This window comes from Lytechinus pictus, chromosome 4 (genome assembly GCF_037042905.1).
Source record: "Lytechinus pictus isolate F3 Inbred chromosome 4, Lp3.0, whole genome shotgun sequence".
Classification (NCBI taxonomy): domain Eukaryota; kingdom Metazoa; phylum Echinodermata; class Echinoidea; order Temnopleuroida; family Toxopneustidae; genus Lytechinus; species Lytechinus pictus.
This window is the reverse complement of record NC_087248.1, coordinates 8,659,900-8,712,583: the sequence shown is the minus strand read 5'-3', so window position 1 is coordinate 8,712,583 and position 52,684 is coordinate 8,659,900. Positions and strand designations below refer to the sequence as shown.

Below are 52,684 nucleotides of genomic sequence, written 5' to 3'. Positions count from 1 at the left end.
ACACACAGTTTATTCATCTTGTAAGATATGGAATCAATTGGCCGTGATTTTGCTGACCAATCTTCCCCCTTTTCGAATTAATCATGTGGCCCCCTAAAGTGGCAAGAAAACATCAAGAAATCTCCTTGTATGATGGTCATCTGCTTCTAATTTTTATGGAGAAAATATTGAATACAATTACAATGAAGGTGGCGTCACTGTTTCTCGAAAGGGCTCTCCGTCTCTACAGTTCGTAAATCATGAGACACTGAAAATAAAATTGAATACTAAGAGGAATGTGTTAACGTGTTTTCCAAAAGAAAAAAAATACACAAGTATATTTATTATACGTATATTTCTTTCGTTTTCAATATAAAACAGGTTGTAATACGATGGCACAATGAATCTGAACACTTTCTCGACACCGGAAAGGGGAGGGGCACTCTGACTTGGAAAGGGGAGGGGGTGTGCCCCCAAAATCTGAAACCATAACTTGAAGTTGCTTAGAAATGATGAGCTTAAGAACTAAATGGCCCTCTTGTGTGATTTGGGAACTGGAATTGAACATGGAATGGGGGTATTCGATCAATGACGTCTGAAAAGAGGAACTTAGGATAGAGGGAGAACGGGCTGGCCGATGAAAAAGGTTGAAAATAATTTTCTTGGGAACGCGGTCCCATGCACATACGGATATATCTATCATAGGTGTCCCCGGGGTTCTACAGTACTGTTGCATAATATTAAACAAAATTAATCACACACAAAAACGACACCCACTAAATTCACATCCTTTTACCTAGGCCTAGATGTATATACAATAAAGAAGAGTATACAATTACATAAACCTTTAATACATATGTCAGTAGATGATCTGACCTTGCTGTGGAAAATTACACACCAAAACAGCCAATATCTGGCTTGCCGAGATAATTCTTCCAAATCCTTTAAGAACCTTTAAGTAGTTTAATCAGGATCATTGCAATTTAAACTGGAATTGCTACATTGATTGATCGTTTGATAAAAGTTTAATTACATTCATGATTAAGTCATCATTTGTGGATGATGTTATATTCTGGTCCATACGGAAATTTGGTTATCGAGCTAGCGCCCTCTTCTGTCACAACCATGATATCGTGTTCCCTGTAGCCTCCAGTGCCAGGCTGCCCGTCGGGTATTGTGAGATGTGGTTCCATGGACAGTACCATGCCGGGTTGTAACACAGTCTCGATGTCTTCTCTCAGTTCGAGTGCTGAAAATTTCAATAAAAAAGGGGAATATTTGAGTTGTACATAACACAGTTTGCTGAATTCATCAAAAACTAGGCTTTATACAGCGCGTCCCCAAAAAATGTCCCTCTGATATGCGGCGAAATTACTTCAAAAAATAAAAATTATTCTCAATAAAATGTATAGTACTAGGAAGCTCATATCATGTTCTAACTTCTATAAAAAATTCATTGGTCTCGCTTCAGTGGTTTTGAATACACAGGCTATTATGTAACAGTGGTACTATTCAGCCCATTCCAAGTTTTGCGTGTATGCAGCACTGCTGTGTGTTCTGCACTTTCTAGCATATCAACCCCTTTGAACATTCTGACCAAGGAATTCCCAATGATCTAACCATGCATGATCTAACCTAGACCAAAAGCTTCGGTCTCCGTTATGTTGGTTGTTCCGCTGAACTACGTTGGCTCCACTCACCAAATACAGAGACCGAAGTTCTAGCGCGATCTGTACAGGGGACTCAATGGCCATATGTTTATGTACTTAAGTTCGGATAAAACGGGGGAGTGAAGTTGCGCGACAGCCGAAGTTAGTCACTGTTTTTCCCCTTTTAAGTTTATTTTTCCCCGTTTTGGTGCATTTCAGGCCAAAACGGAATAATAATCTCTATTTTGGTTCAATTCTTTTTCAATATTTTTATGAAATAAAGACAAAAATCGTTGTGCCCCGTCGGGGGGGGGGGGGATTTTGCATTGTAAGTCCCCTAATGGCGGCTGCACGATAGCGAGCCGTCTGTGTACGAGGAGATATTAAAAAAATAAAAAAATGCTGAAAAACTCCTCGAAACAGACGGCTGAGTGTGTATTCAAAACCGCTGAAGCGCGACCAATGAAAGTTTCATAGAAGTTAGATCACGAGATGAGCTTTCCACTCATGAATATTTATTTGAGAATACTACCACATTTTAGAATTTATTCAGCCCTGTGTCAGAGGGACATTTTTTGGGGACGCGCTGTATATATATTTGAACAGGTGAAAGTTATGGCTAAGATTTCATGTATTCATACTTCTTGTCGCAATTTGCCAAACCAACAGAACGGGTGATCGGGTAATTGAAACTTTTACCAGGAGAGAGCGAGAAATTTCAACTTTTTCAGTAAACCAGGGTTCACCCAGATAATTTCCAAGTTTTCCATGACTTTTCCATGACTAAATTACTGCTTTCCATGACTTCCCGTGACGCCGCGGGAGTTATGTAGAATTTGGGATGTCACAAAACTGAGGAAAAGGTAAATCGTGAACATCAAATATAATAGCAGAGTATGATCACAGAGTATATGAGAGTTGCGAGACACGACAAACTGGAAAGCTTCGATAGTCAAGAGGTAAATGCAATTTCATGACTTTTCTCAAAATTTCCAAGTTCCCTGACTTTCCATGACCACAAATTTTTCCAGGATTTACCAGGACTGTGCGAACCTTGTAAGCGTGTATAAAACCACAAAATTAACGTTTTATTGTGATTTCGTTGTATTGGCCTATCGACCCCGCCCCAACTTTCAAAATATTCCATGCCCTACTTTACTACACCTGGGCCGATAGCTGTACAATGGTTACGTAATTACTGTCAACTGATTACCAATACCACTTTCATACTGACAGCCGAATTGGAGCTACTCCGGAGTCCAGAAGGAAATTGGAAGGCAGTATGAAAATTCTAGGATTATTTCGATCCGGATTCAAAGCTGAGTACTCAACCCACTTCGAGAAGAGGGGTACAAACGGAGTTAGTCCGCGCCGGAAGTGCGGTATCGCCTATCTCGCGCGTAACTTCATTCATTTCCGCATGGGGGAGATTCGCGCGCCAAACATATGGCGCGAACTCGCTTGGAAAGCAAGGAAACGACTGCGGAGCTTGCCAGTTTGCAAGGGGGTAGTGTAATGTCGGTCCGCAGTACAATCGTATCAACTCAATCCAGAGTAACTCCACTTCGCCTTCAGTATGAAAACGGCCTCAGTTGAACCGGGAGTTGAACTGATAAGACTATGTAGAGTAACAGTCCAAGTACGAAAGTGGCGCTCTTATCATTCTGATATGATAGGAAGTAATGAATAATCATTCTTATCCATTATGAAGTCAGCATTTTTCAATTCTTTCTCAGTTTTGAAATATTAAAAAAGGCAACTGAAATAATGAATAAATTAAACCAAAATTAAAAAAAAATAATTATAATTATATTAATGGAAGCAAAGTGAAATCAAAGTTGCTGATACAATGTCTGTAGCTCATTATTATTATCTGTCCTTGTGAGACTGTGAGGGTGCTATTTGCTTTAAATATCTGACCAATCAGAGGGCACTTCCGGTATCGCCACTCTGTTGTATTTACTACTCTGCTTTATATCCTCCGTCTGAAATCAACTACTACATATACTCACTAGCATTGATGTTATGGGGTGGATGCCATTATCTACCACCACTGAACAGATAAGCCTCCAAAAGGAAAACTTATTTCAGTTGTTAATTTCATAATGAAAATAACGCAAACGTATGGCTTACGAAAATGTCGCGAAAATGGAGTATTGAGAGTTTAGAACACGAACACAACTCCCACAGGCAACAATTTTCCCATTGCATTGCCATATCCGGGCGAACATCCTACCCACCAACATGTGCGTACCCACACACCGTCACGCACCCAAACCCTCACACGCGCACCGCGGTCACACTCACACGCACACACACATGAATACTGACCAGCTTCGCGCCCGTAGTAATGAGACAGAACCCCGAATGAGTGTCCATAGCCAAAGTTCCGGTACTGAAGCAGGTTCTTCTCCCGGTACATCTCATTCAACTCCAGCGCAATGTCGCAGCACTTGACACCGGGTTTGACGAGCTCCATACCGCGCCGGTGAACATCGCAGTTTACCTGCCATACTTCAAGATGGCGGTCTGAAGGTACGTGGTTTAGGAACAGGGTTCTTTCCAATGCTGAGAAGTATCTGCGAGAGTTAAAGCAAAGAAAATTTAGAATTACATTGCTAGCCCAGTTAACGGACACACAACTTGGAAACGGAAAGCTGTCCGAGGTTTGCCGAAATGTGCCGAATCTGGTTTAGATACCCAGTACTAACTTGCAAGGAGTCTCAGCCAACGCAAGAAAAACTAAACCCTAAACAAGTGGCGGATTCAGATTCGAGATTCAGAAGGGGGATTCTCAGTTCGGCTCCGTATTTCTCCTTCCTTTTGAAAAAAAAATCCCTGACGCAATGAAAACGATTAACAATTTCTACTCATTGAATGAGCATGAATTACCCGGCGATCATAGGGAAGACGTTGAGGACGATGATGTCGCCGTTGATGAGTGTTCGTGTCGTGGTTGCATTGTGTGCACCGTCTGTGTTGATTGGCCCAGTCTGAACCCATGACCATGCTGAGAGAGAGAGAGAGAGAGAGAGAGAGAGAAGACAGGAAAGGAGAGGGGGAGACAGCAGATATAATATGGATGGTTAATATCGTATTTCTTTTATACAGTTTTGGACATAATACATGAGACCACTTCACTAATAAATTTAAACACAGTATTGTCCAAGCAATATAATGTTAGTAAACATTGTGAATATGTATGTTTAGTAAACTGTGCATATGATCACACGTATTTTGATTAGTTCGTATCAATATGACCACATTTTACTTATTTTCTTCTAATCATTACAATTCCAATGTTATTTATGTACTTTGATTTGATTCCCTACTTTGTATTTCTTCATGGTACGGCACCAGTGTAAATCAGATTTAGTATCTGTTTGGGGTTCTTATTCTTACGGTATGAGAATAGAACATATTTATCTATCTTTTTATTTACTCACTGTCTCGAATATCTGAGTATGGGAACGTTTTCGCCACCTCTCGCATCATGACGGTCGTCGCATGCTGGGCGATTTCGTATTCAGCAGCGCCCTCTACGCTCGCAGACGCCACAGCTTCTCCGCCCAGGTCTGCGATGCGGGCTCCTTCTTTTACAACAGCTATTTCTTCAGGTGATTTGATGATCCGCATCTGCATGATGGGTATACCGACATCGACGATGTCGTCTCGAGATGAGGCTTGTCCTAACTGGGAATTTGAGGCAAATGCAACACGATTTAGTTCTCTGAGAATGAGACGATGTCATCTCGATAGGGCAAACCATGGTAAAGGCAACATGATTTAGTTTTTAGAGATTCAGATGATGTCTCGAGATTAGACTGGTCCTAAATTGGAATGGGGGAAACACAACATGATTTAGTTTTCAGAGGTTGAGAGAACATTAATTGAACAAAATGAATCCCTGTCATTCTGACAAACAACATATTTGACCAATCTCTATTAGCCCCATAAGCATGTAAAATAAATGAATCTATTTTCATAAGGGGGGGTTCCTCATTTAAGAATAATGAGACTATTTAAACGAAATTCTCACAGCGACAGAAACGACATCAAAGGACTAATAATGAAGAAACGACAAAACGACAAAAAGGCAAAACTTGAATACCTTCAGTTTCCCTGCATGAGGTATATGGTCAAATTCGGCTCCGATCTTCCCCGAAGTGTTGCCGAGAAGGTGCTCAACCGCGCTCCAAAAGTTGTCCCGATGCCAGTCGGTGTAGATGACCACGTCGTCGCTATAAGGTGACATCCGCCAGGCCTGGCCAGCGTCGACGAGAGATGCGATATTGATCACCTTGTCCATGGTGATGACGAGCCCGTAGGGGCGACCCACGCTGCAATAAAGGTAGTCGGAGAAGTATTTGATGTTGTGCATCGATGTCAGAAGTACGCCGCCGATCTCGTTGTCGAGCATATGACTCCGTAGGGCGTCGACTCGCCGTTGCATCTCTTTTCGTGTGAAGATAGATTTGCCCTATCCGAAAAAGAATGTAGATGGCACATACGATACTTTCACACTAAATTATAATAATCGCAGTAATTGTCGAAAACTTGCATATACAGTGCGTATCAAAAAAAGTTTACACTTTGAAAAAATCCTGTAAAAATTTGTAATTTCCTGAAGATTTTTCCACATTTTAACATTGGTACAGATCCATTTAAGCATATGAAGATATAACTATCAAAAAATATTTCCGCTTGAGTGAGCACTACTTACTTTTGAAAAGTTAGTGAAAAATGATTTGCGCAGAACTTTGAAATAGTTATGCGAATAAAAGTAGACTTTCATTGTGAAGAACACGTGGAATTTAGCTAGTAAAAATGATCTGAAGATTTTTTTTACCTTTTTTAACTTGTTTTCTTGCCCAAAACACTTCGAATAGTGCATTGCGCCCCACCCCACTCCCCCACAATCCGAGGCCATCAAGACGATATTTGCTTTACACTGAGCTGTGATTTACATGAAATGGCTTAGGCTTGATTTTCATTTTGTTAATCATTGTCAAGCTTGGGAAAAGTGTGGAGAAACAAGTATTATATGAAAAATGAAATGTAAACCCACTTTAAATGATAAAAACTTAGTGAACAAATGCTGGAGATGTCTGATGTAAACTTTTGTTCAGATGCAGTTATGTCCTCAGATCCAGCTGGCACAAAAAGGGTAAAGGATGTGCTTACTAAGTGTTGAAATCTCAATTTGGGTGGCAAAATTGTTACAAAATGCTTGAATGTATCCGTTTTATCTAAATTGACTAAAAGTGCAACGGAAATGTATGAAAAATGTTTCGCAGGGTAAGTTTGATTTCGCCCGTTCCCCTTGACACAGCGTGAAAACGAGCATTTCTGCGCAAACAGATTTCTGCAAAGCTTTACAAAAATGGACAGTGCTCACTCAAGTTTAACATTCTGTCAAAACTTTTACTTTCATTTGATAGATAAGACCCAAACCCATGATTATATGTGAAAAAATTACCCACATGTTGACCCGGGTTCGATTCCCAAGTGGTGCGCTAGTGCCCTTTGGTAAGGCATTTATCCTCATTACCAGGTCCCTCGGAGAGGACCTTAAGCTGTCGGTCCCCTGGTTGCTTGCTCACAGGCATTCGTGCTTTCTTAGCAGTCAGGTAAAAAACCTCGATATAACATATTTTTCAATTTCCAGGTCTTTTTCAAAGTGTAAACTTTTTTTTGATACGCACTGTATATGTCAGCCTAGTCATAGGTTTATCTAAAACAAATGTATAAGTAACTGAAAATGAAATATGATACTTATGAAACTGGGACTTTACATTCATGGCCGGGGTCATTAAGGGTTGAACAATCATCAATTAGAAAAAAAGTAACCTCTGACGGGTTAGAAAACAAAAGATAAAAAAGAAAGGGGAATTAGGATAGAGCAGACTCTTCCTAATAAACAAATTAAATGCACCTAAAATGGGTTTAGAGTGTTTCAAATACGTGTATAGCAGCTATATTTCTTTAAAGAAATTCGTTTCACCATTAATGTTACAGATTTATCTGTTGTTCTTGGTTTAATAAACGCAATAAATTACCATTTAAAAATATTCATGTTCAAGACTGACGAGTTTCAAGGTCTCTTCATTTTCCCATCCCTACCATGGGAAAACCAAACCATGTAAAACCCTCTTTGGTTCATTTTTTAGAATATTTATAGTAGGTACGTTTTTAAAAAGTTTGTTGCACCATTAACGTTATAATGGAACAGGTTCATCAGTTCTTGTTTCAGCAAACGCAATGAAATACTATTTTGAAAACGGTCATGTACAAACACAAATAGAGACGAGTCAGGATCCAAGGTCGTTTTAATTTTACTCACTCCCCCGCTCAGGACAACTTAACCATAAAAAAATCGTAATCTTATGTTTACTTTCAGAATACGTATAGTTGTTTTTTTGAAAAGTTCGTTGTACCATTAAGGTACATATTTATCTGTTCTTGTTTCAATATACGCAATGATATATTATTTTGAAAATATTCATGTACAAGCACAAATTATAACAACGAGTCGGGTTCCAAGTTCGCTTTAATTTTGCGTTCCGCCTCCATAAAAAGTTGAAATGGAGAAACGTATGCTTTTTTATTTTCCTTGATTAAATTTTGCTAAAATAGAATTTTGATATATTTAATATCGTATTTCTAGCTCAATTTCTTTCCAGCTGACAAAGTATAACCATAGCTCCATCTCTCCCAGGACTAGACTTTGTCTTTAAAACGAGATCAGAGAAAACAAATCTCGCATGCTCGTCCTCGTGAACTATCATGGCGCTTAAAGTGGAAGTTCACCCTGACAAAAAGTTTATTGTATATACAGTGCGTCCAAGAAAAAACGAAACCGAGATTAAGCAATGATTTATCATAACTTAATCACAAATACAATAGACAAATGACCTACCAATGTAAAGCTTAGAATCTCCTCTTTCATCTGATATTACTTAGATTATTCCCCATTCACGCATGAGTGAGTAAAAACAATTTGAAGAAAGGATAGCAAAAACTCATTTGGCGAGGGTATCTGAATTTCAAAAAGAAAATCACATGCCTAAAAAGTTCAATATCTGTTCTTTTATTTGAAACCTTAATCAGAAAAAATGGTCAAGAAAAAACAAGTTCTGATTATTTGAAATAAGGCTTGAATTTCAATAATTTCATAAAATTAAGAGGTTCTACAGGCTAGCGTTCAAACGCACTTGACACTCCGTTTTGTTGACGATCAGCCATGCATTAAGTCTTTTGTTTACCATGCGATAGCTTCTTTGGGAAACCGGTGAAAACACGTTTATTTAATGAAATTATGGAAATACAAGCATTGTTTCGAGGGAACATAACTTTTTTACTTCTTGACCATTCTTTCTGATTAAGGTATCAAATAAAAGAGCGGATATTGAACTTTTTAGGCATGTGATTTTCTTTTAGAAATTCAGATACCCCCCGCCAAATGAGTTTTTGCTATCCTTTCTTCAAATTGTTTTTGCTCACTCATGCGTGAATGGGGAATAATCTAAGTAATATCAGATGAAAGATAAGATTCTAAATCATCGATAAATCTCGGTTTCATTTTTGTGGGACGCACTGTATAGCCCAAAAAATAATTTTAAAAATATTGCCGAAGGTTTGAGAAAAATCCACAAAATAATTTAAAAATTATTAGAATTTAATTATGTGATTTGTTACTTCATATGCAAGCAGCATTCCTACATAGCGAATGGTTAAAAATCAATAAAATGCCATTTTCTCAGAAAATTGAAATAAAAAGGTTTTTTACTGTACCTTTTTATATCAATAGATAATAATTTAATTTATAATTTAATAATAATTTCACACCCGATCATGAAGAGACAACAAAAATAAGTCATCAGGAAACATTGAAAAATTAAATTCCTGCATTTTATATCACATAAATGGGGGAGCTGGTCGTTTATGACGTCACAAATCCAAAACTAACTTTCTTAATCTTTAATGGATTTTCCTCAAACCTTAACCAATATTTTTTGATATTTTTTTCTGCTATTTTACAACAAAGTTATTTTTTCAGGGTGAACTTCCCCTTTACCAGGAACCCAATGGTTTCCACAGATAGCCCCGTCTACGTATTCTGCAGGCATGGACTTTTTATTTCGCAATTCTTATAGTGCATAATGCAGAGTCTGAAGCAGTGAGACTATATTCAATATGTACTGTGGCTGCCTCTACTTGTTTGGAGTTTGGAGTCTAGTCTTCACTATAGTCTGGACATGGCATATTTGGTAAAAGTGTCAAATTTGAGTCTGTGCTGGCTTGCGGGCTACCATCTAACCGTTTATAGCACAGATGGTTTTTGTCTGAATCAGGAAAACCAGAAAGGAGGAGTGTGGTAGCCGCCTATTCACGCATGCGTAGGAGAATTTTGTGGTTTTCCATCGTGTGCTGCATATAGGCTTGCAATCAATCGTAAACTATAGATAATGCGCAGACTTTTATTATCTCGAAGAGTATAATACGTTGAATGCTGATACCAAATGCTTACTTTATATCGTATATAAATAGGAACATATCCACACACCCTCACAACACCCACACGCACACTTCGAATCAAACGATGATACACTTTTCAAACTACTAGCTCAGATCAGAGTCGAGCAGGTCTATTACCTAATAATTAACTTTGGACCGTACCGTCATGTATTACAGAAACGTCATTACGGAAATCTGCTGCGCAAGCATTCTAAGATAGTAAATAAGCCCGTATAGTCTTATTGCCTCTCGAAAATAAACAAAATACAGGCTGACGAATTCTACACTGTTCACAAAATTATTGCTAACAATATTATAACTGTACTGTGATTCATCGAATTTGATTGGTATAATGATTGAATAATTTGGGTATTTTCATTATTTCTTGTAAGCTATGTCAAAAAGGATCGATCTCCTAAAGCGTAAACATTTTATTGATACACTCTGTAGTATAAATACATTGTATACAATGGCAATGCAGTTATCTAAAACCAATAGTGGCCGGCCGGGACCAGTGCACAGAACCAGTAGAATCCGGTGGAGATGTAAACAGAGAAAATTAAAAGAAAAATCCGGGGAGCTCGCCTATCTGCGAATCCGACCAAGCCTCTTAATCATATATTAATATTCATGTTGACACGTCTTTACAAATTGCACAGGGAATACTGATGATACCGGGATGCTATTTAGTTTCAAACATACATTAGGCCTATACAGTGGCGTACCTAGGATTTTCCAGGATTTTCGTCAGGGGGGGCAAAAGGGTCTTTCAAGCTCGTCAGGGGGGGGGGGGGCAGGGATACGTGCATGGGTGGTGGCTCGTCAGGGGGGGCAGACTGCCCCTCTGCCCCCCCCCCCCCCCGTAGGTACGCTAGTGGGCCTGTACTTCTTTCAGTAACTCGCTGGTCCAGACCACGTACCAAACCTGGGCTAAGTCGTAAAATTGAAAAGAAACAAACCGGGGAGCTTGCCTATCTGCATGCGAATCCATAGCCTCTTAATATTCATGTTGACATGACTTTACAAATTGCACAGGGAATAGGGGACTACTGATGATACCGGGATGCTATTTTGTTTCAAACACAAATTAGATCTTGACCGCTTTCAGTAACTCGCTGGTCCAGACCATGCACGTACCAAGCCTGGGCTAAGTTGTTAAGTTTATGTATTGTATGGCGCGTGCTAAAATAACCCGCGCCATGCACGCCCGGGCTATTTTTATAAGGTTGAAACTTAATCAGGGCGACCATATCACGGGGGCTATAATAACAGGAGAATGGATAACACACGTACAACGAAACAGGTGTGTTGATATGTCAGTGCAGGAGTTGTCCTTCTGGCTTCTAGTTAGAATTTACCATAAACACAACACCCAAAATCGAATCGGTCTACAGTCTTATTTACATCGAGGGTCGGACGCGAAAATGACGATATATAATACAACTTTCCCTACCTTTTCTCCATTTTCATACGTCATCAGCTTTTGCATGTCTACGGAAGAACTTATTGTTGCTATTCTCGAATGGTATCTAGCCGAACTCCATGGTGAGATTAGAGGGGGTATTCGTCCAGGAGCTCGAACCACCGAGCTGACTGTTCTCGCGACATGAACAAACATAGCTCCTTATTCCCGAAGGCTCCTTTTTAGTCTATGAAGACAATGGCCAATGTGATTTTTTTGTCTTTCAATAACGACCAGTTGGTTGATTTCACTTCAAGTACTTTGGTATCTCGATAGGAATAACAATCTCCTCGAGGTTTTGCGAAGTTGAATACCAAATACGGTGCATTTATCTCATTTCAGTAAAGTTTTTCCCTTTTCTCGGTGATCTGTTGTCCTGAGAGAAATGTATAGACCTTTATGATTATGTTGCGTTCCAGGGTTAATTTCTTCTGGGATTTCTCCTTAAGAATCGTTCATTAAATCGTAGTAATCAGTGCTTGGCTTGAAAAGATCCGTGCATGAGATGTACGGCCACAGATCAACATCGTTTATCTATCAATATAGATCTAGAGTGTTGGAACACATATCAAACCGCATCTTTTCAATACACTGATCTGAAACCCAGCAGGTCTGTGTGTCTTTATCCAACTTTACACCCGGACTTTAAGGCCTGGTCACACCGCCCGAGCGTTGTTTGAGCGGTCGAATTTCGACAACGCTCGTCACCGCTCACAAAATTGGGGAAAAATCGAAAACATGGGCGTTGCCTTAGCAGTGCACCGCTGAAGCCAGCGTAGCTTTAGCGTTGGTTTAACGGTGGCGAGCGGTCGCGAGCGTTGGTTTAGCGGTGACTCGAGCGTTGATAGAGCGGAGTTCTTCGCATGCGGGCGTTGCGCAGTGCGCCAAAATTATTTTCCGTGTTATATTTTTACTTAAACATGTAGATTAAGGGTAATTTTGGGCGTAGAATCGACTGAACATAATTTAAAGCCCATATGACGTCACTTTGATACCAAATTTTGATTGGCTGCTTAAAACCTATCTGTGAAATGAATACGCTAAACAATGTGAAGTATATAAACTTTGTGTTATGTGTTACTTTAAGATTGATCAGAGTGAATGTTGGTTTATACTTCTCACATGCCTAAAAAGTGTGTATGAGATCCTGAAAATAATTTTATGGCATCAAAATGATCATAAGATTGAAAAAATACTTTAAAATCTGAAAAATATTAACCGTGCTTTATCAAGCTGTGTAGACTTGCATGGTTAAAACGCAGAGTATATAACACAACGAATGTTTTACTATGATGAGGGTTTTTGGCTGAAATTATTCTACAAGTAACTTTTATCTCCGGAAGAGGGCTGGGTAGCCCTTATTATGCGTTATCAACCTTTATTTTGTTTACATTATACCCGGAATTTCATGGAATGGAATTTGGTATCGACTTAAAGCTTAGACACCGGGCGAAATGATGAAAGAATTTAAACGGAAATCCACGGAAATCAAAACGTTTCTCATGTAAATGCAAAAAACATGGATTACCAGCCCTTTTCGATTCCAAATGAGCTCCTTATTCATTTCTCCCCGTATTTATAGCCAAATTCTGGTACCGCTCCGACACCTCCATACCAACGCTAAACCAAGGTTCATCACCGCAATGGATCGCTACTTTAACGCCCAGCACCGTTCCAGCAAAAAGCGCTTACAACCGCTCCACCAATTAAGTTTGTGAACCGTTTATTCACCGGCCGGGCAACGCTGGCGAAGCAGCGGTTGTCCAGCGTTCAAGATTTCTACGTTGGCCTAGCGGACCCAAGCGTTCACGAACTTTCGCCTAGCGGTGCCAAACTTTGACTGGGCGTTGTTAGAGCGGTAGTCAACTTTGCTGGAGCGGAAAATTGCCCACTCCTCACCGCTCGCAATATTTTGAGCAGCTCAAAACTTTCAGAGCGGTAGAAGGGACCATCAGCGGTGGCCGAGCGTATTCGGCGTTGCCTTAACGGAGGCCAACTTAGGTTAAACGGTGGTGAGAGGTAGCGAGCGGTGATGATTTTTTCTCTCCGCTCCACGACCGCTCCAACAACGCTCGGGCGGTGTGACCAGGCCTTACACAGTTCACTATCGTGAATATGCATCACGCACGTTGACCAATAACTGGCACATTCTTGTTCGGAGGGTCACTCTAGTCTGAAGGCACAGACCCTGATTGGAACTTTGATCAACAAGTGCGCCTCCACGCAAAGACTAGCACATACAAAACTTGCTGAGCGAGAGAGCCTTCAGTACACAAGGCATATAGGTAGGCTGCACATTCGGACCCATAACACGACTGAAGGGTTTGCCCAGCAGACTATAGGGTCAATCGGAGATGAGTGGCGGCTCAAATGCAGGTCACCAAGCAGGGTTCATGTGGTTCAACGTTGGTAGGAGCTGTAGCTGCTCAGCTCATTGGTCAACAAAACAGACAAAACACGCCCATTTACTCGTCGTGTGTTTATTGTTTCATAGAAATATGATAAATAAGAATTGATTGACATCAGAGACCAATAACATTGAATTTCTGGCATATATTCTAGTCAGAAATAACTCTGTTCTAGTAAAATACGACTAGAAAATAGTCAAATAGTCAAACATGACTAGAATAACAGTTGCACCCAGCTTACCTTATTAACTAGTCATTTCGACTGATTTGTTTGACTGAGTGTTTGCCTAGGGCATGGGGATCCCTGCTTGGGGTCATAAAGTCAGCGGTCCTGAAATTGGATCAGATCTTTGAATATCTTAACATGATTTGAGTTCTTGACCTTAATCAAATATGAAAATCAACTCATGTTGTTGAATCATCAAATATTTATAGCTTTCTAACCCCATATAGCCCATGAGGAGCTCTCTGTAAGTACCAACCTTGCCAATTTTCAAAGAATTGTTTTCATCCAAAATCATCATAACAAGCATTCTTCTGAATGAATAGCGTTCCTGCACCTTGATCTGTTAAGGTCAACCATGCGTGGTTCTGCTGACATTCCATGAGTTCATAAATGTTATAACTATTGTAAATTTGCCATTATATTACCATGGTAACATGGCCCAACAACCAATCAAAATCAAGGTTTCCATGGAAGTTACAGTACTGGCAAATATACAATAGCTGCAAGTCTTTATGAAACGGGCCATTGATCTATGTACCTTCATATATCAACCCTGATCATACCTGATAAAAATAACAAACAAACAAACAAAAAACAAACCAATAAAATTTGAATCATATATCATAAGGTAGGTAGTAATTGCGTAATCAAAATTCATTGGATTGATTAATATCTAATGTGCAATGGGCATAATAATCCAAGAGCGCCATCTATATGGGAATAAATACATGGCTTGATTTGTCATCATGGAAATTCGAGTTCCGTGTTTGTCATTAGTTTTCTGGGTGAATTGCCAATTCGTCTACTGCCAACTCGTCCACTCACCACATGGTCTACTTTCACTGAGTCTAATGCCATTCCGTAAATCAACAATTCGTTCTAACAACCATTTGATCCAATAATCATTTGGTCAAATCATTTCGTCTAATCACCATTTCGTCTATGTTTCGTCTCATAAAACCAGTTGGTCTAATATCCATTTCATTTTTATTCATTTTGCACAATTAACACTTAGTAAAAATTAGACCAAAGAAATATGGACTAAAGGGCTATTGGACCAACTGGTTTTTAGACGAAATGAAGAGTGGACGAATTGGCAATTAGACCATGTGGGTAGTGGACGAACTGATGGTAGACCAAATGATAGTAGACAAGTTGGCAATTGGACGAATTGGCTTTAGACGAATTGGATCTAAACCGTTTTCTGTGGATGCATGCAGAAGACACGAAATGTCCCAAACGAGGATATGGATTGACATGAGCGTGACGAACGTCATGCAAATGAAATAAGGGGAGGGAGGAATACAGAAGATTGTATAAATATCATAAAAGATGAAACAGGAATCACTTAAAAGGGGAGAGATGATGATTAGAGATTATCACTGAGAGAAAGCGAGCAAGGTAACTGTCAACTTCATGCATTTTTAAAAATTATTTTGAATAATTAGGATTCGGAAATATTTATTTACGTATCCATGTAACATTTTGAAAAATATAACTGAGGTAAACAAGTGCTGTATGAATAATATTGTTAACGGGCTACCGTAATGTACTTTACGAAAATATTGTACAAAAGTACGAGCTATTTTTGTTTTGTTGTAAACTCTTAGAAGGGCACGGCATCTCTGCACACCAACTTTCGACTACATGGATTTATATCTTCAATGTTGCAATGTACCGGCATTGAGCGTCTTATTTTTTCCGCTTTGAACGTTTTAAAGATAAACATGATAAATGAAACTTTAAACACATCAACTTCTTAAAACGGACATTATTTTATTTGATACACACAGTATTACATTAAAATTGATATGATAAAAGTGAAACGGTTTACATAACATGATTTGCGTCAAGAAACTTAGCGCTGAATAATGTTTGAGAACAATAATACAACCTGCTATACAGATGTTCAATGTCTCACCTCGAACAATACAATATGTGTGGTGTAAGGGGCTTGGGCGCCTCCCTCTTGATCTTCAAGAAGTGAAAAAAGTGGAGAAAGAAGGAAAGGGAAAAAATAATACAAGAAAGAGAGGTCTATGCTAAACTACACACCCTTTTATTCAATTGAAAAAATACGTCATTTTAAAGACGTCATGCCCTTTTTAAAATGGGCCTACCCGGGGGTCGCCACTAACTGCATCTGACAGTTTTTAAATCATCATTGATTTTGGATGAAGAATTTTGCTTTTTGTTGTTCTTGTTAGTATTTTTTTAATGAAGGGGTACAATATCTGTTATTCGAAACACTTCTTTAGCATTTCCACGCACATCATCGCTTTATGTTTGACAAATTTATCTTGTGTTCCAAAATACTGATGTGTGTGTTTGTTTTCTACAGATCATGTACTATTCATCCCGTAGTCTTCTTCCTTTAAACCTACAGACGGCGCTAGACCAGAATGAAATGATTTCTAAGCAAACGTTTTATTGATAAATAACAGATATAACTTACGGGTAAAATAAGATAAAAACAATGTGGCATAAGACATCTCCCAACGAGTTTCCCCTCTCTGTCTATCCTTACATTAAAAAAAATCATCCATTTTGACATAGAATCCTAAAAATTGCCAATTTGGACACGATACTGATAAAACAACGGGAGTTGCATTCAAAGTCACTAAAAGAATTAATATATCAAAGAATAATTAATAAGTCTCTATTCGCCTACTTTAGAAATACATCGTATTGTCCTCTAAGCATAGCTCTTTCGACACTTAAGTCGAGAAATATCCATGTAAAAACCATTTTTAGCACTGATTAGAACAAAAATACCATATAGTTTTACTCACTCACGTTTGTATACTGACACAATACATTTTAAAGAATAAAATAAATAACAAAAGTAGTGAAAAAAAATGGCGTATCAATTTTGAGTGTTAGTAAAAAAATATACTGATTACATTGAAAACTGACATATATACCTGACACTGTGAAGTGAATTGCCGAGTGTAATAGAGATATATATACACATAAAAATATTAATTTAGGTTCTTTTCTTACAAGAACCACATTTGCCATTGGTACGATGAATATCAACGTAGATCTATAAGGAAATAACGGATACTCATTTCATGTTAAAGGGATACTCCGGGTTGAAAATAATTATATCAAAATAAAAAGAGTAAAAATCATTAAGCAAAATACTGAATATTTCATCAAAATCTGAAAACTTTAAATTAGGGATATGATATCATCAAGTTGCTCAATGAATATTCATGAAGACATGCAAAGAACTGTTTTACCGAAATAATGCATATCTATAAAATATTATAACTTCGTTACCCTTGTCTGATTTAAATAAAATTTTCAGTATTGTGTTTGTCTGATTTTTCTTTGTCTGTTTAAATCATTTTTTTTTCACCTTGGAGTAACCCTTTAAATGACATATCGCCGCAATATCGTGCAAATCAACAATATCGAAATATGTTATAATGGCGCAAATTAGTAGTTGTTTATGTTTAGAAAAAATACTAAATGAAGAGGTAGACAGTATCACATTGTACTATTTTGCTTCTATGTGGGTTATAAATTGTGACACCAAGGCTATCGCCTTGAAGCAACGGTATTATACGGGGATTGGTCAGGGGTAGGACCCTCGAAAGAGGTAAGGGTCTTTTGAGTGTCTTGGTGAACAGGTGAAAACCAAGAACGAACAATGCTGATGTAGCGACTACGGAAAAAGACGTCACCGTCGTTATTGGCACCAGAATACATATCGGCGCGGCGCTTGCGTCGACGCTTAGCGGTGACATAGCAGACGGCACCGATGGCGGCGATGAAAATGACGCCGATAAGGGCGGCAATGGCGCTGACTGATGCTACGAAGATGGTGTCGAAAGAAGATGCACCACGGATTGGAGGTTCCGCACTATCTGATGTTAGATCTTCAGTTGTCAGGGAAGTGATGCCTTCGGTTGATGATGCTGGTTGTTCAGATTGTTCCTGGTGACCTTCTGTACTCTCTGAGGCAGGGATGGCTGAAGAAGGACGAGGAGTATCCGTCTCTTCAGGAACAATGGTTGGGCCACTTGGTGTATCTGTTGCCCTTGGAGGGTGTGTTGTTGCCTCGGAAGGCAGGGTCGGTGCCTGAATGTCCCTTTCGGTTGAAGCAGCAGGTGTCGGGGGTGCTTGGGTTGATACCTCAGTGATAATCAGGGTCAGGGCAGCTTCTGCAGAGGCTTGTCCATTAGCGGCTTCTACCTGACACCTTACCAGACCATTGACTTCCCTTGTACCTACCAATCGCAGTACACTCGCAGTCTCCGTACTCTCAATCACCACTGAACGGCCAACGTTGCTACCCAATTCCTCGTTGTTCAGGAACCAACGATAGACTGCCCTTGTAGCCGGTGCTGCCGCACAGACAAACGATACCGTTGATCCAAGAGTGACTTCTGCCGTCGACGGGGCCAGAACGATGTTCGGTGATTCCGTCACAATCTGGAACGGAGTGCTGTAAGACGACCTTGGCTCTGTCCATAGAGAATGCCGGGCGCGACACTCGAACACCGCGCCATCATCGACCTCTTCGGTCACCCACACATAGACCAGACGTCCAGATGCAACCACGATGACATCATTACCTTTAACGAGCTCGATCTCTGGGACGGGATTCCCTCCTTCAATTTCGCATACGATCTCGATGGTCTCGCCGACGACGATCGTCCCCGTCACCGAGGAGCTGATCAAAGGGTATTCCTGGCTGGGTGGGCTAATCACATCAAGATTAGCTCCATCAGATGTAATGCCGCCTCCACTGGAAAAGGCCACACACTGATAAGTACCCGCATCCTCTGGTTTGAGGTTTTCAATGATGAGGTTGTAGGACTTACTGCTATATGAGACGGAATACCTGGATTGATGACAAAGAGAGAAGTATACCATTAATATTAGTCCTCATTAGCGAATTTGATCACATCATTATCAACATGTCTTCCGATGTATTCCAGATATTGATGAATGTAAAGATAACACAGGTCTTATACAGCACAGAACAGACTGCTTTTGGTTAAAGTATAGATTTCAAATCTATTTATTTTTAAATTGATTGGCAGCATGGCCGGAAAAATGAAATTTTTTATCATAAAAGCACATTTTACCCAAACATGCGGTCTAAGATATCGTAGCTATCGGTTATTATATGGGCCAAATTTACACTAAAAATATTTGAAGAAAAATATACCCCTCCCCTATCTCTTTCTCCTTTTCTCCCCTCTCCCTCTCTTCTCTTTCTGATTCTTATCTTCCTTCTCATCTGCTGTTGATACATTTCTTTTTAAACCTACGAAAAAAATGGGATCAGTGTCACAGGCGCGGATCCAGGGAGGGGGAACAAAAGATGCTGGCGCACTCCGTAAAGTTCGAAAAACAAAAGACGCATCCTGTAAAATGCCGTTATTTTGGAGCGATGACCTTATTTATTTATCTATTTGTTTATATATATATATATATATATATATATATATATATTTTTTTTTTTTTTTTTTGGTCGGGGGGGGGGGGGGGGCTTGTATTTTTTGGGAGACGAAAAAACATTCATTTAGGAGTGATGAACTTTTTTGTTTGCTTGTCAAATAATATTCATGGGCACAAAATGCACCCCATTCGAACAAACAACAATTCTGGATCCGCATGTGAATGAGGAAGATGATCATTGCTATCTTGATTGTGTTGTTCTTACCTGTCTGGATCAGCATTTCCTTGGATCTGTATGGTATGACTGATGATAGATGTATCTCTCACCCACATGAAGGTACTGGCATCTTGGTTAACAGAACAATACAGTGTCACCGTCGTACCCTACGGGGGATTCATAATGAGAATATAGTGAATATTTGTCATAGGATCCGGCACGGGCCAAATGGACAATCGCTTCATATCCTTGGAAAGTGTTTGAGGTTGTCGTTGCAGTGATTCGTGAGGTAATCATGGTAATGCAACAGGATTTAGCATAAAGGGATGATGATACTGAAAATGAGCAAATAATATAATGGTGATAATGAAGATGATGATGCTGATTGTGGTGATGATGATGATGATGATGCCATGGATGGTGATGATGATGATGCCATAGATGGGGATGTTAATGATGATGATGATGGTGTTGATGATGGTGATGATGATGATGGTGATGATGGTGTTGATGATGGTGGTGATGATGATGATGATGGTAATGATGATGATGATGATGCCATGGATGGTGATAATGATGATGGTGATGATGTTGATGATGATGATGCCATGGATGGTGATGTTAATGATGATGATGATGGTGTTGATGATGGTGATGATGATGCCATGGATGGTGATGATGATGATGGTGATGATGTTGATGATGATGATGCCATGGTTGGTGATGATGATGGTAATGATACCATGGATGGTGATAATGATGATGATGATGATACCATGGATGATAATGGTGATGATGATGATGGTAATGATGATGATGATGATGATGATAATGATGATGATGGTGATGATGATGATGGTGATGATGGTGATGATGATGATGGTAATGATGATGATGATGATGATAATGATGAGGATGGTGATAATGATAATGAGGATGATGATGAGGAGGATGATTACGATGATGATGATAATGGTGGTGGTGGTGGAAGATGACAATGATTACAATTACAACATTATTAATCATATATTCAACTTATGTATAGGCAAGAGAGGGTAGTCTGCGGGCACAGAATACGTTTTATCGCAATTTATGCATGCAGCCTGAAATACTGAGACTAGGTCCACTGTGTAATGTTGCTGCTTCTACCACTATTTGGCACTGGCAGCAGAGAGTTCGGAATAATACAATTCTTTACTCTAGAGATGGTTTGGTTAAAAATATCAAATTCGAGTCTGTGTTTGCAGACTATGAAGGGGATGCATGTATCAGCGTGGCAAGAGAGACGGTGTTATTTGTATTATTTTCTCAGCAGCAATTCCAACCATTCTATTCAGCTTAATTATAATCGCTGGCTCGTAACACATGAGGGGATATTGTCAGTAAGCAGCATAAAACTACTCGATATCAATGCATTAATCTGCTTTTATAAATTGATAGTTTTTAATTTTGAGCTTAAGGGTTGAATATATTTAAAAGGTGAAGCTTTGTAATGTTCAGGTAAGGGGATAAAAGCAGGGCAGAATTGCTAAGTTTCACCATTATCTTATGAATAAGATTTTACAAGCAAACTTTTTGTATTGCGATATGAATGAAAACCCGAGTCAATATTTTCCGGACCTTTTAATGGTCACATAATCTTGAAAATACACCCTTTAATCCTTCAAGTGAGAAGTTTAACAACGATTTAATAGTTTCTAGAGTCAACAGATATAAGTCTGCCAGCTATTAATACTGCGGCTGTTTAGAAACATTGGCGTTCACTGTAAACTGCTTGCAATGCAAAAATCTTGAATAAATGTTGAAATATTCGACCAGGACATCTTGACAGTGTTATTTTGTGCTACTTTTTTAAATAGACAATATAGGTATTTATTGGGAAAGATTTCCTTTTGCGACAGCCACCCCACCCCAACCCTACCCCTAAGCCCATAATACATATATTTTTTTTCAGTTTGGGTGGCTGTCGAAAAAAGAAATCTTCCCATTTATGGTAGCTAAAGACTGTGACTTTATTGGGAAATGCGTTTTAAGACTAAATAAAAAAAAAATCTGTTATTGCTGATTTCGATTGTAAAACTAAGTTCTGAATAGCTCTATTCATAGTGAAAGCAGTCACTAGATTACAGGGGGCCTTCGGGGCACTGCTCCCCCCAAAAAAAATAATCATAAAAGTTACAAAACCAAGAAGAACGAAAGAAAAATGAAAGGATGCAACATATATTTTGTATTTTTTAATATATGTAAATAAATAATTTATCATGAAATTATATGTTCATACTCATAAGGGTCCAAATTCCGTTTCCCATGACTTTAATCTGCCCCAATTGCGGTTTGTGCCCCGCAATGTGTACTGGTGTATGTCACTGATCAATAAATTGTATAATTTGTGTTACAATATGAAAATAAGCTCCAATAAGATGGTAACTATACACAACAAAAAAAGTAAGTCCCCCCTAAATCAAATTGCTGTAACTTTTGAACAGAATTATTTTGAGATATGATATTTCGTAGGTGGTTTTTTACACTCATTAAGCAACTCATGGAGAAAAATGAAATTGATCGGTTGAGTCATGCATGAGTAATTAAAGATTGAATTAAAAATGACAATTTTTGAAAGTCACAAGAGTCGTTTTTTCAGATTGTGCAAATACAAAGTTGGGCAAAAATTGTTTTTAGGTGAATTTTTTGGTGTTATGCTGTTTTACTATCCATCATTTAGCCACTCCACACACAATTTTGATATCGTATGTTCATGGTTGAGTGAGCACAATGTATTGCAAGGGCCCGGGCCGCGGAAGCGGGGGGGGGGGGCTTCAGCCCCCCACTTTTTTCCAAAAGCATTTACAAAAATGTAAAAATGACCATACGTTTATGATTTTTTTGCATGGTCAGCCCCCCACACACTTTTGGCTCAACCCCCCCCCCCCCCCCTCTTCGAAAACCGCTCCGGGGCCCCTGTATTGTGACGTATCATCATAGGGGTTTATGGTAGTATCCTCTACAACTTGTTAGATCATGTTAAAATTTGAAAATGTTGGTGGCTCCCCCCCATTATAGGCCCCTCCCCCATATTAAAATTCTGGATCCACCACTGATTTGTCCATAAATCAGACTGATCATGAGAAATTGTAAGGAAAAGAATACATTTATGCAGTATAAAAGTATTAATTTCTAAGTTTTCGAATGTGCTCGCTCAACCATGAAAATGTGTAAAGTTCGGAAAGTGTGTAGTGATAGAAATGATGGATGATAAAAACATCAATTAAAGTCACATTTGAAACCGATTTTGCCCCCAATTACCCTTTAAAATGAGTCTGTGACATTGACAATACCAATTTTCCCACTTTGGCGCGTGCTCACTCATCCATAAATAAACAAATCGATATCATTTTTGCTCAGAATTCTGCCCATAGGTTGTATAACATTACTGCCAAATGTCATTGCTAAAGACAGCCTTGAAAAAAAGTTCCACCATATTGAATAAGAGGTTACTTATTCTTAAACATATGCACCCATAATGTACACAAGTCTATGAGAGAGGAAGTCAAAATTTTAATAAAAATGAAATGAGGGTTTGTTTCATGGACGGTTTTTGTTACTTCTGCCAATAGTTATTTCATGAAACTTCGCACATGGCTTCAGAGTAAAATTATCCAAAAGGCGCGCACATCAAAATAACCATTCGATACGGCACAATGTGGGGCCAAGGCCTTGAACTTTCCTCTAATTTGCATAATTTTCGAATATTGTGTGCTCACTGATGCATTAAACATCGGGATTTTCATAAAAATCAAATAAAATGAACTATGCAAGGAGGTTTGTGACAGATATCCTTAGTTACGAATTGCACTTTTTCAAATAACGTAAAAAAAAGATAATCACTTTCCACATGTTCATTCAAGCGTGAATGTTTACATAAACGCCTTTGAATCATTGAATCATGTTAATTGGTCATGAACATAACGAAAAAGCTGAGAAAATATCATTTTCAGTTACCAAAATGAAACAATACTTGCCTATGATATTTGAAAATCGTATTTTTTGTTTTCAATAAATGTTCATTGAACCGTGAAACGATGAATATTGTTGAAGAAACTCTTCCCAAAAATAACTGTCATCATATTCTTTCATTTTTATGGATAGAAATGTGTAAAAATCAAATTATAGCAAATTTGGACTTGTGTTTATTCAACCGTGAAATTTAGCCAAAAAAGTTGTATCGTCTTTTGGAAAGTGCCTTTTGCAAGCCTTCTGACTATTTGTCATGATAAGAATGTGGAATTAGTTCCAATAAAATGGAATCAAAGTCGTGATATTTGGCTTGTGACTTTTGAAAAGTGACATTTTTGCCTTCTGACGGTGCTCACTGAAGCATGACGAAAAACACGTCCATAACATTTACTCAGAGGGTAGCTTAGAAAATTACCTACACGCTCATGTAAAAATATATTAAAAACTCGCATTGGTTCGGAAATTATTGATGTTTGTTTAAGGGGGGACTTACTTTTTTTGTTGTGTATATATTTTTGGTTGATTATGAGATACAAATTGAAAATTCAATGTCTGTCTTCCAAAGATTCAGGTTTGAGAAAGTAAAGTAATTGATTTAACAATTTTTTATTACCAGATAATTACATTATGATATTTCCTTGTTATACACGTAAATTGCAAATTCAACATCCGCCTTTAGGAAGTTTAAGGATTTAGAAAATTATGGAAATTAATATCATTAAATTTATTACTAGATGTCTCCATACAAAATGACGGAGTAATTTTAAGCAAAGTGGAAACTTTAGTATCATGATATTACCATACTGTACATGGACATGCGCCGGAGAAAGCATCGAGGTATATATTTAATAGTATAATGGACCGACCTTCTACCACGTCGACAACTTTTACTATGTTATACATGAGGTTATACCACACCATACACCTGGTATAGTTATGGGAAAAGTAAGTTTTTACATACCTGAACTGCAGAGGTATGACTTGGCTCGATGATGAACTCGAACGAATTAGCATCAGTCGCTGTCATCGACAACAGCAACGTCGTCACGAGAACGACGACGATCTCCAGTCGTGGCCGAAAAAGATTCATCATTGCATAGGAATGTTTACTGATAGTGAGTAGTGAGTATTACGATGGCTCCTTGGTGTAGAATAATGAAGGTGGAATATATCTATATATTCCCAACTTGAAACATATATGTAGTTTCTATATTCTCAACGCCTTCTCGACAATCATATTCCACAAGTCGGAGTTTTTGACCGGGAACACCCTTCCTTCTTATCCTGCCCCACCAGAAGGCCAGATATGGCTACGCAATGGTCTTCTGTGGCAGTAGAGCCGGTGGTATAATACTGGGTATTTTAGTATTATTGGGTACCCTTCGAATTCCTTTCAAACAATGCTATATTCAGGGCGTCGCCACGACCCCATTCATCCACGCTCTCCTAGTTCTGTGCTCCGTTGCATCTTCGACAAAAGGAGGATTACGTAATGGAACAAAAGATGCGGTAAGTTGATAGAAGTTTTATGAGGGGGATATAATGTTTTGGTCTGCAGAAGAACACTCAGTTAATCAGATTTACAAAATAATGGTTTTATTACTAAAAAATAAGCCATGTGTTAACTTATTGCGAAAGGAACGAGCAGAATTTGCAAATGGGTCATGAATTAATAATTGTATAAAATAGCATATAAGATGATGATGCACCAGATAATGAACCATACCAGAAGAGAGAAATATGAGAGAGGTGTTCAATCTCTCTCGAGAGTATTCCGTTCTCTTGTATATTTGAATCTTAAAAACAAGGTGAATTCAGACTAACTTTGAAGTGAAGCTGGAATTAAAAAAATCACTCAATTCCAACTAAATTTTAATTCATTATGATTGTTCATTTAATTATTTATTTATTCATCTATTATTCATATGAATTTGTTATGCATTTATCATGTATTTATTTATTTAAAAAGGGAAGCCCATTCAACAATATTTTGGTCTCCCATGAATCAGTGTAACTTAAGAGGATTTCAGTTATTGACAAAAAAAATGGTTGTGTCACCACTTCCAACGCCCCTCCTCCAAAAAGAAAATTATTTTTCACATGCATGTTGGGCTTTTAAAGTCCACAAAGAAGAATAGAAAATAGCGAAACCCAAATCTAATCCAAACTGCTGATAGATACATCGAAACTTGGATTACTTTTTTATACAGTTTCCCCGCACTATCCATAATGATACACCCTTCCAAAATAAATGTGTTTTTTGTTGCTCCTTCAAAAAGGAACAGCTTCTACTCACAACCAACATAATAATTGTGATCATGAATACAACCTATTTTATACACACAGACTGCCCACATCCTCCCCAGTAATACGCAACGCCTATAGTGTCACCTCCGGACCCCCCTCCCCAATCACTTATGCCATATCGCAAGTGCATTCCTGCCATCTCGTTATAGGGTACATTCTATTCGATAGTTTTTTTTTTTTTTGGGGGGGGGGTCTCAATTTCGATATTTTAACACTCTCACATAATCATGTATGCTTTGTTCTTAAGAAACTCTTGCTTCTGATCTCGGCATAATCGACGTAATCAAATCATCATCATCATCGTCACCGTAATCATCATATTCATCATCATCATCATCTTCATCACCGTAATCATCATCATCAGGAGAAGCGGCATCATTATAATCATCATCATCATCATTCTTGTCAACATCATCAACAGCATCATCATCATCGCCCCGTAATCATCACCATAATTATCGTCATCGTGATCATGGTGATAAGATAATGATGACCATAATGACCATCCAGGGTCTTAGGAACCATTTGAAGAAGGGTTGCTTATAAAAGAATAAAATGATAACCAAAAAAGTTTTTGCTGGAAATGAAGGTGATTGTGGTCATAAATAAGTAAAGAAAGGGTTTTCGCATATATGTTATTCGCACATTTTGAGAGGACATAGGATTTATTGGTTCAGAATAATGTGAAGATAAGGATTGGGGTTTATTTAATTTTCGAGGTTGGGTTTTATGTTTGGCTTAACGTACAGATTGAGTCATCGGAGAAATTGTCACCGGAGCATAACGTACTTGAATATAAAAGGTCGCACTTTCTTACCAATAATATATTATTTAAGAATATGAATCAGCATACGTCTGGGGTAAAATGTTCCGAATGTATTCCATTGTTAGTAGTAGATCAATGTAGATTCGGCTGTTCAAACAATGAAACCTCTAATATGAAATTATGTTTGTTCGGTTCCTTTTGAAACCAATACAGAAAAGAACACATGAATACAAGGAAAGAAAATACGTCCCACTTATTTCAGATATTGAATCCAAACAGTACACAGTAAAATACTTTCCAATCGAAGTGGGATCGAGAGGTTACATTTCCCCGGTTAACACAAAACGACTGAAAATGCTCCTAAACGAATTTGGCAAACCAACCCCTTACAAAAATCTTCAGAGATAACTTATCCAAACTTGCAGTGACATCATATTTAGTAATTTACTATTCCAAAAATAATCCCAAATGGGAAAATCACATTCCTCTGCGTACAGCCTACGTGTTACTAGTGAACGGTTAAATTAACACTTATTACATTACGGACTAGTTTGTATTTTATTTCCTTTTTCATAGATAGTTTTTTCTGTTTCCTTTTATAAGTTTTTCTTTACTATTCAAAATTGTTATCCAATTATCTATTCCGAGTTACTTTAATTGATTGTAATATATTTTGGCTCCAGTAACTCCTCTAGTACTTTATGCTCTCTTGTAATGCTTTATGTTTGATATGCCCTGCTTGTGTCAGTAATGCGACCGTGTCCTGGGCTCTCTTGTCTTATGTCTTAATTAATGTATATCTGTATTGTCTATACTGTTCCTTTATTGCTTTCTGTTCAATAAAGTGATGCAAAACAAAAGATATTGTTAATAAACGTGATAAAGTACACTATATCGTGTTGAGGTAAAACCTACCTCCTCTATTCAGGATAAAGAGTGGTCACTTTCACCAAGGAATCTGGCCAGATTTGGGTAGATGAGGGAGTTGTTGCTATTGAGTATCATAGCTAATGGTGGGGGGGGGGGGGTACTCCGGATAGAACTAAACAAACAAAATACTGAAATTTTCACCAAATCAGAATACAATCCACTGTTTTACTTTCGCATTTTATTAATTAGAATTACACCCATCATGCCCATTCTGATATTTCTCCTCCAGGCATTCAAAAATTAAATGATGTGACATTTCATGTTTAAGATCACCATTGCTGTTTATATTATGAAATAAGCTTGAAATGAATAAGATTTCATATCATAAAATCAAAAGATGAGTGGCGATGTGAAATCATGAACTCTTTTATTCTGTATTTATCACGATCAACTAACATCTAAATATTTAGTGCAAACTTTAAAACCCAGTAATTTTATTATTTTTCATCTTATTTTTATGTAGTGTAATTTTTTTTTCATATTTTACTCAAATTTTATTTTTGTAGCATGGAGAAAGCATTCCCTTTAGTTTCGTTCTAACATGCACAGAAAGGTTTGCAAGAACATAGTAATAAGATAATGTTCAGTTATTTGACTCATAGAAGAGAACGAGGGGAATGACTCCCGTTCAAAAATTATATTCATTCATCCAACAACAACATGAACAATATACTCTACTTGGCATATAGTTAGTTTCCTTGTCAAATGATTGAGCATCATCGAACTCTACAACTGTACAAAATTAATAAAGGGACATATAAAATGTTCTGTAATATTTCAAAGAAAATGTAATAAATACGAAAACGTTATTTACAAATTAAAAATACTAAAATATCTAATAGATATAACAATATTTATTAGATCTACTATGAAGGACCTCGAACCAAAAATAAGCATTACTATAACGAAAAATTAAATCCAGAAAAAATGTCGAATCTTCTTTAGCCCCAAAATGTCTCACATCCGATATTTAATATATTGGAATATGATTATCGTGTTTCTGTTTTTAACTATTATTGAAATTGTTTTATTACAAATCTGAGATCGGAAAAGTAACTGATTCTGATTGATACACGTCCAACAAAAAGCTTACACACTATGGCCCGTATTCTGAACTCGAATTTAAATTAAACCCTGGTTTAAAGTTGTGCTTTAACTATGGAGAGCCAATCGGGGCATACTCCCTAACATAACACATACAATTTATTAACTCATTTGACACACAAATTGTCCATAACAACAGGAAACAAAATAGTAAACATAAGAGATAAACAATATGAACAGATTCATTAATTTTTGGCTCCTCATAGTTTTAGCTTAGAGTAAGCATGGTAAGACCGTGGTCTAAGCCAAACCTGGTGGGTGTTTCATAAAGCTTTTCGTAAGATAAGAGCGACTTTAACAACGACTGGTGATCCTTTCTTTTGGTAAATGGTATACACCATTGGCGATGGTTTAGCGCGTAAGAAAGGTTCACCAGTCGTTCTTAAAGTCGCTCTTAACTTACGAACATCTTTATGAAACGGCCCCCAGAATTCAGAATACGAGCCTATGTCTCGTCGACGAAACCGACTCTAGACTGACAAAAGTTTAGACATTGTCACCATTGACATATCACTGGTGATGTTTATGTGACTGTACGTAACATGACTCAGTCACACATGCGACAGGCTAAGACTAATGTCCGACTGCTTCAGATAAATGGCAAGACGGAGCAAAATCAAAAGCAGACAAAATGCACCCATAACTAAAAAATACGTGACGAGAAAAGACTTTGAGCGTTTACGTCCTGTGTGAATATTATTAGTAACACCGTGAAGTTTGTGACCTGCGCTTACTGTGGTCATTGATGTTACATCTACAGTTTCCTCTGTGGATACCAATTCCTTGTGGGCAGTCATAGTAGTCGATGAACATAGGGGTCCTATGATTCTTGACTCGTTTTTAGAGCTGGGACTCCAGACAAAATCTCGACAATCGCATTTGTCTTTGGGTCTTCCTAAAGGTGACGAACAACAGAATACTTCTTGTTCGATCTGCCTTACCAATATTGTTTGTTGCAGATTCTCCCAAGTTTCAAACGGTCTATTCAATGGAGGCATCATGATACTGTCTTGGTAACATTGAATCTGTCCTTTATCACTACCTGCCCGAGCTGTACACTGCAGCTTTAGCCATCGTCCTGCAAAATGATATCCATCCAAATCACAATGTGCTGGACCAGGGCCTGGTAGGGAGGGTACACGCAGTCCGACTCTTGTCATGTACGTGAATTTATCTGCAAATAAAATAAATGTCCCCTCATCATCCCGACTTACTGGTTCGATAATCAAGAGAAGTGAACAACGATTGGGAAATGTTTTCTTCGCCGTATCATTTTCGAGGGAATACCTATAATTCTGATCGGGCCTGAGATTTAAAAATTCTATGGAGTCTTCTAATCGGTAAAACGGAAGACGATTGCTATACTGTAACGACAAATCTTTCGCATTGCACGGATAGCTGAAACGCAGTTGTACCGTGCCTCCTTCATCTGCTTTGACATGTCTAGGGTTGCACAATTTAAAAGTCAAAAGTCCTAAAAGGAGCAAAAACTCCCACTTTAACTTATAACTGAATAATATTTCTCCTGTAATACTCATGATGACAACATCGAGGCTCTCAGCTATTTGCCTGAAACAAAAACAGATAAATGACAATTTACAAATCAACCTTTCTGCTGTATATGTTTTAAATTGAATTGAGACTAACAAAATAAATTGAAGAATATTATTTTCGTTTCCGCGCAGGTTTGTATATCATGTAGAAAGTTCACGTAAATGCATGGATGCACAATTACCATTATCATTATCATCATGTGATTCAATTAATAAAGCCCCCCCCCCCAAACAAACAAATAAAAGCTCTTGAAAGACCAACTTTATTACGCAATATCTTCAGCATACACTGTTGAACACATAAAAATGCCTGACATCCATTAAATTTTAAATAAACATGTAGAAGGAAATTGTAAAATAAGTTACGTACAGTGCATCCAAAAAAGTCCCTCTGACAAAAAGCTGAATTAATTCTAAAATGTGGTAGTATTCTGAATTAAACGTACAGGGATAGAAAGCTTATTTCATATTCTAACATCTATGAAAATTTAATTGGTCTCGCATCTGTAACGTAACAGTGGTGCATTTCAGCCCATTCCAAGTTTGCAGCACTGCTGTATTTCTGCATTGTCCTTAGCATGCCAACCCCTATTCTGATTTCTAGGTTCTGAGCAGGGATATTTCCTTCATCTATCCAGACTTATAAACTTTAGCACGATCAGAAGGACATGAAATGTCGAGAGTTGAGTCTGATGAAAGAATAATGAATAACTAGCCCCAACCATTTGCCTTGTCAGATCAAAGAATTCTCTGTGTGTTCAAAACCGCTGAAGCAAGACCTATCAAATTTTCATAGAAGTTAGAACATGAAAATGAGCTTCCTAGTAACGCATATTTAATTGGGAATAATATTCAATTGTTGTTAATTTTACTCTTATATCAGACGGACATTTTGGGGGACACACTATGCATAACATTACGATAATGAATATACCTGATACAAAGTGAAATAAACAGTATGATTCTTCACCATCATTATCGACAGCATATCCTCAACTTTATTATTTTTCAATTGTCATTACCATCTTTATGATCATCATACTCTCTGTCGCCACCAAAACCGTCATCATCAGCATCATCATCATCACCATGATCATCATCATCAATATCATCAGCAGCAGCATCATCAGCATCATCATCAGCAGAATCATCATCACCATCATCATCATCATCATCATCACCTTTAGCATCATCATCATCACCTTCATCATCACCATCATCATTGTCAGCATCGTCATCATCATCATCATTATCATCATCACCACCACTATCATCATCACCATCATCATCATTATCAGCATCATCATCGTCATCATCATCATCATCACCACCATCATCTTCACCATCATCATCACCACCATCATCTTCACCATCATCATTATAATTATTATCATCAGCAGCATTGTCGTCATCAGCAGCAGCATTATAATCACCATCACCACCATCATCCATGATGGGTGTCGATCGATGTTCATGGTTTGGAGAGATGACTGACACAAATTTTGTTCTCAGCTAAGGGAGGTGTTTTCTTAGGGGGGGGTGGTAGAGGCGTAAAGAGTCTAAATATTATTTTCTCATGCGTTAACGGTATAAAAGAATTGAGTTTTTAATACAAAAATCTTCACATATTAAAAAAATATATTATATTTCACCCTTTTTCCTTTCCTTTCTTCCTACACCTGTAGTAAAGCGGAAGGGGGTAGTCTTTAATCTTGAAGTATAGCTTTATTTTTACAAGACCTGTTGCCATGCTAGCGCGAAGCTCGAGCGGATTGTTTCTTTCAAATACATTATGATCTATTTTGAGGACTCTTATCGGCTTTTTCGGTTTTCATGGTTCTTTCCGTTTTACACTCTTGAAATTCGATTCTCATTTCTCTTGTATGTTCTCCACTTATTTTACCAAAATCATAAACCAGGATAAAGTATAAAAGTCAAATGAAATGACATTTAAAATGGTGGTAAAATAAATAAGACACGCCACCATGCACTTGGTAGCAGCGAGGGATAAATTTTGACAAGACAATGCCATCATGCATGAAAACATAAAAACTGAGCATATTTTTATATTAAATCCTTCATATTTTTCTTTCCCCAACCATCTGTTTGTAACATTTTTTAAAGGAATGGTTTCATTCGATAACTATAAAAGCATACGATGAAGAAAATTCCGAAAAGATATGGTCATCACGTGTGTATATAATATCAGACAAAATTCAAAACAATGTTCATGGGTGCGATCGTTCCAAATATTACATGAGCGTGCCAGTCGCAAACATCTATATTCAACGACGTGAAGCGGAGTTGAATAGAATGTTTCAACTTGTATCGAATGTAATATTCGGAACGATATCGCACGTGCAACATTTTTGTTTTATACAACACCGATAGACCATAATACACTTGGCCTAGATTCTGATATTCTAGTTCTAAATCTAATGAGGTCTAGAGCTATGACTTTACGACTTGGTCTGGTACAGGGCCCTGGGAACGATTTCACAAAGGTTTCACTACGAAATGAAGGTAGTTTTGATTAAATTTTTAACATTTTACAAATCTTCCAAAATACTTGGGGTGCTGCCTATGGAGAATAATACACGCAGCACCCCCGCTTCCCAGGGCCATGGTCTACACTCGGCTACATTCATAACATATTTTTATCGTTTTTGTGATGAGTAAACACGAAGAGAGAATTCATTTGGTAAACACTGATATTTCATAAATCTGATGAGAAAGCAGGTAGCATTGTTCGTTTGAAACATTTCTTAAAGTTGAATTAAGAAGGGGGTGAGTTTCCATAAATATGGGTTCCAAACACAATATATAGTATATATCAGTTGTTCAAACAGATAGCATGTCACAAAAATCCTCTGCCTTCTCGATATTTTGCTTTGAAAGTCTATGAAATTAGCCACCTGTCAGAGCCCGAGAGACGAGTGTACAGAAAAATCACTCTGAATGTGACGTCACCGGGGGGAATTTAGGTGTCCGAATGTAATACAGAAATGCTATGCAGAGAGAAAAAGATGATATTACAATTTTTTTTCAAAGCAACTCAAATCAAACAAATATGAATCATATGTACAAATCTTTACTTTCCCTGTATAAAACACAGTATGAATAACTATCATGAACTCTTAAATCATGATGTAAGATTGCAAACAGTGAGTTATTGAATGATATTTTCACTATTTCTCCAAGTGAGTAGCTGGAAAGTAATTCCGGCGGCTAGCTCAGCTCTGCGCGCGCTGCACGCCTATACAATACACACAACACCTAGGCATTGAGTGTACTACGTCTGGTACCGGTAATCCGGTATTCTGTCGACCCGCAGTTCATGACCATGCAGCGATCCCCTGGCGTCTTTTTCTTCTTTCCTTTTGTCTTTGACTCCATTTTTATATCCTCTGGGTCATTTCCACTCATAGCTCATTCCACAGAACAATCTTGAATCAAACGTACTATTCTTCTCGGCCTTCCGAGTTGTTTTCTATATTTAATTACGCTAGAGGTCATCTTACATACAAACGCAATTCGCAAGTGAGTTGAAGACAGCAAGAAAGGTATGCGGTACGGTCGGCTCGACAGCTAGCTGAGCCGGAGCGGGCGGCCGGTCGACACAAAGAAATTCCGCGACCAACTGTGTTTTTTGCAAGAGCCGCGTCACACGCGGATAAATATGTCATAATAACACGTCTGCTACGTTATCGACTGGTGAGAAGATCTGGATCAAATTTCATATTATTCACCTTGAAATTATTCCTTTAGGGTCTATGGTATCATTCTGAGGGAATTTACATATTTGGAATAATAGTACGGCCATAAATATACTTTTAATCATTTCCTCTTTGCAAGTTCTCCGGCAAGCAGATACATTTTCAACTGCAGTTTATTCCATTATGACTTGTGTCGCCACGGACACAGTCCCGAACGAAAACAAGGCATTAAAATCGTCTAAAATCGCTACAAAGAAGAAAAGTTTTAACAATGTAGGGATATATTATTGACTATATGTCTTTGAACAATTATTACTTCCTTCCAGTATCGTTCACATAAAATCAATAGCGATAAAATGAAGTTTTGACACAAAAGTGAATATGAAGGCGTACGTGCATAGTATACAAAACGGCACTGCCTTGTTTACTACACCGGGACCGAATACCCCCCGTGACGTCACAGTCAAAGAACACCCGTCTCGGTATAGGCATTGCAGAAGCGAACTCGGGGAAAATGGGTAGGGATAAATCGTTCAAATTCACTATTTTGAAAAAAGAAAATGGGGGGGGGGGGTCGAATCACCTCTTAGTGTTTGGGGGTTGTAAGGTTGCTATTAATGTAAATATCTCAATATTTGGAATCGTCGAACTTCGATTCGGCGCCCTCCTATGTCGAACATCTATACGTCTCCCCTTTCTATGTCGGTGCTCCTAGGTCGAACATCAATTCAGCGCTCCCCTTTCCCTCTCCTTTTCCCCTCCTCTCTTTCTTGTCCCCTTTCTCTTTCTCTTCTTCATTCCTTCCCTTTTTTCCTGACTATTTCTTTCCCTTCCTTTTCCCCTATTTTGGCGCCCCTTTTTGCCTACCTGGGAGGGGGGCGGAGGGCGAACATTTGTGATATTTTAATCTGAAAACTGGATATATCTAAGCGGTTTGAAACCAAGAACATATTGTGTTCCTTTGATGCGAGCGGAAAGCGCGAGCTGAAAATTTGTGACATTCCAACCTGAAAATTGAACATTGTAAGCACAATTTGTAACAAAAACAGAATGAGTGCCTTACTCAATAATAAATGATGCGGGTGCGAAGCGCGAGTCAAAAATTTTGTGATTTCCAACCTAAAATGTATTGTTTGACTTCAAAAAAGGTATTTCATTTTGAAAGGGACATACATCACTTTGAAAGAAGGGCACTTTCCATTTAAAAAGGCATTTTTCCTACTGGAATTTTCTTGGGGGGAGCAGCGGCACTTGCCCCCCCCCCCAAGAAAATCCCAGTAGGAAAAATACCTAACCCCGGTTCCGCCGCCCCTGGTGATATAGCATAGGGTTATAATTCATCTAAGTTCAAACTGGTATTAACAAAAAGTGTTGGTTTGACTAAATTTATAACGTTGGTTTTCTTTGCAATATATATTTTTTACCATTTCGATCCCTCACATGTTTGCGTGTCCGTTGACATGGCCAGCGCTGAGAAGTCATGCCAAAACGAGATTTTGCATGAAGCACATTCGCTGAACCATCATCGGAACTTCGGAATAACATAGAAGTGGAAGACCCCTTCCCCAAATAGTTCCGCTTAGCTGTATGTCCTCGAATACTGTATGTATTTACAGTATATATATCTCCATGACGAGTACGTAATTTTATTATCCAAGCCCAGAGGACCATGGAGGAATGGGGTGGAGGGAGAGGCACCCAGGAGCTAGACGTCATCATCAATTTCAATTACCCAAAGGGGGACAAAGTCACACGTGATACTTGTTCAGTATATACTACCATTACACGTTGAAAAGAAAATTACAAAGAGAAACTTGGGGGATCGATTTTACATAATTACCAATTGCTTATAACATGTACAGACCTACGCACCGGTATCATAGGCGGATCCAGGAGGCCGACGGTACGCCCCCCCCCCCCCCCCATATTGGCGGCGCAACGTAGGGGAAAAGAAAGGGAAACAAGACAATAGAAACGAAAACAGAGGGGGAGGGGACAAAATATAAGAGGAGGAAGAATGAATAAAATACGGTGAGGGGAATTCAGACTAGGGAAGGGGGAATCATATCACTATAGCCCGCGCTTTAATTGTGTTCGCATTGCCTGTTCGATGGAATATATACACTGTTGGTCATATAGGTGGAATATTTTTTTTCACCAAATTTTCACAGCGTAATTATTACATCATGATTTGAATATAGCATTTATGGTGCATGATAACCACTTTACTTTATTATTCTGTCTTTTACACACGTTTGACAGTGATATTTTACAAGTTTATGTCCTAAGCGATGGATGTCATGAGCATAGAACAACAATGACGACAATATACAGTAAATTAAAGGATCATGAGATATTTATTTTCCATCTCTCAGTTTTCCTGATGACTTCTTTTTTGTGATTTCATGGACAAATTTGCATCAAACTTGAGTCATTGTTCTTATACTCAGTCACTAGTATCGGGTATGTCCACCCCTGGCACGAACCAGCGCATGCAGACGTCGTGGCATGCTGTCCACTAGCTTGTTGATGACGTCAACAGGCATAGCGTCCCATTCTTCCCTCAGAGCATCTGCCAACTCCTGCAGATTCTGAGGAATGACCTCTCTGTCGTTGATTGCTCGGCCTAGGGCATCCCATGCATGCTCTATGGGGTTCATATCCGGCGAACAAGCTGGCCATGGCAACTGTACGACGCCCTCTGCCTCCAGGAATTCCCTTACTGCAGCGGCCCTGTGCGGTCTAGCGTTGTCATCCTGCAGCCGGAAATTGTGCCCATACACTCGTCTTGCATATGGAAGACAGTGGAACTCCAAGATATCCCTGTAGGCGGCGGCGTTGACGTTTCCGTCCGGAACCACCAGTGGCGTTTTCCCTCCATAATGGATGCCGGCCCATATCATCACTGAGCCGGCTAATCGACGAACTCGTTGTCTCCCATCCTTTCGGTCAAGGATGAACCGGCTCTCTTCCGTGAAGACCACATGTTGCCAATGTCCTGGATGAAGCCTTCTGTGCTCCCTAGCCCAAAGAAGACGAGCTACTCTCAGTGGCGAACAGACAGGCGTGGACATTTGGTCAACCGTCTTGCTCGGTAACCATGTTGGAGCAATCTGCGATTAACGGTTGACCGGGAAAGGTTGATCCCATGATATCTCCTCCACAAGCGACGAAGACGGCTCGTGGGCAATTTCCGGTTTCTGCGGCTGAAATTCAACAGTTGGCGATCATCTCTTCTTGTGGTCAATCTGGGACGTCCTGGAGATTTCCGTGGCCGCACATTCCCCGCCTCACGTTGACGTTTCAGGATCTTAGAGACTGCACTCTGTGATATCCCTAGGACTCCTGCGATATCAGTCTGCTTGTAGCCCTCCTGTCGCAGTGCTTCCACTCTCTCGCGTATTGCTGTTGCCGTTGGACCAGGCATAGTCCAGGGAACGTCTCTACCGATTTTTATTTCAAATGGTACAAGGAACTCGAAAAAATGCAACCTTCTTATACACAGTGCTAAATCAGGGAAAGGGACAGAATATCATATGCATAGGCTTTTGTAGTCTACAACAAAAGAATTTATTACGTAATCAAAATTTATCATGTTATAAGATCACCTGTGTAATTGGGAAACATTATGTAATATCTCAATTACCATTTTGTCTACGCTTAGCCTTTCAAATACCAACAAAACTGTCGATTTTTATTCAAAAATATTTTATTCCACCTTTATGACCAACAGTGTATTTATCTATACCAATCCATTTATTAATTTTATTAATTCAATCATAGTTAAACAGGTTCAAACGATCAGAGTTTTTAGTAATCATTAATTACTCTTTTTTCATCTTGGTCCTTGTATATAAAAATATAGTAACAGTTACAATTCATATCAAAACAGTATGAGACATAAAGAAATATCAACTGATCAATGTAATACAAAACACACAAACATTGCTGAAGGCCTTATAGTAAAACAAGGGAACTAAATAGGCCTTTACTAATTCAAATGCTAGGGCGCCTACCCGCGTGCCAAGGTAGCCACGCTAAAGCCGGGGTAATAATATTAGCAGGGCCCGCTGGGCCGGAATACAAAACTGAAGTGGCTTCGCGGTGCACTATAATAGGCCCTACCGTTATATTTATTTTGTTTTATTATTTCTATATCTTCAGAGGTAGATCTAGGATTTTCCAAGGGGGGCACATTTTCCCTAGGAAAATTTGACAAGCGAAAAATGGTCCTCTTAAAAGGGGGCACACATGTGGTAATTTTTTACATTAAAAATATTGATTGTGCCTTTAAAGGGGGGGGGCACAGCCGGCCCGTGCTGGATCTGTCAGTGTGCATCTTGTTAATTATCATAATATTTCTCAGATCAATTTTCAGGACACGTATACACGATTTCCGAACATACCTCGCGCTCGCATTTTTTGTAGAGCTATATACTGTTACGACTATATATAGATACCAACAAAAAAATAGCTTTGAGCTGCCGATCGATCGGGGAAAATGTGGATGAAAATATTGTTCACCCCCGGCCCCATTATAATGAAAGCTGGATCCGCCCCAGAATATTGTTTAAAAAATGGGAAAACACTAGGCCACGCTGTATTTGTCCTTTTTATTGATAAATACATTGAGGCAGTATATTGACAAATAATTAGTGGAACTAGAGAAAGAACATCTTATAAGGCCTATATAACGCACAAAGCAAAATAGAGAAAAATGGCGGCCAAGCTAGTTCAATACAAAGTGATTTCCTTTTCCTTTTAAAAAATGTACTATATCTTATTTTATCACAACACGTGATAATAATGAACAAATCAAAATACAGAACCTGCAAGAAATTGATAACAATTCAGTGAATCGGAAACAAAACAAAAATACATATGTAAAATATATAATAAAAAATAGAAGAAAAAAAAAATAATAAGAATAGCCCTTTCACAAGCAACCATAATTCTCCCTCCCTCCATACTGGAGAAATAAAGAAAAAATACTGATGAACGAAGCAAAGATGAAAGCAAGGAAAGGGAAGGAAGGCCGTCTTTCGGCCAGATATCCAGATGTCATTCTCCGCGATTTGAAAAACAACGTGCATAACATCACAATTATTATGATGGTCATTTCAAGAAGCTCCTTCGTTGTTTCCAGGTTATTAGTTGTACTGTATTTGCATTCGAGGGACTGCACGAATGTACGTGCTTCTACGGGAAATGAATGAAAAGCATAAGTAGAGTCCGCCGTTCAATCGGTATACCGTCTGTACATAGCCGGTATACACACAGATCGGCACGTGAGACTCGCGCGGAGGCGATAGATATGAATATTCATGAGGAGGTATTGATGTCATTTGGTCTCAAGGTGGCGCTCTTCATTTTTATGTCAATTCTAAAAATATGCATCAAATGAAAGCTCACTCGGCAAAACTTCTCTTCTTTATATATTTTTTTAGAATAAAAACAGTCCTTTCTGGCCAATGCAATACATTGTATGGACTCAGAACTTGTTTATGAATATTGTGAAAAGCGGAGAGTGAAATCTAAAACAAAGTTTTGAAATAAACAAATGTCACAATATACCTTTAATTCAACTTTAACAACTTTTATTTGATGGTATTTGACTGTAGTACTATGGCCAATCGCGGAACAGGTAAATAGAGAGGTGACAAAAGCATGAAAAGTGAAAGGTTGGAAAGTAAAATATCTTTCGGAAATGAGTGCAGTCCTTCAGAGGACTGTAAACCCCAAAAGATTTAGTATTTGGAGAGATGACAAAAAGCTGGCCGGATTCGGCTTGTAGACATGGTAAAGTGGTAAAACAAGAGAAAGAGATAAAACTCACGTTTCTGGCGGACAGGTTGATTCTCCGTCTTCAGGAGTGAAACGTGATTCGTGATTGATGATATTTTCCCTTGCCATTTACTCATCCCATTGTCTTCTTACGCCTTGGTACAACCGATAATCCGGACCTTTCGTTTGAGGACGCGCACGCTTATTTACGACGTTAGTTGATTTTGGAAGAGACTTTTTGGGCCCGTCATCATGGTCGTCCTGCAATGCAAATTGTGTGACATGAGATTTTTTTTTCGTTTCGCATCTGCGACGGAAACATTCAATATGCGTTTCGTGTGCAAAATTTTGGTTGCTACTATGGTAACAGCGATATATCTCATTGAGGACGACTTTCCAAAGTCACATTTGACTCCTCCTAGAGCTCGAGAGGCCGCCCGGGGGGCCCACTTCCATTGATTAGTGGATCCCAGGAGCGACCACGCGTAAAAGGGGACAGAGTGGGCAGGTACGTTACGTATAGGCCTATGTAACGTTATAAGGGTGTCAAAACGATGTTTAAAATGCTGACAAAAAAGGGATATCCAATACTTGTAGGGTTTCACAAGCCAAATTCTTGTTAAGAGATGCATTTTCATAATCTGGAAAAGAATTACTTCCCAGCTTGTTTAGGGTATTTTTCGAAACCCCATGGTCGTGCCTGGTATCCACTCATTAATGGAAGTGGTCCCCCCGGAATTTGAATCTAATCCCCATTTCTGGGGGAAGTAAAACATAATGCCCATTACATCGTGTGCGAGAGGCATATCGTTTGTGTAGAAGGAATAAACAAAAGAAACAAAAGAAACAAAAAGAAACGAGTTCAAATGTATTACATAATGGTGTGCACATATCAACTCACGCGAAATGTTCGGCTGGAGAGGTTGATCTGACCCATGAAATCAATTGCCAGTGATACACCAATAATCCACATTAAATGTAATATCAATTCGATGGACTGTAATGATCTATATCTAAGCCTTCATTCAGTAAGTTTTTCCTCACTCAATATGTACTCGATTTGTTTGAAAAACCACTTTCTTATCCATGTCATAATCTATTTTAGGTCTTCATTTCGAATATCTCAAACCATCAGTCGTAATATACATGCTATGTATGGTGCGAGTGTCGCAGAAAAGGATTTTGCACACGAAAAGCAGATCTGTAGGGCCTGTAACCCCCCTGTAACACAAAGTTTAGCATTGATTGTAGAGCAGTTTTCTACGTTTGATTCTATTGACTATAATGCACATTCAATCTTAAAAATCAAGTTTATGATTAAGCGTTAACTTTTGTGTTAGGGGACCCTAATATTAGCGTCCGTGAGGATTGCGAAAGGTCCCAAATAGCCACCTTTCGCAAACCTCTACAACGCGACATTATAGAGTCCGGTAACACAAAAGTTAACGATTAATCATAGACTCGATTTTCTAGATTGATTGTACATTATAGTTAATACAATCGAACGTAGAAAACTGTTCTACAATCATTGCTAAGCTTTGTGTTACAGGCCCTATAGATCTTGCTTTTCGTGTGCAAAATTTTTTCATACGATACCAGCATGACATGCCATATTGGTAATACTAGTAGACTAGTTTCTAGTCAAACCTGTATCAAAATTGATAGAATTCTAGTCAAAATAACTAGAATCTGGTCAAAAAAATATGAGCCGAAAATCTAGTCGAAAATGACTAGGTATTTTTTAGAGTGTATAATCGAACGTAGAAAACTGTTCTACAATCATTGCTATAAGCTTTGTGTTACAGGCCCTATAGATCTTGCTTTTTGTGTGCAAAATTCTTTCATACGATACCAGCATGACATGCCATGCCATGCCATTTGCCTGCCTGAGCTCGCGGCGGGACTGTACTATCATGACTCCAGCTGGCTGGAGACATGCGAAATGTAGATTGTGACATGGATAACAAAGTGGTTTTTCAAACAAATCGAGTACATATTGAGTGAGGAAAATCTTACTGAATTCAGACTTAGATATAATAGTCCATCGAATCGATGTTGCATCTAATGTGGATTATTGGTGGATCACTGGCAATTGATTCCATGGGTCAGATCACCTCTCCAGCTGAACCATTTCGCATGCGCTGATATGTACACAGCATTATGCAATAGGCTTATTCGTCTGAAACTCACCCAACTTTGCGTTTTTTCCCCTTTCCCAGCTCCTCCTACACAAACGATATGCCTCTAGCACACAATTTAATGGGCATTATGTATTACTTTCCCCTGAAATGGGTGATTAGAGTCAAATTTTCGGGGGGAACCACTTCCATTGACGAGTGGATACCAGGCGCGACCATGGGGTTTCGAAAAGCACCCTAAACAAGGGAAGCAAGTCTTTTCCAGATTATGAAAATGCATCCCTTAACAAGAATTTGGCTTGTGAAACCCCAGAAGACTTGTAATGGAAATGAATCACCTTTTCAGTATTTTAAACATCGTTTTTTACACCCTAAACGTTACAATCATATAGGCCTATACGTAACGTACTTGCCCACTCTTTCCCTTTTTACGCATGCTCGCGCCTGGTTGGGGGATATTGGGGGATATTGGGGGATATAGGCCCATCCCACACATACCCCTCCAGGATCGACATCCATGTCATCATCATCATCATCATCATCACCATCATCATCATCATCAACATCGTCATCATCAGCAGCAGCAGCAGCATCGTCATCATCATCAACATCGTCATCATCGTAATCAACAACAACATCATCAGCATCATCATTATTATCACCATCATCAACATCATCATCATCATAATTATCATCATCAGCAGCAGCATCATTATCATCATCATCAACATCGTCATCATCACCATCATCATCATCAGCATCGTCATCATCATCACCATCAACATCGTCATCATCACCATCATCAACAACATCATCGTCATCATCATAATCAACAACAACATCATCAGCATCATCATTATTATCACCATCATCAGTATCATAATCATCATCATCATCATCATCGTCATCATCATCATAATCATCATCAGCAGCAGCAGCATCATTATCATCATCATCATCATCAACAACAACATAGCCATCAACATCATCATCACTATTATCATCATCAGCAGCAGCAGCAGCTGCAGCATCTCCATCACCATTCAATAAAAATTTATTCAGTGATTATTAATTTCTATTAGAGCAACACGCATTACTGCACACTTTACGTTCGATAATAAAGTGAACAACAACAGCAAAATTATCATCGCCAAGATTGTCACCGGCCGCACATTAACATAGTTACTAAAGTATACAAAGATAAGTACTCAATATATTGAAACGTCACAAATTTCTTACCATATATTTTTAAAAATATGAATCAGGAAGTTCTTTTTTTTTAAGCGTTTCCTTGTTAGTGGTAATAGATCAGTGTTCGGCAGTTAAACAACAAACCTCGTCCGACACTTTTGTTTGTTCAAGATAAACAGAATCGAGAATGATTGTTTGGAGTTCATCGTGTACCCCCTACAGTGGCGGATCAAGGGGGCACAAACGGATCTTGCCCCCCTTGAAACCATCATCAAACTTTTCACTGTAAATATGCCGTTCTTAACCAAGGGTGCCCCCTTTAAAGTCACAGCACATATACTTTAATGGGAAATACGTCCTTCATAATTTTTACAAGTGAGTTATTTTTTATTTATTTTTTTTGCTTTTCAGATTTTACGTGAACAAAATGACCTTCAATTTTTGGTGAAAAAAAATCTTTTTTTTGCTTGTCAAATTATCCTCAGAAAATGTGCCCTCCCCCTTTAAGGGAAATTCTGGATCCGCTTCTGCCTGACCCCCTATAATTCATAATATTATATGGGTATTTAATAACTTTTTATTTTGGTGTTAATAGCCTTAATCAATTATTGCAGTGAGATGGCCCTTAGTGTTGTTTTTTTCATTCATTGAAAAAAATGTCTACCTTAACGCCGTAGCATTTATTTTTTCAATTTCATAATTAAAAACGAAATTGTCGATTGTTTGTATTTAAGTTGTAGGACATCAAAGACAACAGGCCTATAGGAGGTACAAATGAAGTCGGCCTAATTAAAGAATCAATCAAAGGTATAAATAGCACGAACTTTTTGAAAAAATCTAAAAAGGACAAACATGACAAATAAAGGACGGAGGAGGGGCGAAGAAGAGAAGTGGAACAACCGGCGAGCGATTGCTAGTATTTTAAGTTTCTTTTCTTATTTATCACATGCACGTTAACATAGAGATGTAATAAACGAGTTGATGATATCATCTTTCAAACATTTTCTGATCATGTTTATTACATGAAATTAAAACTACTCCCATTTGTACGTCATTGATATATAGATATGATGTAATGTGAAAGCACAACATTGTTTTAACTTTTAAATGGACATAATTTTTAAATGTACAATATAACATTTTGAAAGGAAGACCTGTAGAACTAACAAGATTTGTTATATTACAAAACTGATAAAAGTGGTCAAATTGCATCATTATCCTGTTCATTGCATCTTCATAATAAGATGCGTACTGAGGATTCCCTGAAATGGAACAAAATTTCAAATGCCATTTAACCAATTGGCTTAGTCATTGAGTCGAATTTCGATAAAATTAAAAGAAATCTTTTGCTTGTTTGGTTTTACTCAACATTATAGAGTCCGGTAACACAAAAGTTAACGATTAATCATAGACTCGATTTTCTAGATTGATTGTACATTATAGTTAATACAATCGAACGTAGAAAACTGTTCTACAATCATTGCTAAGCTTTGTGTTACAGGCCCTATAGATCTTGCTTTTCGTGTGCAAAATTTTTTCATACGATACCAGCATGACATGCCATATTGGTAATACTAGTAGACTAGTTTCTAGTCAAACCTGTATCAAAATTGAGAGAATTCTAGTCAAAATAACTAGAATCTGGTCAAAAAAATATGAGCCGAAAATCTAGTCGAAAATGACTAGGTATTTTTTAGAGTGTATAATCGAACGTAGAAAACTGTTCTACAATCATTGCTAAGCTTTGTGTTACAGGCCCTATAGATCTTGCTTTTTGTGTGCAAAATTCTTTCATACGATAACAGCATGACATGCCATGCCATGCCATTTGCCTGCCTGAGCTCGCGGCGGGACTGTACTATCATGACTCCAGCTGGCTGGAGACATGCGAAATGTAGATTGTGACATGGATAACAAAGTGGTTTTTCAAACAAATCGAGTACATATTGAGTGAGGAAAATCTTACTGAATTCAGACTTAGATATAATAGTCCATCGAATCGATGTTGCATCTAATGTGGATTATTGGTGGATCACTGGCAATTTATTCCATGGGTCAGATCACCTCTCCAGCTGAACCATTTCGCATGCGCTGATATGTACACAGCATTATGCAATAGGCTTATTCGTCTGAAACTCACCCAACTTTGCGTTTTTTCCCCTTTCCCAGCTCCTCCTACACAAACGATATGCCTCTAGCACACAATTTAATGGGCATTATGTATTACTTTCCCCTGAAATGGGTGATTAGAGTCAAATTTTCGGGGGGAACCACTTCCATTGACGAGTGGATACCAGGCGCGACCATGGGGTTTCGAAAAGCACCCTAAACAAGGGAAGCAAGTCTTTTCCAGATTATGAAAATGCATCCCTTAACAAGAATTTGGCTTGTGAAACCCCAGAAGACTTGTAATGGAAATGAATCACCTTTTCAGTATTTTAAACATCGTTTTTTACACCCTAAACGTTACAATCATATAGGCCTATACGTAACGTACTTGCCCACTCTTTCCCTTTTTACGCGTGCTCGCGCCTGGTTGGGGGATATTGGGGGATATTGGGGGATATAGGCCCATCCCACACATACCCCTCCAGGATCGACATCCATGTCATCATCATCATCATCATCATCACCATCATCATCATCATCAACATCGTCATCATCAGCAGCAGCAGCAGCATCGTCATCATCATCAACATCGTCATCATCGTAATCAACAACAACATCATCAGCATCATCATTATTATCACCATCATCAACATCATCATCATCATAATTATCATCATCAGCAGCAGCATCATTATCATCATCATCACCATCATCATCATCAGCATCGTCATCATCATCACCATCAACATCGTCATCATCACCATCATCAACAACATCATCGTCATCATCATAATCAACAACAACATCATCAGCATCATCATTATTATCACCATCATCAGCATCATAATCATCATCATCATCATAATCATCATCATCATAATCATCATCAGCAGCAGCAGCATCATTATCATCATCATCAACAACATAGCCATCAACATCATCATCACTATTATCATCATCAGCAGCAGCAGCAGCTGCAGCATCTCCATCACCATTCAATAAAAATTTATTCAGTAATTATTAATTTCTATTAGAGCAACACGCATTACTGCACACTTTACGTTCGATAATAAAGTGAACAACAACAGCAAAATTTGCATCGCCAAGATTGCCACCGGTCGCACACTAACATAGTTACTAAAGTATACAAAGATAAGTACTTGTTCAATATATTGAAACGTCACAAATTTCTTACCATATATTTTTAAAAATATGAATCAGGAAGTTCTTTTTTTTTAAGCGTTTCCTTGTTAGTGGTAATAGATCAGTGTTCGGCAGTTAAACAACAAACCTCGTCCGACACTTTTGTTTGTTCAAGATAAACAGAATCGAGAAGGATTGGTTGGAGTTCAGCGTGTAACCCTACAGTGGCGGATCAAGGGGGCACAAACCCCGGGGGGGGGGGGGCACTCGACCAAAAAAGTGGTAGGGGTGTGCCGCGGGCGAGGCAAAAAACGGGGGCCTTGGAGCGGGCTTATTGTAAAAGGAGGGTCCTCGGAACGGGCTTCGGAACTACAAATGTTTGTGAAAACGGGGGTCCTCGGAACGGATCTCCGTATCTCTGTGAATGCGTATGCATCCCTATGGAACGGGCAATCGTGCATGGCGCAGCTAGCGCGGCCTCTGCCGGGTGCGCTCGCGCTTAGGCGATGGTCGAAAAGCGCTCTACGGCCGCTTTTCACCAAAATTGTAGCAGATCAATGCGACCGGAACGGCGTAACGAAAAATATGCGAAGCTTTGGAGCGGATTTCTTTCTTCTTTTTTCTCGATAAGAAGGAAATGCTATGCCTTGGAGCGGCTTTCTTTGTTCTTTTTCTCAATAGGACAAAAATGCTATGCCTTGGAACGGAAATTTGAGTGTAAAAATGGGGGTCCCCTCCGCGGCACATACCCACTATGCATTATATACTGAGTGCCCCCCCCCCCCCCGGGGCACAAACGGATCTTGCCCCCCATGAAACCATCATCAAACTTTTCAATGTAAATATGCCATTCTTACCCAAGGGTGCCTGCCCCCTTTAAAGTCACAGCACATATACTTTAATGGGAAATACGTCCTTCATAATTTTTACAAGTGAGTTATTTTTTTTATTTTTTTTTTGCTTCTCAGATTTTACGTGAACAAAATGACCTTCAATTTTTGGTGAAAAAAAATCTTTTTTTTGCTTGTCAAATTATCCTCAGAAAATGTGCCCTCCCCCTTTAAGGGAAATTCTGGATCCGCTTCTGCCTGACCCCCTATAATTTATAACATTATATGGGTATTTAATAACTTTTTATTTTGGTTTTAATAGCCTTAATCAATTATTGCAGTGAGATGGCCCTTAGTGTTTTTTTTTTCATTCATTGAAAAAAATGTCTACCTTAACGCCGTAGCATTTATTTTTTCAATTTCATAATTAAAAACGAAATTGTCGATTGTTTGTATTCAAGTTGTAGGACATCAAAGACAACAGGCCTATAGGAGGTACAGATGAAGTCAGCCTAATTAAAGAATCAATCAAAGGTATAAATAGCACGAACTTTTTGAAAAAATCTAAAAAGGACAAACATGACAAATAAAGGTCGGAGGAGGGGCGAAGAAGAGAAGTGGAACAACCGGCGAGCGATTGCTAGTATTTTAAGTTTCTTTTCTTATTTATCACATGCACGTTAACATAGAGATGTAATAAACGAGTTGATGATATCATCTTTCAAACATTTTCTGATCATGTTTATTACATGAAATTAAAACTACTCCCATTTGTACGTCATTGATATATAAATATGATGTAATGTGGAAGCACAACATTGTTTTAACTTTTAAATGGACATAATTTTTAAATGTACAATATTACATTTTGAAAGGAAGACCTGTAGAACTAACAAGATTTGTTATATTACAAAACTGATAAAAGTGGTCAAATTGCATCATTATCCTGTTCATTGCATCTTCATAATAAGATGCGTACTGAGGATTCCCTGAAATGGAACAAAATTTCAAATGCCATTTAACCAATTGGCTTAGTCATTGAGTCGAATTTCGATAAAATTAAAAGAAATCTTTTGCTTGTTTGGTTTTACTCAACATTATAGAGTCCGGTAACACAAAAGTTAACGATTAATCATAGACTCGATTTTCTAGATTGATTGTACATTATAGTTAATACAATCGAACGTAGAAAACTGTTCTACAATCATTGCTAAGCTTTGTGTTACAGGCCCTATAGATCTTGCTTTTCGTGTGCAAAATTCTTTCATACGATACCAGCATGACATGCCATATTGGTAATACTAGTAGACTAGTTTCTAGTCAAACCTGTATTAAAATTGATAGAATTCTAGTCAAAATAACTAGAATCTGGTCAAAAAAATATGAGCCGAAAATCTAGTCGAAAATGACTAGGTATTTTTTAGAGTGTATAATCGAACGTAGAAAACTGTTCTACAATCATTGCTAAGCTTTGTGTTACAGGCCCTATAGATCTTGCTTTTTGTGTGCAAAATTCTTTCATACGATAACAGCATGACATGCCATGCCATGCCATTTGCCTGCCTGAGCTCGCGGCGGGACTGTACTATCATGACTCCAGCTGGCTGGAGACATGCGAAATGTAGATTGTGACATGGATAACAAAGTGGTTTTTCAAACAAATCGAGTACATATTGAGTGAGGAAAATCTTACTGAATTCAGACTTAGATATAATAGTCCATCGAATCGATGTTGCATCTAATGTGGATTATTGGTGGATCACTGGCAATTGATTCCATGGGTCAGATCACCTCTCCAGCTGAACCATTTCGCATGCGCTGATATGTACACATCATTATGCAATAGGCTTATTCGTCTGGAACTCACCCAACTTTGCGTTTTTTCCCCTTTCCCAGCTCCTCCTACACAAACGATATGCCTCTAGCACACAATTTAATGGGCATTATGTATTACTTTCCCCCGAAATGGGTGATTAGAGTCAAATTTTCGGGGGGAACCACTTCCATTGACGAGTGGATACCAGGCGCGACCATGGGATTTCGAAAAGCACCCTAAACAAGGGAAGCAAGTCTTTTCCAGATTATGAAAATGCATCCCTTAACAAGAATTTGGCTTGTGAAACCCCAGAAGACTTGTAATGGAAATGAATCACCTTTTCAGTATTTTAAACATCGTTTTTTACACCCTAAACGTTACAATCATATAGGCCTATACGTAACGTACTTGCCCACTCTTTCCCTTTTTACGCGTGCTCGCGCCTGGTTGGGGGATATTGGGGGATATAGGCCCATCCCACACATACCCCTCCAGGATCGACATCCATGTCATCATCATCATCATCATCATCACCATCATCATCATCATCAACATCGTCATCATCAGCAGCAGCAGCAGCATCGTCATCATCATCAACATCGTCATCATCGTAATCAACAACAACATCATCAGCATCATCATTATTATCACCATCATCAACATCATCATCATCATAATTATCATCATCAGCAGCAGCATCATTATCATCATCATCAACATCGTCATCATCACCATCATCATCATCAGCATCGTCATCATCATCACCATCAACATCGTCATCATCACCATCATCAACAACATCATCGTCATCATCATAATCAACAACAACATCATCAGCATCATCATTATTATCACCATCATCAGTATCATAATCATCATCATCATCATCATCGTCATCATCATCATAATCATCATCAGCAGCAGCAGCATCATTATCATCATCATCATCATCAACAACAACATAGCCATCAACATCATCATCACTATTATCATCATCAGCAGCAGCAGCAGCTGCAGCATCTCCATCACCATTCAATAAAAATTTATTCAGTGATTATTAATTTCTATTAGAGCAACACGCATTACTGCACACTTTACGTTCGATAATAAAGTGAACAACAACAGCAAAATTATCATCGCCAAGATTGTCACCGGCCGCACATTAACATAGTTACTAAAGTATACAAAGATAAGTACTCAATATATTGAAACGTCACAAATTTCTTACCATATATTTTTAAAAATATGAATCAGGAAGTTCTTTTTTTTTAAGCGTTTCCTTGTTAGTGGTAATAGATCAGTGTTCGGCAGTTAAACAACAAACCTCGTCCGACACTTTTGTTTGTTCAAGATAAACAGAATCGAGAATGATTGTTTGGAGTTCATCGTGTACCCCCTACAGTGGCGGATCAAGGGGGCACAAACGGATCTTGCCCCCCTTGAAACCATCATCAAACTTTTCACTGTAAATATGCCGTTCTTAACCAAGGGTGCCCCCTTTAAAGTCACAGCACATATACTTTAATGGGAAATACGTCCTTCATAATTTTTACAAGTGAGTTATTTTTTATTTATTTTTTTTGCTTTTCAGATTTTACGTGAACAAAATGACCTTCAATTTTTGGTGAAAAAAAAATCTTTTTTTTGCTTGTCAAATTATCCTCAGAAAATGTGCCCTCCCCCTTTAAGGGAAATTCTGGATCCGCTTCTGCCTGACCCCCTATAATTCATAATATTATATGGGTATTTAATAACTTTTTATTTTGGTGTTAATAGCCTTAATCAATTATTGCAGTGAGATGGCCCTTAGTGTTTTTTTTTTCATTCATTGAAAAAAATGTCTACCTTAACGCCGTAGCATTTATTTTTTCAATTTCATAATTAAAAACGAAATTGTCGATTGTTTGTATTCAAGTTGTAGGACATCAAAGACAACAGGCCTATAGGAGGTACAGATGAAGTCAGCCTAATTAAAGAATCAATCAAAGGTATAAATAGCACGAACTTTTTGAAAAAATCTAAAAAGGACAAACATGACAAATAAAGGTCGGAGGAGGGGCGAAGAAGAGAAGTGGAACAACCGGCGAGCGATTGCTAGTATTTTAAGTTTCTTTTCTTATTTATCACATGCACGTTAACATAGAGATGTAATAAACGAGTTGATGATATCATCTTTCAAACATTTTCTGATCATGTTTATTACATGAAATTAAAACTACTCCCATTTGTACGTCATTGATATATAAATATGATGTAATGTGGAAGCACAACATTGTTTTAACTTTTAAATGGACATAATTTTTAAATGTACAATATTACATTTTGAAAGGAAGACCTGTAGAACTAACAAGATTTGTTATATTACAAAACTGATAAAAGTGGTCAAATTGCATCATTATCCTGTTCATTGCATCTTCATAATAAGATGCGTACTGAGGATTCCCTGAAATGGAACAAAATTTCAAATGCCATTTAACCAATTGGCTTAGTCATTGAGTCGAATTTCGATAAAATTAAAAGAAATCTTTTGCTTGTTTGGTTTTACTCAACATTATAGAGTCCGGTAACACAAAAGTTAACGATTAATCATAGACTCGATTTTCTAGATTGATTGTACATTATAGTTAATACAATCGAACGTAGAAAACTGTTCTACAATCATTGCTAAGCTTTGTGTTACAGGCCCTATAGATCTTGCTTTTCGTGTGCAAAATTTTTTCATACGATACCAGCATGACATGCCATATTGGTAATACTAGTAGACTAGTTTCTAGTCAAACCTGTATCAAAATTGAGAGAATTCTAGTCAAAATAACTAGAATCTGGTCAAAAAAATATGAGCCGAAAATCTAGTCGAAAATGACTAGGTATTTTTTAGAGTGTATAATCGAACGTAGAAAACTGTTCTTCAATCATTGCTAAGCTTTGTGTTACAGGCCCTATAGATCTTGCTTTTTGTGTGCAAAATTCTTTCATACGATACCAGCATGACATGCCATGCCACGCCATTTGCCTGCCTGAGCTCGCGGCGGGACTGTACTATCATGACTCCAGCTGGCTGGAGACATGCGAAATGTAGATTGTGACATGGATAACAAAGTGGTTTTTCAAACAAATCGAGTACATATTGAGTGAGGAAAATCTTACTGAATTCAGACTTAGATATAATAGTCCATCGAATCGATGTTGCATCTAATGTGGATTATTGGTGGATCACTGGCAATTGATTCCATGGGTCAGATCACCTCTCCAGCTGAACCATTTCGCATGCGCTGATATGTACACAGCATTATGCAATAGGCTTATTCGTCTGAAACTCACCCAACTTTGCGTTTTTTCCCCTTTCCCAGCTCCTCCTACACAAACGATATGCCTCTAGCACACAATTTAATGGGCATTATGTATTA

The 52,684-nt window shown here is 38.3% G+C and overlaps 3 protein-coding genes across 6 annotated transcripts; all 3 read right to left on the bottom strand.

Moving 5' to 3' along the window:
- Positions 1-280: 280 nt before the first annotated feature.
- On the bottom strand, positions 281-13,924 carry LOC129259070 (creatinase-like). 4 transcript variants are annotated; one of them, XM_064098316.1, is made up of 7 exons: positions 13,849-13,924; positions 11,599-12,155; positions 5,740-6,108; positions 5,075-5,321; positions 4,521-4,638; positions 3,960-4,207; positions 281-1,228 (listed from the first exon to the last, which is right to left on the bottom strand). In XM_064098316.1, exons 2-7 carry the CDS (start codon positions 11,761-11,763, stop codon positions 1,029-1,031), a joined length of 1,347 nt encoding a protein of 448 aa, XP_063954386.1. In that variant the 5' UTR covers positions 11,764-12,155; positions 13,849-13,924; the 3' UTR covers positions 281-1,028. The 4 variants fall into 4 exon arrangements, with proteins under 4 accessions (XP_063954386.1, XP_063954385.1, XP_063954387.1 ...); XM_064098315.1 differs by having other exon boundaries at positions 13,704-13,868; XM_064098317.1 differs by lacking the exon at positions 13,849-13,924 and adding an exon at positions 13,605-13,705.
- Positions 13,925-15,997: 2,073 nt separating this feature from the next.
- Positions 15,998-25,682, bottom strand: LOC129259072 (MAM domain-containing glycosylphosphatidylinositol anchor protein 2-like). The gene is made up of 3 exons (XM_064098314.1): positions 24,852-25,682; positions 19,925-20,043; positions 15,998-19,096 (listed from the first exon to the last, which is right to left on the bottom strand). Exons 1-3 carry the CDS (start codon positions 24,981-24,983, stop codon positions 17,788-17,790), a joined length of 1,560 nt encoding a protein of 519 aa, XP_063954384.1. The 5' UTR covers positions 24,984-25,682; the 3' UTR covers positions 15,998-17,787.
- Positions 25,683-28,052: 2,370 nt separating this feature from the next.
- Positions 28,053-43,517, bottom strand: LOC135153869 (uncharacterized). Its single transcript, XM_064098313.1, has 3 exons — positions 43,428-43,517; positions 40,103-40,311; positions 28,053-30,566 (listed from the first exon to the last, which is right to left on the bottom strand). Exons 2-3 carry the CDS (start codon positions 40,177-40,179, stop codon positions 29,549-29,551), a joined length of 1,095 nt encoding a protein of 364 aa, XP_063954383.1. The 5' UTR covers positions 40,180-40,311; positions 43,428-43,517; the 3' UTR covers positions 28,053-29,548.
- Between the last annotated feature and the right edge of the window lie 9,167 nt (positions 43,518-52,684).

What these genes read in the sequence shown, in the direction of transcription:
- LOC129259072 (XM_064098314.1), bottom strand. Translation starts at nt 24,983, where the DNA reads ATGATGAATCTTTTTCGGCCACGACTGGAGATCGTCGTCGTTCTCGTG. An exon ending in GTCATACCTCTGCAGTTCAG is followed by an intron (nt 20,044 to 24,851) that starts GTATGTAAAAAC and finishes AATCCCCCGTAG; the next exon opens with GGTACGACGGTGACACTGTA. An exon ending in GGAAATGCTGATCCAGACAG is followed by an intron (nt 19,097 to 19,924) that starts GTAAGAACAACA and finishes TCATCAATCCAG; the next exon opens with GTATTCCGTCTCATATAGCA.
- LOC129259070 (XM_064098316.1), bottom strand. Translation starts at nt 11,763, where the DNA reads ATGTTTGTTCATGTCGCGAGAACAGTCAGCTCGGTGGTTCGAGCTCCT. An exon ending in CTCATGCAGGGAAACTGAAG is followed by an intron (nt 5,322 to 5,739) that starts GTATTCAAGTTT and finishes TCAAATTCCCAG; the next exon opens with TTAGGACAAGCCTCATCTCG. An exon ending in GTCTTCCCTATGATCGCCGG is followed by an intron (nt 4,208 to 4,520) that starts GTAATTCATGCT and finishes TAACTCTCGCAG; the next exon opens with ATACTTCTCAGCATTGGAAA.
- LOC135153869 (XM_064098313.1), bottom strand. Translation starts at nt 40,179, where the DNA reads ATGGCAAGGGAAAATATCATCAATCACGAATCACGTTTCACTCCTGAA. An exon ending in TCAACCTGTCCGCCAGAAAC is followed by an intron (nt 30,567 to 40,102) that starts GTGAGTTTTATC and finishes TTTTTGTTTCAG; the next exon opens with GCAAATAGCTGAGAGCCTCG.